The sequence below is a fragment of the Panthera pardus genome, unplaced genomic scaffold (genome assembly GCF_024362965.1).
Source record: "Panthera pardus isolate Hobbes unplaced genomic scaffold, ASM2436296v1 HiC_scaffold_8, whole genome shotgun sequence".
Taxonomy (NCBI): domain Eukaryota; kingdom Metazoa; phylum Chordata; class Mammalia; order Carnivora; family Felidae; genus Panthera; species Panthera pardus.
In genome coordinates this window covers 11,948,429-12,019,704 of record NW_026527013.1, presented here as the reverse complement: position 1 = coordinate 12,019,704, position 71,276 = coordinate 11,948,429, and the positions used below count along the sequence as shown (strand labels likewise).

General features: G+C 45.7%; 6 protein-coding genes and 1 pseudogene across 6 annotated transcripts; 4 read left to right on the top strand and 3 right to left on the bottom strand.

Moving 5' to 3' along the window:
- Positions 1-7,407: 7,407 nt before the first annotated feature.
- Positions 7,408-8,358, top strand: LOC109247987 (olfactory receptor 10H3-like). Its single transcript, XM_019417257.2, has one exon. It carries the CDS (start codon positions 7,408-7,410, stop codon positions 8,356-8,358), a length of 951 nt encoding a protein of 316 aa, XP_019272802.2.
- Positions 8,359-17,245: 8,887 nt separating this feature from the next.
- On the bottom strand, positions 17,246-18,196 carry LOC109247986 (olfactory receptor 10H4-like). The gene has a single exon (XM_019417255.1). It carries the CDS (start codon positions 18,194-18,196, stop codon positions 17,246-17,248), a length of 951 nt encoding a protein of 316 aa, XP_019272800.1.
- An 8,314-nt stretch (positions 18,197-26,510) lies between these two features.
- LOC109247951 (olfactory receptor 10H3-like) lies at positions 26,511-32,612 on the bottom strand (annotated as a pseudogene).
- A 3,085-nt stretch (positions 32,613-35,697) lies between these two features.
- Positions 35,698-36,648, top strand: LOC109247985 (olfactory receptor 10H3-like). The gene has a single exon (XM_019417254.2). The coding sequence runs from the start codon at positions 35,698-35,700 to the stop codon at positions 36,646-36,648; it is 951 nt and encodes a 316-aa protein (XP_019272799.2).
- Positions 36,649-45,883: 9,235 nt separating this feature from the next.
- LOC109247984 (olfactory receptor 10H3-like) lies at positions 45,884-46,828 on the top strand. The gene has a single exon (XM_019417253.1). It carries the CDS (start codon positions 45,899-45,901, stop codon positions 46,826-46,828), a length of 930 nt encoding a protein of 309 aa, XP_019272798.1. The 5' UTR covers positions 45,884-45,898.
- A 9,816-nt stretch (positions 46,829-56,644) lies between these two features.
- LOC109247983 (olfactory receptor 10H2-like) lies at positions 56,645-57,604 on the top strand. The gene has a single exon (XM_019417252.2). It carries the CDS (start codon positions 56,645-56,647, stop codon positions 57,602-57,604), a length of 960 nt encoding a protein of 319 aa, XP_019272797.2.
- Positions 57,605-69,107: 11,503 nt separating this feature from the next.
- Positions 69,108-70,055, bottom strand: LOC109247982 (olfactory receptor 10H1). The gene has a single exon (XM_019417251.1). The coding sequence runs from the start codon at positions 70,053-70,055 to the stop codon at positions 69,108-69,110; it is 948 nt and encodes a 315-aa protein (XP_019272796.1).
- Between the last annotated feature and the right edge of the window lie 1,221 nt (positions 70,056-71,276).

The following is a 71,276-nucleotide window of genomic DNA, read 5'->3' as shown; positions in this document are numbered from 1 at the left end:
CCATCAACTGATGAATGAATAAAGATGTGGAATATTGCTCATACACAATGGAATATTACTCAGCCATCCAAAAGAATGAAATCTTGCCATTTGCAACAATGTCGATAGAGCTAGAGTGTATTATGCTAAGTGAAATAAGTCAATGAGAGAAAGACAAATATTGTATGATTTCACTCATATGTGGAATTTAGAAAACAAAACAGGGGTGCCTGGGTGGCTTAGTCAGTTGGTCATCCGACTTCAGCTCAGGTCATGATCTCACACTTCATGAGTTTGAGCCCTGCATCAGGCTCCGTCCTGACAGTGCAGAGCTTGGAGCCTGCTTTGGATTCCGTGTCTTCCTCTCTCTCTCTCTGCCCCTCCCCCACTCACTCACGCTCTGTCTCTCTCTGTCTAAAAAGTAAATAAAGATTAAAAAAATTTTTTAAAGAAACAAAACAGATGAACACATAGGAAGGGAGGGAAGAGAAGGGGGAGAAACAAACCATAAGAGACTGTTAATGATAGAGAACAGACTGAAGGTTGATGGAGGGAGGTGGGTGGGAGATGGATAGACAGGTGATGGGCACTAGCAGGGCACTTGTGATAAGCACTGGATGTTGTATGCAAGTGATGAATCACTGAGTTCTACTCCTGAAACCAATATCGCACTGCATATTAATAACTAAAAATTAAATTAAAAAAAAAGAAAAGCTTCCAGAGAAAATTCAGTCCCTTAAGCTACCGTTGGCCAGTTTAGTGATGAAGAAATATGGTAGAAGGCCTGAGGACAATAACAGCTATCTCCACAGGAATGTTGTAGAGTTTTAGTCTATGAAAATACACACATCCGTAGATGTTGGATGCATGCTGGGTATTTGTTTTTCCCCAATTTTTTACACCCCTCTTGCATGGCATCTAGTGACCATGATCTCTTGTTCTTGACCCCATGTGATGAACTCCTTCCCATTACTCTGTCTAAGGATGTGTTATCTCTCTATGGACCAGTGGGGAGCATCACAGGGATGTGTCTGGGCAATAACGCACAAGATCTTCTTGAATGTTCATGCAAGGGAAGATTTTCCCCTCCTCCAACATAAGGATAAAGAAAATTAAGCAGGGTAATAATATCTGACCCCAGAATTGACCCTTTTCATATCAAGCTATTCATCCAGTGGTTTATAGTATTGTCTTTTAGAGTATGACAAATGCACAAAAAAATTAAACTATTAGTCTCTAAGAAGATGATCTATTGTTTACAATTCCTCACTGCCTTGGAAGGGATAGACCTTAAGGGAGGATTTCTGTATAATACAGGGTTCAGGGATGCCTGAGTGGCTCAGTTGGTTAGGCGTCCGACTTCAGTTCAGGTCATGGTCTCACTGCTTGTGAGTTCGAGCTCCGTGTCAGGCTCTGTGCTGACAGCTCAGAGCTTGGAGCCTGCTTCAGATTCTGTCTCCATCACTCTGCCCCTCCCCTGGTCATTCTCTCTCTCTCTCTCTCTCTCAAATATGAAAAATAAAACTTAAAAAAATTTTTAAAAAAACAGGGTTCAGAGGGTGAAGCAGAGAGAGGAAGGGAGAGACACCGGAAGAGAGAGAGAGAGAAAGATAAGTAGTGGGATAGGAGTCCTGAAAATGATCTGAACAAGAAGTTGGATAAAAGTGCATATGGGGCAAAATCTGGAAAAGGCATGAAAATGAGAAGGAAGTTGGTAACAGCACAATTTTCACATGAGGAAGGGAAAGGGAAGGGAGAGTGAGAGAGAAGGAGGGGGGAGAGGAATAGGGAGGAAAAGAGAGAGAGAAAGGGGGGGGATCAGTGCTTGGATAAGAACATAAAGCATGTTGAAAGGGTGTTGCTTTGCACTCTCAACAATAGCTAAATTATGGAAAGAGCCTAAATGTCCATCAACTGATGAATGGATAAAGGATTGTAGTTTATATACACAATGGAATACTACGTGGCAATGAGAAAGAATGAAATATGGCATTTTGTAGCAACATAGATGGAACTGGAGAGTGTTATGCTAAGTGAAATAAGTCATACAGAGAAGGACAGTTTCCATATGTTTTCACTCCTATGTGGATCCTGAGAAACTTAACAGAAGACCATGGGGGAGGGGAAGGAAAAAAAAAAGGTAGAGAGGGAGGGAGCCAGATCATAAGAGACTCTAAAAAACTGAGAATAAACTGAGGGTTGATGGGAACGTGGGAAGGAGGAGAGGGTTGGTGAGGGGCATTGAGGAGGGCACCTGTTGGGATGAGCACTGGGTGTTGTATGGAAACCAATTTGACAATAACTTTCATAAAAAAAGGAACATAATCGCAGATATGTCTTTATATAACAGGTTAGTTTGTGTATGTACATTTCTGTGCTGTTAGCTGAAAAGCCCCCAAATAAATGATAACCCACTAGCAAAAAAAAAAAAAAAAGGGTGTTTCTTTTTGACAAGTTATGGAAAGTCTTTTCCCTTTTTCCCCACATTACTTTCCATAAACATCAATTTCTCATTCCTGAGTTTGGAAGAATCTATTTGGGGGATTTGTTGTAGGCACAGTGCTATCTCAATATGCACAAGGAGAGGTCAAGGGTATGGGTACCCCCTTTATGCAGATGAGAACAGTTGGTGGAGGTCACACAGCATGTGAAGGAAAGGGTCACATGGAGATTGAGGTCTGTCTGACTCCCATGCTGGGGATTGGGAAACCATAGGTCTGAGGACCCAGGAAGGGGGCTTTCTGTGGATCTAAACTACTACTCAAAGGTGAGGCCAGATGTTTGAGTTGGAGGCAGAAGATGTGATGTAATGTTAAACCCACAGCTACCAGTCACCTCATGAGCATACAAGACTCTCCTTGGTGGTCAATAAACAAGGACAACACAGGAGACCAAATATTTGCTTGGTTATATCACAGAGAGGCTTATGTTGATGTGGACCCTCAGGCTCGGATCACCAGGACGACAGGGATAGGGTCGAACTTGACCATGAGGTGAGGTGGGGCAATCCAGAGTGTCCAGGAGACATTGAACACTTCTACTGACAAGGAGAAATCGTTCCCTATGACCCAGCTCTAAATTACCCTTATTGTGGGAAGCCCTCCAGCTGCCTTGACCCCAGGGCAGAGCCCTGGATTCCCATTCTGGGCTGCTGCAGCTCCTTCCTCCCCTCTGACTGTGCCCTGACCCTAAGGGGTTGAAGGCATTTACTCCAGTCCTGTCTCCCCCAAGACTGGGAGCTCCTAGTCCTCAGCAGGGACTGGGACTCTCTGGGCAGACAGAGACAGCAGGGAGTTGTGTTGGAGAGTTGGAGGAAGGAGTAGAGGCTGCAGGTCCCAGAGGCCCTCTGATGATCCTTCTGACCTCTCCAGACCCTGAGGACAGCACTCCAGATTGGTGTTCCAGGGATGCTCTAGGGAGCAGCATGCTGGGAAGCTGCGGCAGGGATAAAGCACACAGCATCAGTCCAGGAGCCCAGAGGTCTGGTCCCACACCTGCCGCTGTGTGCTGCTGATAGAATAACACAGGAGAGCATCTTCTTCCCTGCCCTGCTGGCTACTTCCTGGAAGAGGCAGCCCAGCACAAGGGGGTCCAGGAGGGACAGGGTAGGTGGCAATATTCAAACAGTTGTCGGGAGCAAGACCCAGACAGGAGATGGGAGCAGGGCCTGATAGACGGGTCATAAGACAGGCTCTTACCCTTGCCTGTGGTCTTCTCAGGTGCTGTTATGGGTCCTGGGTTCTTACCCAGCCCAGGGCCCTAGAAGCTTCTAGGCCAGTGGTCCTCAGCCCAGGGTAGTTGGGCCCCACAGGAGACATGTGGGCATATCTGGAGACATTTTTGATTGTTGTGACTCATGATTGGAGGGGATGCTACTGACATCTGATGGGTTGAGACCAGAGATCCTGTTAAACGTTATATAATGCACAGGACAGCCACCACCCCAGAGAATGATCTGACACCAAATCCCACACGTACTGAGGTTCAGAAACCTTGCGTCAGGTGTGTATCTTGCCTTGGCCGTTGTGTTCTGAATTGAATTGTGTTCTGAAGGTGGCCTTTCCTAACCTGGAGGTGATCCTTGAGGGGAGGCACAGAGGTTGAGCTGGATTCATTCCTGGATGCAGGTGTGTGACATGAGCTCAGTACCTGTGGGAGAGCCAACCTCTGTGAGACCAAAGTAGACGAACTCTCTCCTGCACCTGTCGGAGGAGATGGGGGAGCCCAGCCCGGCGAACTGCAGCCACTCCACCAAGTGGCAGGTGGGAAGGCAGACTGTAGGGTGAGGCAGGGGCCAGGCGAGGAGGCAGAGGTTGGACCAGCCACTTGTCAAACTGTGTTGTCAATTTACCAGAGGTCCTAAAGACCCCACTGAGGTCAGAAACTATGAGTTTGGAATGGGACCAACTGGTGCATCTGGTACAGACTGATGACAGGAAAGCAGTTTGGAGAACGGAGAAGATATCAGCGTCAGGGATAACCACCCATATTAGGTAAACATGGAGCCCTTTCAGTGAATCTTCATGGTTCTTCTAAAGATAGTTCTCTGCTTACTCTCATATTTCAGTTGGGGAGAGGAGGCTCCAAACTGGAAAGTTCTTTCTCAGATACACACGGCAAAAACTGGGGCTTGAGCCCTGGCTCTGATGTCTGCACACCTTGGGTATATTTCAGACAATTGTCTCTGGAAGTCAGAGTGGAGTGGGAACAGAGGAGTAGCCCGGAGCAGTGAGGGGTATAGGTGGAGGATACATTAGGGTTCACTGTCTGTGTTGCACGTTCTGATGTATAATGGCATGTATCCACCATTACAGCATCCTACAGAATAGTGTCAGCTGCTCTATTTTCAATATGCCAAAATGTTACTATGCTGGAGCATTCATCTGCTTTTTGCTTCATTCATTCAACACATTTTACGGCTTCATTTATGCTGCTGTGTGAGCATCGAACTCCTGGCTGGGGCTGCAGGGTCCTGCCCCCAGCCCACGGGTCCTGCCCCCTTCCAAAGAATGGACAAGCAGGCTTTCCAGTTCCCCACTAAAAGCAATGCTACAGAAACACCCTCTGACATGCTCCCCTGTAAATGCCTTTGAGCAATCGCGATAGATGTTCAGGAGCACATGTGCTGGGGCACAGAGCACGTGCGCTCTTCATTTCCACTATTCTGCGCTCTCACAGGCCGTGCACGAGGGTTGCATTCTCCCCAAAACTGATCAACACCAGGGAGTTTCTAACTTGGGGCATTGAATAGATATACACTGAATTTCCGTTGCATTTCCCTTCCTTTGTCTCTCTGTCCCTCTCTCTCTTTTTTCTTATTAGCATGTTTTTATTGGCTCTTACTACACCCTCTGTGAGCTATCTCCTCATACCTTTGCTAAATTCTGTTTTATGCCTTGCTCATTTCTGTATCAGGCTTTCTGCTTTTTGTACACATAATCGGTCTCTTGTTAATTCTAGATTATATTCCCCAGTCCTTTTTTGTACAATGAAAATGATTTTTCTCACCTTTCCATCTCCCGTTAACTGGATCCAGGATATCTTGTTGAACAGAAACACATCGTGCTGATGTTTTCATGTCTTTCAAAACCACCTCATGTTTGTGCTTCTGAAGTTTGTTTAAGAAGTCCTTCTCCACTCCTACATCAACAGAAGTATTTTCCGACACCTTCTCCTACTACCTTCAGGGCATTGTGTTTCCTATTTAAGTCTTGAATCCACCTGGATTCCACTCGTGTGTATGACCTTCGGCAGAAATTCAGATTTGCTTTGCTTCATAAAAGGGCCAGTGTTCCCACCACGGACTCCTAAACCATCCATCTTTTCTCTTGGATTTGTGCTCCCACCTGTATCAAGTTTTGAATCACGCTGGGGTACTTTCTGAGGTGTGTAGCCAACTTGATCGCTGTCTGTGGCTGCTCCAGGGTCACACTTGGAAATGACAACGATGTGTATGATGTCTGTCATGGGTCTCCACACCTGCCAGGGCATTTCTCTCCTAGTTAACCCATTGTTTTAGAAGACTGGTATGGTTTTGCACTGACTTTATTTTCCAGAAGGAACTTAAGGAAACTTTTATCAAATGTACATTTGATTCACTGTAGCCGAACATGCAGGTATACTGATGATGTAATCATTACCATATTCGCTCATCCACCCGAGAGAGTGATTGTCCTTCGTGTATTCAGATAGCCATCGACATTTTTACTAATGGTTAACATTTCTGAATCTGGAGGTATTGCTTGTGTTTGATTAGTTCCTAGGTATCGTACAACAGAAGTTTTCAAAGTGTGATATGAGGACCCTGGGGTCCCGGAGACCCTTTCTGGGAGACCATCAGGTGCTTACTTTTCCAATGAAGGTGAGGATGTATTTTCATCATATGCTCGACTAAAACAACATGTTGCCACAGGCTGAATGAAGAAGGAGAATGAGCATCAATTGGTCTCCAAATTTGTTAAAATGTTTTTTTAAAGCCACTCTTCTCACTAAATGTTAATTTTGTAAATGTACTTACTTTCCTAAAAATATGTTACTTATATTGACAGTTTGACTTATATTGCAGTTTGAACAGGTTGACCTTTCTTTCTTTCTTTCCTCTCTCCCACCTTCCCTCCCTACCACCCTTCCTTCTTCCTTCCCTCTTTCCTTTCTTCCTTCCTTCTTTTTTTCTAGGGAGAAGAGAGAGAACATGTGCAAGTAGGGGTGGGTAGAAAGAGAGAGAGGATATCGTAAGCAGACTCAATGCTCAGTATTGATGCCAACATGGGGCTTGATCTCACGACTGTGAGATCATGACCTGGGCAGAAATCAAGGGTCAGACCATTAACCGACTGAACCTTCAGGTGTCCCATGAATGTATCCATACTCCATATTTTCAGACAATCTCAGTGTTAATTTCTAATATGGTGAAAACAGAGAGTTGTACTGCACCCAGACAGGAACCCATCAGAGTCTCACATTTTCTTGAGTGTTAAGAAATCACCAGACCACAATGTTGGCGAGCCGTGTCTTTATAGTTTGTGTCACCGTTGGGAATGTTATCTTAGTTTTGCTTAAAGCTTATGCTTTGAATGATTACTGCTGGAGTAATTCTGTGAGAAATACTGAGTGTTGCGAGCCGATCTTGTCTTCTGCAGACTGTGCTCTCTATTGCTGTGGTACCTTATGTCTTTATTCTTTACTTTTTCTGGGTGAAGGAGCATGTCTCTTTCCTTCCCATCTGTACACCTTCTTTCTTTCTTATTTATAGCACCGCTCATGACTTTCAGTTCCATGCTAAAGAACAGCAGAACCAGTGAGTATCTGGGTCACTTTCCCAATCCTAACATACTGCGTCTGTAGTCTCCCCCGGGTACATTGTTGTATAGACTCACGATTGTCATGCTGGTCACCATTCCCCTTCTGATCTCACCAGATGCAGCACCCATGGCTGGTCAGAACTATAGCATGGTGACTGAGTTCATCCTCGTGGGATTCTCTAACTTCCCAAGGCATCTTCTGCCCACTTTCTTCCTGCTGTACCTGCTCATGTACCTGTTCACGCTGCTGGGGAACCTGCTCATCATGGCCACAGTCTGGAGCGAGCGCAGCCTGCACACGCCCATGTACCTCTTCCTGTGCGCCCTGTCCACCTCTGAGATTCTGTTCACCGTTGCCGTCACCCCTCGCATGCTGGTTGACATGCTCTTCACCCACCGCATCATCACCTGGACGGCCTGTGCCAGCCAGATGTTTTTCTCCTTCACGTTTGGCTTCACCCACTCCTTCCTGCTCATGATCATGGGCTACGACCGCTACGTGGCCATCTGCCACCCCCTGCGCTACAATGTGCTCATGAGCCCCCGTGGCTGTGCCCGCCTCGTGTCCTTGTCCTGGGCTGGTGGCTCAGTCATGGGAATGATGTTGACACTGATAGTTTTTCACCTCACCTTCTGTGGGTCTAATGTGATCCACCATTTTGTCTGCCACGTGCTTTCCCTTCTAAAGTTGGCCTGTGGGAAGGAGACATCCTCCGTCACCTTGGCTGTGATCCTGGTGTGTGTCTCAGCTCTGATGGGCTGTTTATTCCTCATCGTCCTCTCCTATGTCTTCATCGTGGCCGCCATATTGCGGATCCCCTCTGCTGAGGGCAGGCACAAGACCTTCTCCACATGTGTGTCCCACCTCACGGTGGTCATTGTGCACTATGGCTTTGCCTCCATTATCTACCTCAAGCCCAAGGGCCCCCATTCTATGGACAGTAACACCCTGATGGCCACCACCTATACAGTCTTCACCCCCTTTCTCAGCCCGATCATTTTCAGCCTCAGGAATAAGGAGCTCAAGAATGCCTTAAAGAAAAGCTTCCAGAGAAAAGTCAGTCCCTTAAGCTCCTGAAGGCCAGTTGGTGGTGAAGAAATATGATAGCATGGCTGGGGATAATGAGGTCTGTCTCCATAGAGCTTTTGTAAGGATTCATGTATGTGAAAAGACACACATTGATAGATTATGGATACATGCTGGGTATTTGTTTTTCTCCAATTTGTTTGACCCTGTCTTCCATAGTCTGTAGTAATTGTCACCTCATTGCTCTTGACCCCATGTGATGAACTCCTTCCTATATTCTGTCTATGTTGTGTTCTCTACCCTTGGGCTGTTGGGGAGCATCACATGGATGTCTGGGCACTGATGCCCATGGTTCTTATTGAATGCACATGCAGGAAAGGAATTTCTCCTTCACCAACATAAGGATAAACAAAAATAGGAAAAACCAGTGCTGCCAGAATTGGGGCTTTTCTAAGCAGGAACTGTGTCCAGTATTGTATATATTATCTTTTAATTATAACAAATGCACAAAATAAGATTAACTATTTGTCTCTAAGGGAATGGTTGAACGTTAATGGTTCTTCACTGTCTTTGGAAGGAATAGATCCTAAGGAGGTTACTATGTTGATCTGAGTAGAGTGAAGAATATCAGAATCCGAAGTGAAGTGAGAGAGGGAGGGAGGGGTAGAGAGTGGGTGGAGGAAAGGGTTCAGTGTTTGGGTAATAACGTAAACTGTGTTTACAGGAAGTTGCTTTCTGACAGCTTATGGAAAGTCTTCTTCCTTTTTCCCCATATTACTTTCCATAAACATCAAGTTCTCATTGCTGTGGTTACTTGAATATATCTGGGGTATTTGTTGGAAGGCATAGTGCTATCTGAAGATAGAACAAAGAGAGGTCAAGGGTGTAGGTACCCCTTTATGCAGAAAAGAATTGTTGGTAGAAGTCACACAACACGTGAAGGAAGGGGTCACATGCAACTTTAGGTCTGTCTGACTCCCATGCTGGGGTTGGGAAACCATATGTCTGAGCATCTGGGGGAGGGGGGGGTTTCCATTGGTGTAAATTCTTAGTTAAATTGTGGTCAGATATTTGAGTTGCAGTCAGAAGATGTTTTACAATAATAAACCTAAGGATGTCTGTCACATATGAGGGCCTGTTGTTTGCCAAAGGCTGTGGGAAGGGTTTCCTATGCATTCACTCTTCTAAGCCTCAAAATAAATTACCCTTTCTCCACATTTAGATATGACCCACATATATCACTAATAACATTTTTGAAATGCAGAAAATGCAAATGTGATAGATAATCTGTCCCAGGCCACAGCGCCATGAAGGCAGGGAGCAGGAATCGAATACAATGTGCATGTGTGTGCAATTGGTGAACAGGAGCCCCCCTCTCTCAGGTGTCTACAGAGAGAAGTGAGGTCATGACTAGGAGGAGAAGGCTGTCATTAAAAGGGAGAGACCCATTTCAGGGAAGGAGGGCAGGTGCAGCCCTAGGCACACACCCCTTTCACACAGCCAGAGGGAAACACGGACTCCAGAGGAGTTCATGAGACACTTGTCTCATGAACACTGACAACGAGTGCTTGGCAAAACCGGCTATGGCAGTTTTGGGGTTTCATTCATTATTTTGCTCATTATCGGTGTTACTGACGGATGCCCCCACCATTCCTAAGATGTGCTTCTCCAGAGCCTGTGGCTGCGTTCCCTTACCCAGCAAGAGGGAGTGTGCAGATGAGATGCAGTTAAGATCTGAGACAGGGGGATTACCCTCATCACCCAGATGGGCTGCTATAATTGCAAGTGCCCTTAGACAAGGGGGCAGGAGGGGCCAGAGACAGGGAGCAGCAGGGGATGTGACACCGGAAGGAGGAATCGGAGTAGCTGAGGCAGGAACCACGAGCCAGGGGATGCGTGGTGCCCTCGAAGCTGGGAAAGCAGGAGACACATCCCTCCCCGGATCCCCTGAAGGATGCAGCCCTGCTCACATCTGGACTCACACCTGGTGACCCTGATTCGATTCTGGCCTCCAGCATAGAAGAGGATAGATGTGTGTGGTTTCAGGGCACAAGGTTTATATGCTTTGATACAGCAGCCCCAGAAACTGACTCGTGAAATGGCATCTTGACATTAAAAGTTATTGGGTTTCACTTTACAATTAGTTTCAAGCCAGATTCTTAGGCCATTCTTCTTTGTGGAGAAGACCTGGGGCGTTGAGATGGCTCTCGAGAAGTGCTGAGTGTCCTTGGAATTCGGTCAACAAAGGTGAAGGAGTCCCGGGAGCCCAGCTGCAGGGTTTGCTCGTTGGGGTGTGTTTTGAGGACTCACCTGACCGTGTAGCTGCAGGGGCCCCAGCACAGGGCCTGGGGTGCCGTGTGCCCTCAACCAACACTATCGGAGCAGGCGCTGGAGGACAGGAGGAACGGTCTCCGTGCTCGACGTGGACCGTGTGACTCAGGAGGGATGCTCACCCTCCTGTGTATTGGGGCCCCTGCGTTATAATTTTAATTACTGGTGTTTTAAGACTTAATTCTGTCACATTATTTAATACTTGAGCTATATATATATATATATATATATATATATATATACACACATAGCTCAAGTGTATATACTATGTATTCTATATACATTCATGTACGTACATGTATATATATACAAAAGTTAATATATACTTATATATGTTTATTTATCCTGTACAAATACACACAAACACACATATGCTCCTATCATTACACCAACACAAAATGAAAGAAAAAGAGAAAAACATCAAACGCTGTCAGGTCATAAAGGAAATACAGGTACATTCCCAAGTACCAAAACCCAAAGCCCCAAATATCTGATCATTTGGCAATACTACTGGACTTTAATAAGAAAAGTGCCCCTCAAAATTCCCATGTATTTAGAATGTAAATATTGGGTGAACCATTTGACAATGCTAAAGTAACATATTAGTCATTAATCATCTGGCTAAAAGGGAAATTAAGAGATACTTAGAAGTGAATGATAATGCAAACTTGAAATAACAACTACATGAAATGGATTGTGTCCTGGAATAGAAATAGGATATTAGTGGAGAGTCGAAAGAATTCTAGTAAGAGCTGTTGTTTGCTATACAGTGTTATATACCAGTGTTCATGCCCTAGGTCTCAACATTGTCCTGGTTCTGGAAGATCCTGGCATTCAAAGGGGTTGGTGGGGGGAGGATGAGAGTTTTCTGTATGCTTTTTGCAGCTTTCTCATAAGTTTAAAATTAGTTAATAATAAAACATTACAAAAGAAGGTATCATTCAAAGTTGCACAAAACCTGACAACAGTCTAGGAATTACTTTAAACAAGTACACACAGGAGCTTCATGGAGAACTATGAGACCTCTAACAGACAGGAAACATGACAGATGACCTAACAAAACGGATGAAAGCAAAAGACAATATCAGAAAGATGTTCCTTCTTCCCCAAATTTAATCTATACATTCAATGTAATCCTCTCAAAAACATCCAGTTGGACTCTTGAGAAAGAGGATAAACATATTGCAAAATGTTTGTCAAAAATAAGGGCCCATGAATAACTGAGTCCATCTGGAAATGAAGAATGACAGGAGGTAGGGGGAGACTGCACTCTGTATACACGCGACGGCATCTTGGAAACAAAGCAGTGTGGGATCAGTGCAAGGACAGACAGTGACCAGTGGTTCTGGAATCAGAGCTCGGAGACAGAGCCATTCACGTATGGTTAAGGTCACACCACAAATCATTTGGAAAAAAGGCGAATTGTTTAGGGGATGTTATTGAGGAAAGTATCTCTCTCTCCAAACAAAAACCACAACTAGACTCCCAATACCCCACCAAAAAGAGAATCAAGATAGATTGAAAACGTAATTGTGAAAGATAAAAACATAGCTAATGACAGCAAGTGTAATAGGATCTTTGTGCTCCAAGAATAGGAAACACATTCCTCAAAAAGAAAAAAGAGCACAAACCTTCAGTGAAAAAGATCAATTCTTTTACATCGAAATTCTGAATCCTTTTAACAAAGAGCATCATGGATAAAGGTTACAGATGACAGAGAACAGAGAGCTACTTGCTGTATAAGTTCCTGAGCTCTGCCGTTCAGCCTACAAGCTAGAGTTAACAACATGATAGTGCACAGTTAAACACTTGTTAAGAACATAGACTCCAATATTGTATTCTCATCATCAAACTCGCTAAGAGACGAGATCTTATTTATCCCCAACACTAAAACAGACATGATGATCATGTGACCCGATAGACATGCTAGCTATTAGCTCAATGGCGATCGCATTATAATGAATAAACATACCAACTCAACACACGGTACACCTTAAATTCACACAAGTTTATTTGTCAACTATATTTCAATAAAAAAGAACTCGTTAAGAGGGTAGATGTCCTTTTAAGTTACTAACACACACACACACACACACACACACACAGAAGGGGACATGAGGAATCTTTGGAGGCAGTAGATAACATTTATTACCTTGGTTGTGCGGATGGTATCACAATTGTAGGCGTATGTCCAAAGTCATCAAAATGTACCCATTAAATATATGCAGCTCTTTGTATATTATGTATACCTCGATCAAGCTGAAAAAAACCCATTGACAAGAGAGTAATATCTAGAATCTACAGTGAGAAAAAAGAGAAATGAGGAAACCAATGAGAAAAAGGACAGGCATCATGATAGAAAGTGGGCAAGAGGGGGGCACAGGTGATCTGCAGCTGAGGAAATGCACTAGGCCAGCAGCAAACAAGGACATGAGCGGCTCATTAGCAAGGAGAGGAATTCGGTTACAACAGCAACACTCAGGACGCCTGGGTGGCTCAGTAGGGTAAGCGTCTTTGTCTTGGTTTCAGCTCAGGTTGTGATCTCATGGTCCGTGAGTTCGAGCCCCGCATTGGGCTCTGCTCTGATGGTGTGGAGGCTGTTTGGGATTCTCTGCCCCTCCCCTGCTCATGCTCTCTCTCTCTGTCTGTCTGTCTCTCAATAAATGAATAAACATTAAAAAAATAATAAAACAGCATCAATCTGTGAACACAGTGGGTACAGGCTCCCCATCTGCTTGCTGGAGTGGCAAGACTTAGAAATCTGGATCCGCCCTGTGTTGGCCCAGATGTCAGATGAGTAGACTGAAGACATCCTCACTTGGTGGTTCACGGCCAGATTAAGGGGACACTTACCCAAGGTCCCACAAACACTTCTAGATCTCCATCTGAAACACAGCTCAGCGAGGGGACGTGGTCAAGCCATTCATGGCAGCCTTGTCTGTGATGGCAGACAGTCAGGGGCAGTCAGAGACACCCCCACCCTCACCTGGGGGCAGGGCCAAGTAACATGTGGTGGGAGTGAGCCACGAAGCTCTACACGGCATATAGAAAAAACAAACCTGACAGCCACAGAGCACAGGGGATGGCTCTGAAGCCACAGCTCTGGTGAAAAATTAGAAAAGAGGTACACACAGGTATGCGTATTTATATCTGCATCACTGACACATGCATCTCGATGATACATACTAATATATCCATGATACACAATCTGTCATTTACATATATCACTGAGATTTGATGACAAGGCTTCAAATACTTACCCTGGTACCCTGGGGCAGGGCTCACCCCCATATCACAGCAGTGCTTCTGCCCCCTCACCCAGCCCCCAGAAGGTTGTCACCAAGTGTTATCTCAGAGCCAAGTCAGCCAATGCTTGGAGGACCCAGGACCCCACCTGGAAAGTGGATGATTGGGTTGGGTGTCGGGATGGGGTCTCTCTCTCAGGCAGGAAAGAAGCATTTGGGGGCAGCAGGGGCCTGGGTGGCAATCCCGGGGCACCAGACTCAGCTCCTCCTGGACCTCATCCCTCAGCCACCATCTCTGGCCCCCACTGCCGGCCTCTTTGTGCCGTGGTCTAGCCCTGGCTCTGGCCTCACGCCCCGTCTGCTGGTGCACTGTGCCCGCTGACCTCCCCTCTCGACTCCACCCTCCTCTGGCTGCCAGACTCCACCCCCTGACACAGACACACCTTGTGGAGTCATGCCAACCCGGGGTCCAGGGCAATCTCTGTTCTGCAGGCGAGTGCCCCCTACCCACCTCCTATCCCCACCCCCTTGGGGAGCCCACCCCTTCCTCTCTCTCACAATGTCTGCCTTGGATGCCCTGGTTGCTGCTGCACTGGGGCCAGAAGTGAGCGGGGCAAGAGTGTTACCTCTGAGGGCACCCTCCCTTGAGGCAGATCCCGGGGACCTGGCCCCAGAGCACTGGAAGCTGGATGCGAACTCCTCCATGTCCAAAGAAGGTGGCTGAGGCCCTGGGAATGCCCTTCCTTTCTCTCTCTCCTTCCTCCCTCCTTCCCTCCCTCCCTCCCACTCCCTCTCCTCTTCCCCTCTAGTCATTCCTCCCTTCTCTCATCCACTCTACTTCCTTCATCCATTCATCACATCCGCTCTGATCTCCAGCTAAGGGACCCACTCTGAATCTCGGGACCTGAAAATAACACTGATGTAACCTGGCACTAAAAAAGCCCTCAGTGTGGGGACAGGAAGAGCTGGATGCAGGCATATCACATTTTATAAAATGGAACAACACAATTATGACATACTATAATATGTAATATACTGTGGTTGCACCAGAACAATATTTATTCAGTAAGTTGAGTGTTGTAGTCAAATAACAAATATTTAATAAACTTGTACTATGTGCCAAATGGGCTTTTCCTTTTGATACTGATTTCAAAGCTTTTTGTTCGGTTTTAAAAATCAGTGCCTCAAAGGAAAGGCATTATAATTTGTGAACTAAATTATACATCTTGCATTTAATTAGCTTAGTAGCTGAAAGACTACTGTTCCAGGACCAAGGGAAAATGTCATATATGTGATGAGATGGTACATTAAAAAAATAGCAAGAAGTTATTCAAAACATGAATTTAAAACATACACTAACATTATTACATGTTATATGTGTTATATATGTTATATACACCTACGTACATATACACATCTGTATGTATACACATCCATCCTAGTGGTTCTGTTTCTCTGGGGAATCCTGAATAATACAAAAAAAAAAAAAACCTTAAAAAAGAAAAACAGGCCTGGTAAAAGTGTCACCTTTCTGTCTAAAGAGATGAGTTTGAGATCTACCAATCAATTCCTGGTGGTTTCCCCTTTGTGTAAGTATTTAATCTGCCATTTCATTCCCTGCAACTCAGCTGATTTTGTAATGAAACCCCAAAACATTTAATGCCAGGATACCATTTCAGGAGTCAGTTTCTGGGGCTGCTGTAACAAAGCATATAAATCTTCTGCCCTGAAACTACAACACCCTCCTCCTCATCTGAACACCCTCTCTTGATGGGTCAGGGAACACAGCCGCAGACTCTGGAGAAGCACATCTTAGGAATGGTGGGGGCATCCGTCAGGAACACCGATAATGAGAAAAATAATGAATGGAACCCCAAAACTGCTGTAGCCAGTTTTGCCAAGCTCTCGTGGTCAGTGTTCATGAGACAAAGTGTCTCATGAACTCCTCTGGAGTCCGTGTTTCCCTCTGGCTGTGTGAAAGGGGTGTGTGCCTAGGGCTGCACCTGCCCTCCTTCCCTGAAAGGGGTCTCTTTCTTCTAATGACAGCCTTCGCCTCCCAGTCACGACCTCACTTCTCTTTGTAGACACCTGAGAGAGGCGGGTTCCTGTTCACCAATTGCACACACATGCACATTGTAATCGATTCCTGCTTCCCGCCTTCACGGTGCTGTGGCCCAGGACAAATTATCTATCACATTTGCATTTTATGCATTTCAAAAATGTGAATAGTAATAGATGTGGGTCATATCTAAATGCAGAGAAAGAATAATTTATTTTGAGACTTAGAAGAGTAAATGCATAGGAAACCCTTCCCACAGCATTTGGCAGACAGCAGGCATTCATATGTGACAGCCATCATAGGTTTATTATTATAAAACACCTTCTGCCTGCCACTCCAATATCTGGCCACAGCTTTGAGTAAGAATTTATACCAATGGAAGACCCCCTCCTGGGTGCTCAGACACATGGTTTCCCAAACCCTTGGCATAAAGGGGGTGCTCACACCCTTGACCTCTCTTTGTCCCATCCTGAGATAGCACTGTGCCCTCTAGCACATCCCACAGATAGATTCAAGTAAACACAGGAATAAGAAATTTATGTTTTATTGCAAGTAATATGGGAAAAAATGGAAAAATATTTCCTTAAGATGTCAGAGAGCAACACCTTTTTAACAATCTGTATGTTCTTCAAGCACTGAATCTTCTCCGCTTTCTCTCTCTGTCACTCTGGCTCTCAAACTCTCTTTCTCCACTTTGCATTCTGACATCCTTCACTCAACTCATCTCAACATTAGGAATCATTTAGGGTCTATCACCTCCAAAGAAGGTGGGAACTATAAACATGGAACCATCTCCTTAGAATAAAATAGTGAATGCTCTTTTGTGCATTTGCTATAATTAAAAGATAGTACTTACACAACACTGGACACAGTGCCTGATAACTAAAACCCCAGTGCTGGTGGCACTTATTATTATGCTTACTTTTGTTTATTCCTATGGTGAGGGAAGTTTGAGAAAGTCCTCCCTTGCTTGTCTATTCGAGAAGAACCCTGTGCATCAGTGCCAAGACACATCCGTGTGATGCTCTCCACTGGCCCATAGAGAGCTAACACATTCTTAGACAGAGGTAATGGGAAGGAGTTCATTGCATGGTATCAAGAAGAAGAGATATTGATCACTAGGGTCTATGCACGAGGGAGGTAAAAAAAAATTGGGAAAAACTAATACCTATCCTGCTCCAAAACCCTATGCATCCAACAATACCTAACAAGTATTTCCATATACTGAATTCCTACAACTGTCCCCTGGAGACAATCATTATTCCCAGCCCTTCAATCACATTCCTCACCACCCAACTGGCCATCAGGAGCTTAGAGGAATGAGTTTTCTCTGGATGCTTTTCTTTATAGCGTTCTTGAGCTCCTTATTCCTGAGGCTGAAAATGATTGGGCTGAGAAAGGGGGTGAAGACTGTATAGGTGGTGGCCATCAGGGTGTTACTGTCCATAGAATGGGGGCCCTTGGGCTTGAGGTAGATAATGGAGGCAAAGCCGTAGTGCACAATGACCACAGTGAGGTGGGACACACATGTGGAGAAAGTCTTGTGCCTGCCTTCAGCAGAGGGGATCCGCAATATGGCGGCCACGATGAAGACATAGGAGAGGACGATGAGGAATAAACAGCCCATCAGAGCTGAGACACACACCAGGATCACAGCCAAGGTGACAGAGGAATTCTCATTCCCACAGGCCAACTTTAGAAGGGAAAACACATGGCAGAAAAAATGGCGGATCATGTTAGATCCACAGAAGGTGAGGTGAAAAACTATCAGGGTCACCATCATCCCCATGACTGAGCCACCAGCCCAGGTCCAGGACACAAGGCGGGCACAGCCACGGTTGCTCATGAGCACATGGTAGCGCAGGGGGTGGCAGATGGCCACGTAGCGGTCGTAGCCCATGATCATGAGCAGGAAGGAGTGGGTGAAGCCGAATGTGAAGGAGAAAAACATCTGGGTGGCACAGGCCGCCCAGGTAATGGTGTGGTGGGTGGAGAGCATGTCAACCAGCATGCGAGGGGTGATGGCAACGGTGAACAGAATCTCGGAGGTAGACAGGGCGCACAGGAAGAGGTACATGGGCGTGTGCAGGCTGCGCTCGCTCCAGACTGTGGTCATGATGAGCAGGTTCCCCAGCAGCGTGAACAGGTACATGAGCAGGTACAGCAGGAAGAAGGCGGGCAGGAGATGCTGTGGGAAGGTGGAGAAGCCCACGAGGATGAACTCAGTCATCATGCTATAGTTCTGACCAGCCATGGGTGCTGCATCTGGTGAGATCAGAAAGGGAATGAAGGTTCGTAATTTATCCCATGAATAACAAGGTTGATTCAGCATCAGAAAACCTATCATGTGATCAGTCACAGGAATAAACTAAAATAAATATCATATAATTATATGAATTCAAGCTGCAATCCTGGATTGCTAAAGTTCCATTACTATTTATGGTTTAAAAATTAATACATAATTGTCATAAAGTATTGCACCATTTTAGATATACAGCATAATGGTGATAGATGTATATACCTTAAAAATCTTTTTAAAAGCTTCTTCTCAACATGAAGTCAACGGGGACTTTCTTAGCTTACTGGGAATATACAGCACAAAACTAGCAAATAGTACACGAAGTGGGAGAAATAGATGTATTATTTTAGCATCAGGAAGAAGCCAAGGTTACTCACTGCCTCTGCTGTTCATTAGATGGGAAGTGAAGCTGGCGGTGATGCTTGAGAAAAAGTAAAGAAGGAATATCAGGATTGGAAGGGAATAGACGTGATCATCTACCTAGAAAGGTAAAGGAATGAAGACAACTATTTAGAACAAAGACAGACACACGCTGCAGAAGATGAGGTCAACTTCCCAAATTCAGTATTTCCTGTAGAATTATACCTGTAATAATCATGCAAATCCTCCAAAACCTAAACATAGAACTACCCTACATTCCAGCAACTGCACTACTAGGTATTTATCCAATGGATACAAAAATACAGATTTGAAGGGGCACATGCAGCATTATCAACAATAGCTAAGCTACGGAGAGAGCCCAAATGTCCATCGATTGATGGATGGATAAAGAAGATGTGGTATTGTGTGTATGTATATACGTACATATACACACACACTGGAATAACACTCAACGATCAAAAAGAATGAAACCTTGTCATTTGCAATGACATGGATGGAGCTAAAGTGTATTATGCTAAGTGAAATAAGTCAATCAGAGAAAGACAAATGTCATATGAATTTCACTTCTATGTGGAATTTCAGAAACAAAACAGATGAACATATGGGAAGGGGGGAAGAGAAGAAAGGGAAACAAACCACAAGAGATTTTTTTTTTAATGTTTACTTGTTTTTGAGAGAGAGAGAGAGACAGAGTGTGAGTGGGAGAGGGACAGAGAGAGAGGGAGACACAGAATCCGAAGCAGGCTCCAAGCTATCAGCATAGAGCCTGATGTGGGGCTCAAATTCATGAACTGTGAGATCATGACCCGAGCCAAAGTTAGATGCTTAACCAACTGAGCCACCCAGGCGCCCCAAGAGATTCTTTCTTTTTTTAATTTTTGTAATGTTTATTTATTTTTGACAGAGAGTGAGAGAGAGACAGAGCATGAGCAGGGGAGGGGCAGAGAGAGAGGGAGACACAGAATCTGAAGCAGGCTCCAGGCTCTGAGCTGTCAGCACAGAGCCCGATGTGGGGGCTCAAATTCACAGACTGTGAGATCATGACCTGAACCAAAGTCAGACACTCAACTGACTGCCACCCAGGCACCCCGGTGCCCCAAGAGATTCTTAACCATAAAGAACAAACTGAGGGTTGACAGAGGGAGGCAAGTGGGAGATGGGCTAGATGGGTGATGAGGATTAAGGAGGGCACTTGCTGTGATGAGCACTGTGTGTTGTATGTAAGGGATGGATCTTTGAATTCTACTTCTGAAGCCAGATCAGATAATGATCTCATGGTTCATGGGTTCGAGCCCCAGGGCTGACAGCACAGAACCTGCTTGGGATTCTCTCTCCCTCTCTCTCTGCCGTTTCCCCACTCGTGCTCACTCTCTCTTAAAATAAAAAATAAAATAAAATAAAATAAAATAAAAGAATTCATGGAAAAAGTAAGATAACATCACCAATAGTGACACAAACTATAAGGAGACAGCTCTCAAATGTTTTGGTCGCAGGATCTGTTTACGCTAAATAATTATTGAGTCCCCTAGAGGGCTTTTCTTTAACTGAGTTAGAACTCTCCATTCTTATAGTATTTGTAATTAAAACTAAGATTTTTTTATTTTTTAATTTTTTTAATGTTTATTTATCAGAGAGAGAGAAACAGAGAGAGCAGGGGAGGGGCAGAGAGAGAGGGAGACACAGAATCCGAAGCAGGCTCCAGGCTCTGAGCTGTCAACACAGAAACCAGCTCAGGGCTTGAACCCACAAACTGTGAGATCATGACCTGAGCCGAAGTCGGACGCCAACCAACCGAGTTACCAAGGCGCCCCAATCCTACGACTTTTGAAAAATATTGAGTTCCTTACACATTTAAAAGAACAATGATCAATCTTTGATTCAACCTAAAGGAACAATCGGTATCATGTTAACGTAACTAACTTTTTAGGAAAGTAACCACATTTTAAAAACTCAGTGAGAATTGTGGCTTTCTTTTACATTTTAGCAAAATTTTCCAGTGCTGGCTGGATGGCATACAAGGTGATGCTGGTATCTGCTTTTTCATCCCGCCTGTGGCAACATGTTGTTCTAGTTGAAGCACATGACGAAAACACATCCTCGTCTTCACTAGAAGAGTGAGGACCTATTGGTCCCCCAGAAGGGGTCTCTGGGACCCCAGTGTCCTCAGATTACTCTTTGATATCCTTCGGGTTTTTTTTTTATTTTTTTTTAACGTTTATTTATTTTTGAGACAGAGAGAGACAGAGGATGAACATGGGAGGGGCAGAGAGAGAGGGAGACAGAATCTGAAACAGGCTCCAGGCTCTGAGTGGTCAGCACAGAGCCCGACGCGGGGCTCAAACTCACGGACCGCGAGATCGTGACCTGAGCCGAAGTCGGATGCTTAACCGACCAAGCCACCCAGGCGCCCCTGATATCCTTTGTTTTAAAATATCTAGGAATTGGGCGCCTGGGTGGCTCAGTCAGTTGGGCGTCCAACGTCAGCTCAGGTCATGATCTCACAGTTCGTGGGTTCCAGCACCGTGTCAGGCTCTGTGCTGACAGCTTAGGGCCTGGAGCCTGCTTCAGATTCTGTGTCTCCCTCTCTCTCTGTTTCTCCTCCACTCGCTCTCTGTCTCTCCCTCGAAAGTGAATAAACATCGAGAAACATTAAAAAAAAATATCTAGGAATTAACCAAACACACTCCGAGGACAGAAGATGGTCTGGCTATGTGGAAAACTGGAAATCAATATGTACTCTCAGATGGGATGAACCAATATAGCAGTCATGTTGGTTCCTCCCCAAATTATACTCAGTGCAGCTGCATTTACAACTGAAGAAGTTAAATTTAATAACTATGCTAAACCCACTTCTGAAAAATAAAGCTAGTAAAAAACTATACAGGTCTTCTTAAAATGGAGAACACAAGAGAGACAGAGAGATGTCTCTCCCAGAGTTGAGACTCACTACCAAATCAGAATCATTTTTAAAAATGCGACCCTGGGGGCGCCTGGGTGGCTCAGTCGGTTGAGCATCCGACTTCGGCTTAGGTCGTGGTCTCGCAGTTTGTGGGTTCGAGCCCTGCATTGGGCTCTGTGCTGACAAACAGCTCAGAGCCTGGAGCCTGCTTCAGATTCTGTGTCTCTCTCTCCCCCTCCCCTGCTCATGCTCTGCCTCCCTCTGTCTCTCAGAAATAAATTCATGTTAAAAAAATGTTTTTAAATGCGACCCTGGAGCGGACATGGATGATAGATGATATGTGTGACACCTGTGTCGTGCTGATTGGATATCTCACAAAACATCCTGCACCATTCCAAACCCAATATGGGATAAAGGTGGGAGCACAAATCAAATGGAAATAATGGATTGTTTACAGGTTTGTGGTGAGAAACTGGTCATTCTATGAAGCAGTATAAATCTTTTAAAAATTTTTGTTTTGATGTTTATTTCTTTTAGAGACGGAGAGACAGAGTACAAGTGGGGGAGGAGCAGAGAGAGCCAGAGACAGAATCCGAAGCAGGTTGCAGGCTCCCAGCCCTCAGCACAGAGCCCGACGTGGGCTCAAACTCACAAACGTGAGATCATGACCTGAGGTGAAGTCGGACACCCAACCAACTGAGCCACCCAGGTGCCCCGGAAGCAGTATAAATCTGAATTCCTGCCTAAGATTCCACACAAAGGTGGAATCCAAATGGATTTCACATGTAGAATGAAGTATAAAGTCAGTAGGAGAAGGATTCAGGAGAATGACTTTGTGATCTATAAGTGAAGGAGGAGTTTGTAACCAAACATCAAAAGCATACATGTTGAGGTGATTTTAAAAAGACATGAAATGTGTGTATGGTATGCTTAATCGGTAAAGGAGCATTTGAATTTCAGAAGCATATCTTCTGTGAGTGCTGACGCCATTTCATTAAATTCATTTAACTGCTTAGAGAAAGAAACACATGAAAACTTCCAGGACTTCCTGGAATATCCAGGATACATGAACAGGCAGATGGAAAATTGGGAAAGGAGCCTTTGCATTTTCCAAAATTGATGAGGGAATACTGTCTAGAGTAAATAAGAAACGAGTCACATTAAGAAGTAGAGACTCTATACAGAAACGAGTCCAGGACATGAGCAGAGAACCCACAGAAGGGGTTACACAGGCAAGTGAACAGATGGTTTCAAGACAAGGAAAGGGAAGGGGAAAACGACCCTGAGATTTCCCTGTACACCTATTCATTTCCCCAGATTAGGAAGTGCCCAGTGCCACAGCTATACGGGGAGGGAGCAATCCCGCGGCCTGCGGGTGAGAACCGAGAATGGAGAAGTGCAACCTTCACGTGCACCTGAACCTCTGTCTCGATGGCGCACACCTACCTGGACGGAGCATGTGGGATGAAGCCCCGCTTGTAGTGCGGGAATGCACAAGCCTGCTTGGGAACCGTAACTGGGAAGGGGGCAGGTCCCGCGGGCCGGATGCAAACCCTGGAGCCCCAGCCAGGAGTTCCATGCACACACAGCAGCATAAATGAAGCCGTAAAATGACAGAGTGAATGAGGCAAAAGGCAGCTCAACTCTCCAGCATAATTGCATTTGGGCGCATTAAAAACAGAGCACCTGACACTATTCTGTGGGATGCTGGAACGCTGTATACACGCCACTGTCCACTGCTCCAAACCCACAGGCTGCAACACAGACAGTGAGCCCTAGTGTAAATGGGGGCGGAGTTACTATAACGTGTCCTGATTGGTTCACCAGTGGAACAAACGCCCCACACTAATACCAGATTGTATGATGTTTAGCAGCATCCCTGGCCTCAACCCTCCAGACGCCGGTAGCATCCCTCCCTCCCCATGAGCTGTGACAACAAAAGGGCCTCCGGGCATGTGCAAATATTTCAGGGGGACAGGATCAGTCCCAATCAACAATAGTGACCTAGAAGCTGCCAAGGTCACTAGGCTGAGTGAGGAACCCAGGACCCAGCAGGGGCAACCCGAGAAAAGTCCCACCAGCTCCCAAGGCTAAGAGCCTGTCTTACCACCTTTCTCCCCAGTCCTGTTCCCACCCCCAACCGGGGCTTGCTCCCCACAACTGCCTAAATATTGCCACCTACCCTGTCCCTCCTGGTCCCCCTCTTGCTGGGCTGCCTCTTCCAGGAAGCAGCCAGCAGGGGAGGACAGAAGACGCTCTCTTGGGTTATTCTGTCAGCAGCACACAGGGGCAGGTGTGGGGCCAGACCTCTGGGCTCCTGGACTGATGCTGTGTGCTTTATCCCTGCTGCAACTTCCCATCCTGCTGCTCCCCAGGGCCTCCCTGGGACACCAATCTGGAGGGCTGTCCTCAGGGTCTGGAGAGGCCAAGAGGATCATCAGAGGGCCTCTGGGGACCTGCAACCTCTACTCCTTCCTCCAACTCCCCAACACAACCAAGACTCCCTGCTGTCTCTGGTGCCCAGAGAGCCCCAGTCCCTACTGAGGACTAGGAGCTCCCAGTCTTGGGGGAAACAGGGCTGGAGTAGATGCCCTCAATCCCTTAGGGTCAGGGCAGGGACAGGAGGAAGGCAGGAGCTGGAGCAGCCCAGAGTGGAAATCCACTGGGAATCCAGTGGGAATCCAGGGCTCTGCCCTGGGGTCAAGGCAGCTGGAGGGCTTCCCACAATAAGGGTAATTTAGAGCTGGGTCATAGGGAGCGATTTCTCCTTGTCAATAGAAGTGTTCAATGTCTCCTGGACACACTGGATTGCCCCACCTCGCCTCATGGTCAAGTTCGACCCTATCCCTGTCGTCCTGGTGATCCGAGCCTGAGGGTCCACATCAACATAAGCCTCTCTGTGATATAACCAAGCAAATATTTGGTCTCCTGTGTTGTCCTTGTTCATTGACCACCGAGGAGACTCTTGTATGCTCACGAGGTGACTGGGAGCTGTGGGTTTAACATTACATCACATCTTCTGCCTCCAACTCAAACATCTGGCCTCACCTTTGAGTAGTAGTTTAGATCCACAGAAAGCCCCCTTCCTGGGTCCTCAGACCTATGGTTTCCCAATCCCCAGCATGGGAGTCAGACAGACCTCAATCTCCATGTGACCCTTTCCTTCACATGCTGTGTGACCTCCACCAACTGTTCTCATCTGCATAAAGGGGGTACCCATACCCTTGACCTCTCTTTGTGCATCTTGAGATAGCACTGTGCCTACAACAAATCCCCCAAATAGATTCTTCCAAACTCAGGAATGAGAAATTGATGCTTATGGAAAGTAATGTGGGGAAAAAGGGAAAAGACTTTGCATAAGCTGTCAGAAAGCAAAACCCTTTTAATATGCCTTATGTTCTTATCCAAGCACTGCTCCCCCTCCCCTTTCTCTCTCTCTTTTCCTCCCTATTCTTCTCCCCCTCTCTTCCTCTCTCACTCTCCCTTCCCTTTCCTTTCCTCATGTGAAAATTACCCTGCTACCAACTTTCTTCTCATTCTTCATTCCTTTCCCAGATTTGGCCCCATATCCAATTTTATTCAAGTGTCTGTTCAGATCAATTTAAAGGATTCCTATGCCACTACTTATCTCTCTGTATCTCTTTCTGTCTCTCTCTCTCTCCAGGTCACCTTCTGAACCCAATTTGACATAGAAAACCTCCCTTAGAATCTATCCCTTCCAAGGCAGCGAGAAATTATACATAGTAAATCATCTTCTTAGAGACTAAAAGTTTAATTTCTTTTGTGCATTTGTTATAATTTAAAAGACAGTAGTATAAACCATTGGTAAAGTGCTGGATGAAATGCTGAGTCATATATAATTACTCTGCTTAATTTTCTTAATCCTTATGTTGGAGGAGGGGAAAATCTTCCCTTGCATGAACATTCAAGAAGATCTTGTGCGTCACTGCCCAGACATATCCATGTGATGCCCCCCACCTGCCCATAAGAAGATAACACATTCTTAGGCAGAGTAATGGGAAGGAGTTCATCACATGGGGTCAAGAACAAGAGATCATGATCACTAGATCCCATGCAAGAGGGGTGTAAAAAATTGAGGAAAAACAAATACCCAGCATGTATCCAACACCCAATGATATGTATATTTTCATTTATTTGAGTTTCACCTATGAGTGAAAACATATGGTACCTGTCTTTCTCTGACTGACTTATTTCACTTAGCATAATACCATCCAGTTCCATCCATGTTGCTGCAAATGGCAGGATTTCATTCTTTTTTTTTAATGTTTATTTTTGAGAGAGGGAGAGACAGAGTGCAAGCTGGGGAGGGGCAGAGAGAGAGAGGGAGACACAGAATCCGAAGCAGTCTCCAGGCTCTGAGCTGTCCGCACAGAGCCCGATGCAGGGCTCAAACTCACAAACCATGAGATCATGACCTGAGCCAAAGTCAGACGCTCAACCAACTGAGCCACCCAGGCGCCCCAGGATTTCACTCTTTCTCATTGCCAAGTAATATTCCATTGTATACATAAACCACATCTTCTTTATCCATTCATCAGTTGATGGACCTTTAGGCTCTTTCCATAATTTGGCTATTGTTGAAAGCACTGGCATAAACCTTGGGGGACCTGTGCCCCTATGCATCAGCACTCCTGTATCCTTTGGGTACATTCTAGTAGTGCTATTGCTGGATTGTAGGGTAGTTCTATTTTTAATTTTTTGAGGAACCTCCACACTGCTTTTCAGAGAGGCTGCACCAGTTTGCATTCCCACCAACAGTGCAAGAGGGTTCCCTTTTCTCCACATCCTCACCAGCATCTGTTGTTTCCTGAGTTGTTAATTTTAGCCACTCTGACTGGTGTGAGGTGGTATCTCACTGTGGTTTTGATTTGTATTTCCCTGATGATGAGTGATATCTTACCTCAGTCCTATGAAAACAGAAGTTATTATCCCCAGCTCTTCTCCCATATTTCCTCATGAGCAAACTGGCTACCAGGAGCTTAGGGGACTGAATTTTCTCTGGAAGCTTTTCTTTATGGCATTCTTAAATATGGAATTCTTAAATAAGCTCCTTATTCCTGAGGCTGAAAATGATTGGGCTAAGAAAGGAGGTAAAGACTATATAGGTGGTGGTCTTCAGGGTGTTACTGTCCATAGAATGAAGGCCCTTGGGCTTGAGGTAAATAATGGAGGCAAAGTCGTAGTGCACAATGACCATAGTGAGGTGACACACACATGTAGAAGGTCTCAGCTGAGTAGATCCTCAATATGGCGGCCACGATGAAGACATAGGAGAAAATGATAAGGAATAAACAGCCCATCAGAGCTGAGACACACACCAGGATCACACCCAAGGTGACGGAGGATGTCTCCTTCCCACAGGCCAACTTTCGAAGGGAAAGCACGTGGCAGGCAAAATGGTGGATCACATTAGACCCAAAGAGGGTGAGGTGAAAAACTATCAGGGTCACCATCATCCTCATGACTGAACCACCAGCCCAGCACCAGGGGCAGCTGTGGGGACTCATGAGCACATTGTAGCACAGGGGGTGGCAGATGGCTATGTAGCAGTCATAGCTCATGATCATGAACAGAAAGGACTGCTCTGTGTCCTCATATCACTTTGCCCTCATTATTCATTCATATAGTAAAGAAATGGTATTCAACACTTATTTCATATGGAAATATTATAGGTGATGGGATCCAGCTATACCCAAGAACTAGGTCTCTGCTCTCTCTTTTCATGGTCCAGTGAAAGAATCTGTCATGTAACCAAAGATGACAGCACAGAATGGTCAGAGATGTGATGAAGGCAGCCTAGGGATCTGAAGAAGCTGGCGTGGGTCACAGATCCAACCTGGGATTTAGAGACTTTGGCAATTGGTGATGTCTACATTGAGACATGAGGGAGTGTAAGTATGATTCAGGCAAGGCAGGTAGGTGGAAGATGGGTTTCCTGACAGTATAGCAAGTGCAAAGGTTCAGAGTGACAGAGGCATGGTGCATTTGGGGACAATCATTGTCTAGCACAGCCCAGAGAGTTGGAGGTGGCTAGGGGAGTTCTGGAATGTGAAGGCAGATAGGTGGGTAGGGCAAGATCATGAAAGACCATGGCGTCCACTTAAAGAGTTTGTTCCAAGGAAAGTGAGGAACTCTAAATACTCTCAAAATACATATAGAAAAGATGGAAGGCCTGGATGGCTCAGTTGGTTAAGCATCTGACTTCAGCTCGGGTCATGATCTCATGGTTCGTGGGTTTAAGCCCCGCAATCTGGCTTTGTGCTGACGACTCAGAACCTGGTGCCTGCTTTGGATTCTGTGTCTCCCTCTCTCTCTGCCCCTCCTCACACTCACACTCTGTGTCTCCCTTTCTCTCTCTCTCAAAAATGAATAAACATTTAAAAAAATTTTAAATACACAGAAAAGATGTGTATGGTAATTGAGTATGTCAACATATTTGTAGATGTTTCCACTTGGGGGTCCTATGACGTCTGCTACATGTTCCTTCGTGGATTAATACTTACATGTTGTGTTGGGTCTGAAGCTAGCAGTGTAAATGCCGAGTCATAGGGGATACCTATGTTCAGCTTGAATAGATTCTGCCAAATGGCTTTCCAAAGTAATTATACCAAGAGGTACATTTCAAGCCCATGCACTATGGTCAGATTCCCATTTGTAGGGAGCCCCCTGGCTGCTGTGAGGGAAGCAGGCTGCTGAGGGCCGGTGGGGTGGGCAGACGCAGGAAGAGATGGGCAGAGGTGAGCGTGGGCATCCTGGACTGGGTCCAGTGGCAGACTGGAGGTTGATTTCAGAGGCAGAATGGACAGTGTTGCTGATTGGACAGAGGGACACAGGAAGTGAGCTGTTTCTACGCCTAACACTTAAGACCGAATGGGTGAGTTCTTCCCACAACAATGAACAATTCTTCAACTTCCCAGACACCAACCTGCAGTCCCATAATTCAGTTCACTTCTGACACGAACTACCTGGAGATGCCAGTGACAAGTTTTCAGTGTTCAGGGTACCTGCACTTTTGTCTGATGGGACTTCACAGTTGGGGTTTCTAAATTCCCCCCTTTCGTTTTGGATACTTTGCTGGAATGACTCACAGAAATCAGGAAAATGCAACACTTACTCTTCCCAGTTTACTATAAAAGACACAAGTCAGGAACAGCCAGGTGAAACAGGTGCATCAGGCAAGGTGTGGAGGAAGGACCGAGGACCTTCCATGCCCTCTCCGGACACGCCACCCTCCTAGCACCTCCACGTGTTCACAAATGGAAAGGTCTCTGATTCCCATTGCTTAGGGAGTTTTTGTGGAGGTTTTGTTACACAGACATGATTGATTAAATCATTGGTCCTTGGAGATTGAATATCAATCCATAGCCCCTCTCCCCACCTGGAAGTCCCAGCTCTCTGATCTCACCTTGGCCATTCAGGGGAGCAGCCTCCTTCCTAGAGTACCCAGGGGCCCCCAACCACCACGCATCTCCTTAGCATGCAAAATCCAGTATCATCACTCCTGAGACAAGGGCTTTAGGAGCTGTGTGTCATGAATTGGACAAAGACCAAATGTGTTATTATAGCCCAAGGATGCACGTACTAATGGAGATGTTCTGGCTCAGATCACCAGGACAACAGGGATAGGGTAGAACTTGACCAGTGGGGGGAGGTGGGGCTATCCAGTGTGACCAGGAGACACTGAAAACTTCTATTGACCAAAGGAAATCAGTCCCCAAGACCCAGCTCTAAATTACCCTTATTCTGGGACACCCTCCAGCTGCCCTGACCCCAGGAGGGAGCCCTGGATTCCCACTGTGGGCTGCACCAGCTCCTGCTTTCCCTCTGACCGTGCCCTGACCCTAAGGGATTGAGGGCATCTACTCCAGCCCTGTTTCCCCCAAGACTGGGAGCTCCTAGTCCTCAGCAGGGACTGGGGCTTAGGGCAGACAGGGACAGCAGGGAGTCTTGGTTGTGTTGGGGAGTTGGAGGAAGGAGTAGGGGCTGCACATCCCCAGAGATCCTCTGATGATCCTCTTGGCCACTCCAGACCCTGAGGAGGCCCTGGGGAACAGCCTGCTGGGAAGCTGCAGCAGGGATAAAGCACACAGCATCAGTTCCAGGAGCCCAGAGGTCTGGCCCCACACCTGCCCCTGTGTGCTGCTGACAGAGTAACACAGGAGAGCGTCTTCTTCCCTGCCCTGCTGGCTACTTCCTGGAAGAGGCAGCCCAGCAAGAGGTGCACTAGAAGGGACAGGGTAGGTGGCAATAATGGGACATTTGTTGGGAGCAAGACTCAGACAGTGGATGGGAACGGGTCCTGGTTGAAGGGTTGTAAGACAGATTCTTAGCTCTGGACACCTGCCAGGGGGGCTTCTCAGGGTGCCCATGCTGGGTCCTGGGCTCTTCACTCAGCCTAGTGCAAATGGCACTACAGAGGCCGTGAGTTTGGAATGTGACCAGCTGGTGCATCTGGTACAGACTGATGACAGGAAAGCAGCTCAGAGGACAGGGAAAGATATCAGCATCAGGGATAACACCCCATGTTAGGTAAACATGGAGCCCTTTCCATGAATCCTCTGGACCTTCTGAAGATAGTTCTCTGCTTACTCCCATTTTTCAGTTGGAGAGAGGAGGCTCAGGGCTAGAACGTTCTTTCTCAAACACACACACCAAAGCTGGGGCTTGAACCCTGGCCCTGATGACTGCACACCTGGGGTGCGTTTCAGACAGTTCTCTCTGGAAGCCAGAGTGCAGTGGGAGCAGAGGAGGGGCCTGGGGCAGTGAGCAGTGCAGGGAGGGAGGTGGAGCCATGCAGATGGATAGGAGCAGAGCACACAGACAGCTATTTAGCAGGGGGAGAGGGTGCTGAGTGATGGGGGTTGAGGCACAGAAGGGGGCTGACATGGGTGTCTCGGTTCCTGGTCTGGGAAGGGGGGAAGGCTGCATGGTCAGAAGACTTTATTTCCAGCTCACCAGCCCAGCCTTCCTCACTCTGGGAAAGTCCCTCCCTGTCCTGCTGGTTCCATGTCCTCTAGGCTCCAGGCTGACCCCTATTGTGGGGGATCCTTCGGAACAACACATCAGTAAGACCAGGGGGTGCAATTATGGCTGAGTCCTGCCCCAGATCCAAGGGTTTCAGGAGCTGTGGGCAGCATCGAGGCTCAAGTTATTCATAAAAACATTTTTGTTTTGTTTTATGGTGGATGTCAGGTGCAGAGGTTTGAGTCAATGACGTTTCTGGGTCGCTGCGCTTGACAAGCATTGGTTTTCATCACGTCCTTCTCTTACTTTGCTCACGTTCCCTTTCAACCACCTGATCCCTCCAGTGCCAACAACCTTCTCCCATACTAAAGGTATGTGCTTTGATTTGCATGTGCTCTTGTACATGCGTACTGTCTTCTCTGTGCATATATGTGCTGTGAATTATTCGTATCCTTTTAAATTTCATAGAAAAATTTTTGCTTTTTGATTTTATACAAAAATTATAAGTTTGCAGGAAAACACATACTGCCTCTCTCCCTCACACGGTTTCCTCTTTTACCTCTTGGAATAGTGTATTTGTTCCTGTTGGTGAGCCAATATGGCTACATTGTTGTGAGCCATCCTGTTGGTGAGCCAATATGGCTACAACCAGAGCCCACGGGATACATTAGGGTTCACTGTCTGTGTCGTGGGTTCTGTGGATTCTGACAGATGCATAATGGCATGTATCCACCATTACAGCATCCTACAGAATAGTATCAGCTGCTCTATTTTTAATATGCCAAAAGGTTATTATGCTGGAGCATTCGTCTGCTTTTTGCTTCATTCATTCAACACATCTTATGGCTTCATTTATGCTGCTGTGCGTGCTTCGAACTGGCTGGGGCTGCAGGGTTTGCATCCAGCCCATGGGTCCTGCCCCCTTCCAAAGAATGGATAAGCAGGCTTTCCAGTTCCCCACTAAAAGCAGTGCTACAGAAACACCCTCTGACATGCTCCCCCATAAATGCCTTTGAGCAATCGCGATAGATGTTCAGGAGCACAAGTGCTGGGGCACAGAGCACGTGAACTCCTCATTTCCACTATTCTGCACTCTCACAGGCTGTACACGAGGGTTGCGTTCTCTCCAAAACTGATCAACACTGGGGAGTTTCTAACTTGGGGCATTGAGTAGATATACACTGAATTTCCACTGCATTGTCCTTCCTTTGTCTCTCTCTGTCCCTCTCTCTCTTTTTTCTTATTAGCATGTTTTTATTTGCCTGTGCTACACCCTCTGTAAGTTCTCTGCTCAAACCTTTGCTCATTTTTCTTCCTTTTCCCTCTGCTTATTTCTGTATGGAGCTTTTGCTTGTTGTAGATGTAAATGGTTTCTTGTTTATTCTAGATCGTATTCCTTGGTCCTTTTTGCACAATGAACATGATTTTTCTCACCTTTCTGTCTCCATTAACTGGATCCAGAATATTTTCTGTTGGACAAAAACGCTTCTTGTTGATGTCGTTGTGTCTTTCAAAATCATGTAAGGTTTGTGCTTCTGGAGTTTAAAAAGTCCTTCTTGGGGTGCCTGGGTAGCTCAGTCGACTGAGTGTCTAACTTTTGATTTTAGCTCAGGACATGATCCCAGGGCCATTGAATCAAGACCCGGCCAAGCTCCACACTGAGCTTGGAGCCTGCTTCAGATTCTCTGTCTCTGACTTTTCCCCTCTCCCTTGCTCACTCTCTCTCTCTCTCAAAACCAAAAACAAACACAAAACAAAAGAAGATCCCCACTCCTAGTTCAAGAAAATTATTCTCCCCCACCTTCTTCTATTAACTTCATAGCATCATGTTTCATATTTATGTCAGAAACCCAATTGGATTCCACCCATGCATGTGTTTATAGGCAGAAATTCACATTTACTTTGCTTCTAAACGGGACGGATTTTCCCACCACAAACTCTTACACAATCCATCTTTTTCCATTGATCTGTGTCCCACCTTTATCATATATCAAGTTTTGCATCACACTGGGGTACTTACTGAGGTGTGCAGCCAACTTGATCGGTGTCTGTGGCTGCTCCAGGGTCACACTTGAAGATGACAACGATGTGTATGATGTCTGTCATGGGTCTCCACACCTGCCAGGGCATTTCTCTCCTAGTTAATCCATTTTAATGGTGCAATTGTAAATGGCACTGATTCCTTGATATCTCTTTCTGCTGCTTCATTATTGGTGAACAGAAACACAACCAGTGTTTGTACATTGATTTTATATCCTGCAACTTTGCTGAATTCACGTATCAGCTCTAGCAGTTTTTTGGTGGCGTCTTTTGGATTTTCCTTGTAGAGTATCATTCATCTGTGAAGAGGGAAAGTTTGACCTCTTCCTGCCAATCTGGATGACTTTTATTACTTTTGTTGCCTGATTGCTGAGGCTAGAACTTCCAACATTATGTTGAACAACAGTGGTGAGAGTGGACACCTGTGTTGTGTTCCTGATCTCAGGGGGAAAGCTCTCAGTTTTTCGCCACTGAGGATGATGTTAGCTGTGGGCTTTTCATATATGGCTTTTATGATATTAAGGGATGCTCCTTCTATTCCTGCTTTCTTGAGGGTTTTTATCAAGAAACAATGCTGTATTTTGTCAACTGCTTTTTCTGCATCTATTTAAAAGATCATAGGGTTCTTATCCTTTCTTTTATTAATGTGGTGTATCACATTGATTGATTTGTGAATATTGAACCAGGCCTGCAGCCCAGGAATAAATCCCACTTGATTGTGGTGAAAAATTCTTTTAATGTACTGTTGACTTTGATTTGCTAGTATCTTGTTGAGAATTTTTGCATCCAGATTCATCAGGGATATTGGCCTGTAATTCTCCTTTTCAGGAGGGTCTTTGTCTGGGTTTGGAATCAAGGTAATGCTGGATTCATAGAATGAATTTGGAAGCTTTCCTTCCATTTCTATTTTTTGGAACAGTGTGAGAATAATAGGTGTTAACTCTGCTTTAAATCTCTGGTAGAATTCTCCTGGGAAGCCATCTGCCCCAGGACTCTTATTTTTGGGGAGATTTTTGATTACTGATTCCATTTCTTTCCTGGCTATGGGCCTGTTCATATTTTCTATTTCTTCCTGTTTGAGTTTTGGTGGTGCATGAGTTTCTAAGAATTTGTCCATTTCTTCCCGATTGTCCAGCTTGTTGGCATATAATTCTTCATAGTATTCTCGTATATGTTTGTATTCCTGTGATGTTGGTTGTGATCTCTCCTCTTTCATTTCTGATTTTATCTATTTGGGTCCTCTCTATTTTCTTTTTGAGAAGTCTGGTTAGGAGTTTATCAATTTTGCTTATTCTTTCAAAAAACCAGCTCTTAGTTTCATTGATCTGTTCTACTGGTTTTTTTTTTTTATTCTATATCATTTATTTCTGTTCTAATCTTTATTATTTCCCTTCTTCTCCTGGCTTTGGGCTTTATTTGCTGCTCCTTTTCTAGCTCCTTTAGGTGTAAGGTTAAGTTGTGTATTTGGGACCTCTCTTGCTTCTTGAGACAGGCCTGAATTCCAGTGTATTTTCCTCTTAGGATTGTCTTTGCTGCATCCCAAAGGGCTTGGACTGTTGTGTTTTCATTTTCATTTGCTTCCATGTATTGTTTTTTAGTTTTTTGATGTTTATTTATTTTTGAGAAAGAGGGAGAGACAGAGCGTGAGCAGAGGAGGGGCAGAGAGAGAGGGAGACACAGAATCCGAAGCAGACTCCAGGCTCTGAGCTGTCAGTACAGAGCTTGACGCAGGGCTTGAACTCATGAACTGCAAGATCATGACCTGAGCCGAAGTCCGATGTTGAACCAACTGAGCCACCCAGGTTCCCCTGCTTCCATGTGTTTTTAAATTTCTTCTTTAATTTCCTGATTAACCCTTTCATTCCTTAGAAGGATGTTCTTTAACCTCCATATATCTGAGGGCTTTCCAAATTTTTTCTTGTGGTTGATTTCAAGTTCCTAGCATTGTGATCTGAAAATATGCATGGTATGATCTCAATCTTTTTGTACCTGGTCAGGGCTGATTTTTGCAAGATTGGTATGGTTTTGCACTGACTTTATTTTTCAGAAGGAACTTAAGGAAACTTTTATCAAATGTACAGTAGACTCACTGTAGACATAATGTAGGTGTGCTGATGATGTAATCATTACCATATTCACTCATCCATCCAAGAGTGTAGATTGCCCTCCATATATTCAGATCACCTCCTACATTTTTACTAATGGTTAACATTTCTGAATTTGGATGTATTGGATGTGTTTCAGTAATTCCTAGATATTCTATAGCAAAAGTTTTCAAAGTGTGATATGAGGACCCTGGGGTCCTGGAGACCTTTTCTGGGGGAACATCAGTTCCTTACTTTTCCATTTTTCATCATATGCTTCAACTAAAACAACATGTTGCCACAGGCTGAATGAAGAGGCAGGTATGAGCATCAATTTGTTTCCCATCCAAGTTTGTTAAAATGTAAAAACAAACAAACAAACAAAAAAAAAGCAACTCTTCTCACCAAATGTTAATTTTATAAATGTAGTTACTTTCTAAAAACATGTTACTTGTATTGACATTGAGCAGGTGACTATTCTTTTGAATGTATGCATAATAAGTATTTTCAAAGAATCTCGGTGTTAACTTCTAATATGGTGAAAACGGAGAGTCGTACTGCACCCAAACAGGAACCCATCAGAGTCTCACATTTTCTTGAGTGTTAAGAAATCACCAGACCACAATGTTGGCGAGCCGTGTCTTTATAGTTTGTGTCACCATTGGGAATGTTATCTTAGTTTTGCTTAAAGCTTATGCTTTGAATGATTACTGCTGGAGTAATTCTGTGAGAAATACTGAGTGTTGCGAGCCGATCTTGTCTTCTGCAGACTGTGCTCTCTATTGCTGTGGTACCTTATGTCTTCATTCTTTACTTTTTCTGGGTGAAGGAGCATGTCTCTTTCCTTCCCATCCATACATACCTTCTTTCTTTTTCTTATTTATAGCACCGCTCATGACTTTCAGTTCCATGCTAAAGAACAGCAGAACCAGTGAGTATCCGGGTCACTTTCCCAATCCTAACATACTGCGTCTATAGTCTCCCCATTTCATATATTGTTGCATAGACTCACGATTGTCATGCTGGTCACCTTCATTCCCCTTCTGATCTCACCAGATGCAGCACCCATGGCTGGTCAGAACTATAGCATGGTGACTGAGTTCATCCTTGTGGGATTCTCTAACTTCCCACAGCATCTCCTGCCCACCTTCTTCCTGCTGTACCTGCTCATGTACCTGTTCACGCTGCTGGGGAACCTGCTCATCATGGCCACAGTCTGGAGCGAGCGCAGCCTGCACACGCCCATGTACCTCTTCCTGTGCGCCCTGTCCACCTCCGAGATTCTGTTCACCGTTGCCGTCACCCCTCGCATGCTGGTTGACATGTTCTTCACCCACCGCACCATCACCTGGACGGCCTGTGCCAGCCAGATGTTTTTCTCCTTCACGTTTGGCTTCACCCACTCCTTCCTGCTCATGATCATGGGCTACGACCGCTACGTGGCCATCTGCCACCCCCTGCGCTACAATGTGCTCATGAGCAACCGTAGCTGTGCCCGTCTGGTGTCCTGGACCTGGGCTGGTGGCTCAGTCATGGGGATGATGGTGACCCTGATAGTTTTTCACCTCACCTTCTGTGGGTCTAATGTGATCCACCATTTTCTATGCCATGTGTTTTCCCTCTTGAAATTGGCCTGTGGGAATGAGAATTCCTCTGTCACTTTGGCTGTGATCCTGGTATGTGTCTCAGCTCTGATGGGCTGTTTATTCCTCATCATCCTCTCCTATGTCTTCATCGTGGCCGCCATATTGAGGATCCCCTCTGCTGAGGGCAGGCACAAGACCTTCTCCACATGTGTGTCCCACCTCACGGTGGTCATTGTGCACTACAGCTTTGCCTCCATTATCTACCTCAAGCCCAAGGGCCCCCATTCTATGGACAGTAACACCCTGATGGCCACCACCTATACAGTCTTCACTCCCTTTCTCAGTCCCATCATTTTCAGCCTCAGGAATAAGGAGCTCAAGAATGCCATAAAGAAAAGCTTCCAGAGAAAATTCAGTCCCCTCAGCTCCTAACAGCCAGTTTGGTGGTAAGGAAAATGACAGTAGGGTTGGGGATGATAAAGTCCATCTCCATAAACCTGTTGTAGGGATTCTATATAAGAAAATACTGAGTAAGTATTGTTGAATGCATCTATAGGTGTTGGATACCTGCTAGGTATTTGTTTTTCTCCAATTTGTGTGCCTCCCTCTTGCATAGGATCTAGAGATCATGATCTCCTGTTCAAGACCCCATGTGATGAACTCCATCCCATTACTTCTGTCTACAAATGTGTTATGTACCTGTGGATGAGTTGGGGGGGGGCATCACATGGACGTGTCTGGGCACTGATGCCCATGGTTCTTCTCAAATGGAGAAGGAAGGAAAGACTTTCCCTTAATCACCATAAGGCTGAACAAAAGTATGCATAATAATAAATGCCATCAGCTTTTCTTTCAGGCATGTGTCCAGTGTTTTATATACCCTTTAATATAAAAATGTACAAAAAGTAAATAAACTCTTTCTCTCCAAGAAGTTGGTTGACAGTGTATATAGTTCCTTCTGGGTAGCAGAGGATAGACCCTAAGGGAGTTTTTCTACCTTGATTGGTGTTGAGTGAAGGATGTCAGAATGAGAAGTGAAGGGAAAGAGGGAGGGAGGGAGGGTGGGAGGAAGGGAGGGGAAGAGAGTGAGGGGAGGAGACGGTTCAGTGCTTGGATAAGAACATACGGAATGTTTAAAGGTGTTGCTTATGGAAATCCTTTTCTGTTTTTCCCCACATTACTTTCAATAAAACATCAATTTCTCATTCCTGTGTACTTACATCTATCTGCGGGCTCTGTTGGAGGACACAGTGTTATCTCAAGATGGCACAAAGAAAGGTCAAGGGTGTGGGTACCCCTTTAGGCAGATGAGAAATGTTGGTGAAGGTCACACAACATGTGAAGGAAGGGGTCACATGCAACTTTAGGTCTAACTTCCATGATAGGGTTTGGGAAATCATATGTCTGAGCATCCAGGAGGGGGTCTTCTGTTAATGTAAATTTCTTACTTAAGCTGTGGCCAGATATTTGGGTTGCAGGCAGAAGGTGTTTTATAATAATAAACCAAGGGAGGGCTGTTGCATATGAGTGCCTGCCATTTGCCAAACGTTGTGGAAAGGGTTTCCTATGCATTCACTCTTCTAAGTCTCAAAATAAATCATTATTTCTCCGCATTTAGATATGACCCACTTCTATTATTATTCACAATTTTGAAACACAGAAAATGCAAATCTGATAGAGAATTTGTCCTGGGTTACACCACCTTGAAGGGGGGAAGCAGGAATCGATTACAATGTGCACGTGTGTGCAGTTGGTGAATAGGAACCCGCCTCTCTCAGGTGTCTACAGAGAGAAGTGAGGTCATGACCAGGAGGAGAAGGCTGTCATTAGAAGGAAGAGACCCCTTTTAGGGAAGGAGGGCAGGTGCAGCCCTAGGCACACACCCCTTTCACACAGCCAGAGGGAAACACGGACTCCAGAGGAGTTCATGAGACACTTTTTCTCATGAACACTGACCACGAGAGCTTGGAAAAACCGTCTATGGCAATTTTGGGATTCCTTTCATCATTTTACTCATTATTGGTTTACTAACTAATGCCACCCCTCCCCATCAAGATGTCCTTATCTATGGTGCATCTGGGGACATTGGTATGTTCAGTTCACCAGGGAGAGTTGGAAGTCACTAAGAGGGTGCTGGAATGAGATGTAGATATGTGGGTAGGGCAAGAGCATGTGAGACCATGGTGTCCACTTAGGGAGTTTGTTCCAAGGGCAATGGGGAGCTCTAAATACTCTTAAAATACATACACAAAAGAGCTGTGTGGTATTCCATTGCATATGTGAACATATGCATAGACATTTCCATTTGGGGATCCTACAAATGGTGTTCTTATGACATCGACTACATGTCCTTTAGTGGATTAACACTTATGTGTTGTGTTGAGTCTGTAGCTAGAAGTGTAAAGGCCAAGTCATAGGTGATACTGTGTTCAGGTTGAATAGATGTTGACAAAAAGTTTACCAAAGTGGTTGTACCAAGTAGAAAAAATTTTTAATCAAATTCAAGTTAGTTAACATATAGTGTTTTGGATTCAGGAGTAGAATTTAGTGATTCGTTATTTACATACAACACCCAGCACTCATCCCAGCAAGTGCTCATCTGCCCACCCACCCCCCCTCCAGCATCCTTCAGTTTGTTCTCTGCATTTAGGTCTCTTATGGTTTGCCTCCCTCCCTGTTTTTATCTTATTTTTCCTTTCCTTCCCTTATGTTCATCTGTTTTGTTTCTTAAATTCCGCATATAAGTGAAATCATATGATATTTCTTTTTCTCTGACAGACTTATTTCACTTAGTATAATACAGTAAACCTTGGATTGTGAGCATAATTCATTCTGGAAACATGCTTGTAATCCAAAGCACTTGTCTATCAAAGCAAATTTCCCTATAAGAAATAATGGAAACTCAGATGATTTGTTCTGCAACCCCAAAATATTTGTATAAAAATGATTACAATACTGTAATATAATACAAAATAATAAAGGAAATATAAAATATAAAGAAAAATAAACAAACTAACCTGCACTTACCTTTGAAAACCTTCATGGCTGGTGTGAAGGAGACAAGAGAGAGGAGGGTTATTGTGTTGGACGACTTTCACGATCACTAATGGAATCACTGCTATCTATTGGCTCAGTGGAATCTTTTTCTGCATGGAGGCAATTGTATACACTTGCATGGATGTTGACTACAGCACAGTATTAATAAACTCTTGTCATATATTGTATTTAATGTAAACTGACAATAAGGCAGCAAAGGAAAAGGCCTCAATCTGCAGGCAGCCTGACCTAGAATGAAGCAAAGCATTCCTGAGCTTCCTCTTGTATGGAGAAGCAAAGGACTGTCCACGGGTGCTTTGAAGTGACAAAAAATACACCAGTGCCCATTGTGGGCATCTTCAAACATTCTGAAAAATCACTGATTTCTGCCAAATACTACAGCCTGAGACCGAGCATGGGAGATGATCACCCACAATCCTACAGCAGGAGAGAGAGAGGAACCATTGGCTCAGTTGTGATCATGTGACATCTGGAGTCACATCCCACCCATATTGCAAGACATTGCTCATTTATCAAGTTGCAATTTATTAGAGGGGTGCCTGGGTGGCTCAGTCAGTTAAGCATCCAACTTCGGCTCGGGTCATAATCTCATGGTTCATGAGTTCAAGCCCCACATTGGGCTCTGTACTTATGGCTCAGAGCCCGGAGCCTGCTTCGAATTCTGTGTCTTCTCTTTCTCTGCTCCTCTCCCATTCATGCTGGTCTGTCTCTCTCAAAAATAAACATGATAATTTTTTAATTTATTAGAAATGTTTGCTCGCCTTATAGAGCACTTGCAGAACAAGGTACTCATAGTCAAAGGTTTTACTGTGCACTCTAGTTCCATCCACATTGTTCCAAATAGTAAGATTTCATTCTTTTTCATCGCTATTACTCCAATGTATATATATACAAATCTTCTTTATCCACTCATCAGTCTATGGGCATTTGGACTCTTTCTGTAGTTTGACTGAGGCTGATAGTGCTGCTATAAATTTGGGGTGCATATACCCCTTCGAATCCACATATTTGTATCCTTTGGATAAATACCTACTAGTGCAATTGCTGGGTCATAGGGCAGTTCTATGTTTAATTTTTTGAGGAGCCTCCATATTGTTTTCCACAGTGGCTGCCCCAGTTTGCATTCCCGCCAACAACGCAAAAGTGTTCTCCTTTCTCTGCATCCTCACAAACATCTGTTATTTCCTGAGTTGTTAATTCTAGGCATTCTGACAGGTGTGAGGTAGCATTCAAGTGGTACATTTTAAGCCCATGCACCATGGTCAGATTCCCGTTTGTAGGGAGCTCCTCTGGCTGCTATGAGGGAAGCAGGCTGCTGAGGGCCGGTGGGGTGGGCAGACGCAGGAAGAGATGGGCAGAGGTGCGCGTGGGCATCCTGCACTGGGTCGAGTGGCAGACTGGAGGTTGATTTCAGAGGCAGAATGGACAGTGTTGCTGATTGGACACAGGGACACAGGAAGTGAGCTGTTTCTACACCTAACACTTAAGACCGAATGGGTGAGTTCTTCCCACAACAATGAACAATTCTTCAGCTTCCCAGACACCAACTTGCAGTCCCATAATTCAGTTCACTTCTGACACGAACTACCTGGAGATGCCAGTGACAAGTTTTCAGTGTTCAGGGTACCTGCACTTTTGTCTGGTGGGACTTCACAGTTGGGGTTTCTAAATTCCCCCCTTTCATTTTGGATACTTTGCTGGAATGACTCACAGAAATCAGGAAAATGCAACACTTACTCTTCCCAGTTTACTATAAAAGACACAAGTCAGGAACAGCCAGGTGAAACAGGTGCATCAGGCAAGGTGTGGAGGAAGGACCGAGGACCTTCCATGCCCTCTCTGGACACGCCACCCTCCTAGCACCTCCACGTGTTCACAAATGGGAAGGTCTCTGATTCCCATTGCTTAGGGAGTTTTTGTGGAGGTTTTGTTACACAGACATGATTGATTAAATCATTGGTCCTTGGAGACTGAATATCAATCCATAGCCCCTCTCCCCACCTGGAAGTCCCAGCTCTCTGATCTCACCTTGGCCATTCAGGGGAGCAGCCTCCTTCCTAGAGTACCCAGGGGCCCCCAACCACCACGCATCTCCTTAGCATGCAAAATCCAGTATCATCACTCCTGAGACAAGGGCTTTAGGAGCTGTGTGTCATGAAGTGGACAAAGACCAAATGTGTTATTATAGCCCAAGGATGCACGTACTAATGGAGATGTTCTGGCTCGGATCACCAGGGCAACAGGGATAGGGTAGAACTTGACCAGTGGGGGGAGGTGGGGCTATCCAGTGTGACCAGGAGACCCTGAAAACTTCTATTGACCAAAGGAAATCAGTCCCCAAGACCCAGCTCTAAATTACCCTTATTCTGGGACACCCTCCAGCTGCCCTGACCCCAGAGCAGAGCTCTGGATTCCCACTGTGGGCTGCACCAGCTCCTGCTTTCCCTCTGACTCTTCCTTGACCCTAAGGGATTGAGGGCATCTACTCCAGCCCTGTTTCCCCCAAGACTGGGAGCTCCTAGTCCTCAGCAGGGACTGGGGCTCTCAGGGCAGACAGAGACAGCAGGGAGTCTTGGTTGTGTTGGGGAGTTGGAGGAAGGAGTAGGGGCTGCACGTCCCCAGAGATCCTCTGATGATCCTCTTGGCCACTCCAGACCCTGAGGAGGCCCTGGGGAACAGCCTGCTGGGAAGCTGCAGCAGGGATAAAGCACACAGCATCAGTTCCAGGAGCCCAGAGGTCTGGCCCCACACTTGCCCCTGTGTGCTTCTGACAGAATAACCCAAGAGAGCGTCTTCTGTCCTCCCCTGCTGGCTACTTCCTGGAAGAGGCAGCCCAGCAAGAGGGGGACCAGGAGGGACAGGGTAGGTGGCAATATTTAGGCAGTTGTGGGGAGCAAGCCCCGGTTGGGGGTGGAACAGGACTGGGGAGAAAGGTGGTAAGACAGGCTCTTAGCCTTGGGAGCTGGTGGGACTTTTCTCGGGTTGCCCCTGCTGGGTCCTGGGCTCCTCACTCAGCCTAGTGACCTTGGCAGCTTCTAGGTCACTATTGTTGATTGGGACTGATCCTGTCCCCCTGAAATATTTGCACATGCCCGGAGGCCCTTTTGTTGTCACAGCTCATGGGGAGGGAGGGATGCTACCGGCATCTGGAGGGTTGAGGCCAGGGATGCTGCTAAACATCATACAATCTGGTATTAGTGTGGGGCGTTTGTTCCACTGGTGAACCAATCAGGACACGTTATAGTAACTCCGCCCACATTTACACTAGGGCTCACTGTCTGTGTTGCAGCCTGTGGGTTTGGAGCAGTGGACAGTGGCGTGTATACAGCGTTCCGGCATCCCACAGAATAGTGTCAGGTGCTCTGTTTTTAATGCGCCCAAATGCAATTATGCTGGAGAGTTGAGCTGCCTTTTGCCTCATTCACTCTGTCATTTTACGGCTTCATTTATGCTGCTGTGTGTGCATGGAACTCCTGGCTGGGGCTCCAGGGTTTGCATCCGGCCCGTGGGACCTGCCCCCTTCCCAGTTACGGTTCCCAAGCAGGCTTGTGCATTCCCGCACTACAAGCGGGGCTTCAGCCCACATGCTCCGTCCAGGTAGGTGTGCGCCATGGAGACAGAGGTTCAGGTGCAGGTGAAGGTTGCACTTCTCCATTGTCGGTTCTCACCCGCAGGCCGCGGGATGGCTCCCTCCCCGTATAGCTGTGGGCACTGGGCACTTCCTAATCTGGGGAAATGAATAGGTGTACAGGGAAATCTCAGGGTCGTTTTCCCCTTCCCTTTCCTTGTCTTGAAACCATCTGTTCACTTGCCTGTGTAACCCCTTCTGGGGGTTCTCTGCTCATGTCCTGGACTCGTTTCTGTACGGAGTCTCTACTTCTTTTTTTAAATTTTTTTTTAACGTTTATTTATTTTTGAGACAGAGAGAGACAGAGCATGAACGGGGGAGGGTCAGAGAGAGGGAGACACAGAATCTGAAACAGGCTGCAGGCTCTGAGCTGTCAGCACAGAGCCCGACGCGGGGCTCGAACTCACGGACCGCGAGATCATGACCTGAGCCGAAGTCGGCCGCCCAACCGACTGAGCCACCCAGGCGCCCCAAGGAGTCTCTACTTCTTAATGTGCTGGTTTCTTATTTACTCTAGACAGTATTCCCTCATCAATTTTGGAAAATGCAAAGGCTCTTTTCCCAATTTTCCATCTGCCTGTTCATGTATCCTGGATATCCTTTGTTGAACAAAACCTTTGTGGAAGTTTTCATGTCTGTTTCTTTTTCCAAGCAGTTAAAATATATTTAATGAGAATGGCATCAGCACTCATAGAAGATATGCTGATGAAATTCAAATGCTCCTTTGTGTGTGTTTGTGTGTGTGTGTGTGTGTGTATTAATTAATTAATTTATATAGAATGCATACATACATTTCATCTTTTTTTGAAGTTTTTATTTAAATTCCCATTAACATACATGTAATATTAGTTTCAGGTGTACAATACAGCGATTCAGCCCTTCTGTACATCACCCGGTGCTCATCACAGCAAGTGCACTCCTTCATCCCCATCACCTAATTCACCCAGCCCCCCACTCCATGTCCTCTGGTAACCATCAGTTGGTTGTCTATAGTTAAGAGTCTCTTCCTTGGTTTGCCTCTCTCTCTCTGTCTCTCTCCCTCTTCTACTTCTCAATTTTTTTTTTTTTGTTTCTTAAATTCCACATATGAGTGAAATCATATGCTATTTGTTTTTCTCTGACTGGCTTATTCACTTAGTATAATACCCTTATTATATGGTATTCACTTAGTATAATCCCATCCATGTTGTTGCAAATGGAAAGATTTCAGCCTTTTTTTATGGTTGAGTCATATTCCGCTGTATATATTTTATATATGTATAATCTTATATAGCCATATATAGATATCTCAGGAGTTACAGTGTCTGTCCTTGGAAGTACTGCATGTGTGTGATTAATTCCTAGATATTTCATAACAGAGGTTTTCAAAGTATGATATGAGGGCCCTGGGGTCCCAGAGACACATTCTGGGGGACCACCAAGTCCTCACTCTTCCAGTGAAGGTGAGGATATATTCTCATCATATGCTTCAAATTAAGAACATATTGCCACAGGCTGAACGACGAGGATACCAGCATCATCTTCTATGCCATCTAGCCAGCACTGGACAAATTTGCTAAAATTTAAAACAAAGCCACACTTCTCATTAAATGAGGGGTTTTTTTTTATCTTTACTCATTTTTGAGAGAGAGAGAGAGAACCAGAGCACAAGCAGAGGAGGGGCAAAGAGAGAGGAGGAGACACAGAATCTGAAGCAGGCTCCAGGCTCTGAGCTGTCAGCACAGAGCCCAATGCAGGACTCGAACTCACGAACCATGAGATAATGACCTGAGCTGAAGCCAGACACTTAACTGACTGAGCCACCCAGGTGCTCCGTCATTAAATGGGTTTTTAAAATATGGTTACTTTCCTTAGTTTGAACCAAAGGTTGATTATTATTCTTTAAATGTGTCAAGAACTTTGAGCTCCTGGGTGGCTCAATCAGTTAAGCATCCAACTCCTGGTTTTGGCTCAGGTCATGATCTCCCGCTTCATGAGTTCTAACCCCTCGTGGGCCTTGCACTGACAGTGTACAGAGCCTACTTGGGATTCTCTTTCTCTCCCTCTCTCTCTGCCCCTCCCCAACTCATGCTGTCTCTGTCTCTCTCAAAATAGTAAGTAAACTTTAAAAATGTGTTAGAACTAAATATGTTCAAAGAATCTCAGTTTTAATTACTAATATGGTAAGAATGGAGACTTCTAACTCACTCAAACAAAAGCCCTCTGGGGGACTCACGGGTTTTGTTTTTCATAAAGAAATCTTGAGACCAAACTGTTTGAGAGCTGTCTCCTTATAGTTTGTGTCACTATTGACAATGTTGTCTTACTTTTTCCTTAAATTCTATCTGGTGTGTGATTATTATGGGTGCAACTCTATGAGAAACACTATGAGTTTGGGAAGTTGATCTGTCTTCCACAGCATGTGTTCTGTCTTTGCTCAAATATTTTTTGCCTTCATTCTTGTACCTTTCTAGGTAGATGATCACATCTCTTTCCGTCCAATCCTGATATTCCTTCTTTCTTTATCATTCCTCAAGCACCGCTCCCGGCTTTCATTTCCCTGCTAATGAACAGCAGAGACAGTGAGTAACCTTGGCTTGTTCCTGATGCTAAAATAGTGCATCTATTGTCTCCCACTTCTTGCTAGTTTTGTAGTGTATATTCTTAGTTATCTAAGAAAAGTCCAGTTGATTTCATATTTAGAAGAAACTTCTAAAAAATCTTTAAGATGTGTACATATATCAATCATTATACTGTATATCTAAAATAAAACAATATTTTATGATAATTATGTATTAATTTTTAAAATAATAAACAGTAATCGAACTTTAGCAATCCAGGATTGCTGTCTGAATTGATACAATTATATGATATTTATTTTAGTTTATTCCTGTGACTGATCACATGATAGGCTTTTAGACACTGAATCATCTTTGTTATTCATGGGATAAATTACGCACCCTCATTCCCTTTCTGATCTCACCAGACGCAGCACCCGTGCCTGGTCAGAACTATAGCATGGTGACTGAGTTCATCCTCGTGGGATTCTCCACCTTCCCACGGCATCTCCTGCCCGCTTTCTTCCTGCTGTACCTGCTCATGTACCTGTTCACGCTGCTGGGGAACCTGCTCATCATGGCCACAGTCTGGAGCGAGCGCAGCCTGCACACGCCCATGTACCTCTTCCTGTGCGCCCTGTCCACCTCTGAGATTCTGTTCACCGTTGCCGTCACCCCTCGCATGCTGGTTGACATGCTCTTCACCCACCGCACCATCACCTGGGCGGCCTGTGCCAGCCAGATGTTTTTCTCCTTCACGTTTGGCTTCACCCACTCCTTCCTGCTCATGATCATGGGCTACGACCGCTACGTGGCCATCTGCCACCCTCTGCGCTACAATGTTCTCATGAGCCCCCGTGGCTGTGCCCACCTTGTGTCTTGGTTCTGGGTTGGTGGCTCAGTCATGGGGATAATGTTGACGCTGATAGTTTTTCACCTCACCTTCTGTGGGTCTAATGTGATCCACCATTTTGCCTGCCACGTGCTTTCCCTTCTAAAGTTGGCCTGTGGGAAGGAGACATCCTCCGTCACCTTGGCTGTGATCCTGGTGTGTGTCTCAGCTCTGATGGGCTGTTTATTCCTCATCGTCCTCTCCTATGTCTTCATCGTGGCCGCCATATTGCGGATCCCCTCTGCTGAGGGCAGGCACAAGACCTTCTCCACGTGTGTGTCCCACCTCACTGTGGTCATTGTGCACTACGGCTTTGCCTCCATTATCTACCTCAAGCCCAAGGGCCCCCATTCTATGGACAGTAACACCCTGATGGCCACCACCTATACAGTCTTCACCCCCTTTCTCAGCCCAATCATTTTCAGCCTCAGGAATAAGGAGCTCAAGAATGCCATAAAGAAAAGCTTCCAGAGAAAATTTAGTCCCTTAAGCTCCTGACACTGGAGGAAATATGTTGGTGAGGAAATATGACAGAAGGGCTGGGGATAATAATGTCTCCATAGGACTTTGTAGTGGTTCAATATATGAAAATATTGAATAGGTATTGGTGGGTGCATCCATATGTGTGGAGGCATCCTACACCTTTGCTTTTCCTCAATTTGATTGCCCATCTCTTGTATAGGCTCTAGTAAGCATGATCTCATGTTTAAGACCCCATGTGATGAGCCACATCCCATTAACTCTGCTAAGAATGTGTTACCTACCTATTGGCTAGTGAGAGACATGACATGGATGGGTGTCAACACTGATGCCCATTGTTCTTCTTAAATGGAGAAGCAAGAGAAGAATTTCTCTTCCACCACCTTAAGGATAAATCAAAATAGGCATAATAATAAATGTCTCCAGTATCAGGGATTTTCTTATCAGGCACTGTGTCCACTGTTGTATAAGTATTACCTTCTAATTTTAACAAATGCCCAAAAGAACATTAAATATTTGTCTCCATGGAGACGGTTGAATGTTTACGGTTCCTCGCTGTGTTTAGAGGGGATAGACCCTAAGGAGGTTTGTATTTTGAGCTGGGTTGAGTGTAGGATGTCGGAATGTTTAGTAGAAGAAAAGAGAGAGATAGAGAAATGGACACAGAAATAGAGACAAAGAGAGAAAGGGGAGAAGATTCAGTGTTTGGATAAGAACATACAAAATGTTTAAAGGGTGTTGCTCTCTGACATGTTACGGAAATCTTTTTCCCTTTTGCCCCACAATACTTCTGGTAAAACATTAGTTTCTCATTCTTGTGTTTACTCAAATCTATCTACGGGCTCTGTTGGAGGACACAGTGCTCTCTCAAGATGGCACAAAGAAAGGTCAAGGGTGTGGGTACCTCCTTTATGCTGATGAGAAATGTTGGTGGGGGGTCACACAACATGTGAGTGAAGGGGTCACATGTAACTTTAGGTGTGTCTGACTCCCATGCTGGGGTTGGGAAACCATGTCTGAAGCTCCAGGAGGGGGCCTTCCATTGGTGTAAATTCTTACTTAAACTGTGGTCAGATATTTGAGCTGCAGTCAGAAGATGTTTTACAATACTAATCTAAGGATGGCTGCCACATATGAGTACCTGCCACTTGCTAAATGCTGTGGGAAGGGTTTCCTATGCATTCACTCTTCTAAGTCTCAAAATAAATTATCCTTTCTCCACATTTAGATATGACCCACATCTATCACTAATCACATTTTTCAAATGTGAAAAATGCAAATCTGTCCCAGGCCACAGCACCATGGAGGCAGGGAGGAGGAATCGATTACAATGTGCATGTGTGTGCAGTTGGTGACCAGGAACCCGCCTCCCTCAGGTGTCTACAGAGAGAAGTGAGGTCATGACTAGGAGGAGAAGGCTGTCATTAGAAGGAAGAGAACCCTTTCAGGGAAGGAGGGCAGGTGCAGCCCTAGGCACACACCCCTTTCACACAGCCAGAGGGAAACACGGACTCCAAAGGAGTTTATGAGACACTTGTCTCATGAACACTGACAACGAGTGCTTGGCAAAACCGGCTATGGCCGTTTTGGGGTTCCATTCATTATTTTGCTCATTATCAGTGTTACTGACGGATGCCCCCACCATTCCTAAGATGTGCTTCTCCAGAGCCTGTGGCTGCGTTCCCTTACCCAGCAAGAGGGAGTGTGCAGATGAGATGCAGTTAAGATCTGAGACAGGGGGATTACCCTCATCACCCAGATGGGCTGCTATAATTGCAAGTGTCCTTAGACAAGGGGGCAGGAGGGGCCAGAGACAGGGAGCAGCAGGGGATGTGACACCGGAAGGAGGAATCGGAGTAGCTGAGGCAGGAACCACGAGCCAGGGGATGCATGGTGCCCTCGAAGCTGGGAAAGCAGGAGACACATCCCTCCCCGGATCCCCTGAAGGATGCAGCCCTGCTCACACCTGGACTCACACCTGGTGACCCTGATTCGGCTTCTGGCCTCCAGCATAGAAGAGGATAGATGTGTGTGGTGTCAGGGCACAAGGTTTATATGCTTTGATACAGCAGCCCCAGAAACTGACTCGTGAAATGGCATCTTGACGTTAAAAGTTATTGGGTTTCACTTTACAATTAGTTTCAAGCCAGATTCTTAGACCATTCTTCTTTGTGGAGAAGACCTGGGGCGTTGAGATGGCTCTCGAGAAGTGCTGAGTGTCCTTGGAATTCGGTCAACAAAGGTGAAAGAGTCCCGGTAGCCCAGCTGCAGGGTTTGCTCGTTGGGGTGTGTTTTAAGGACTCACCTGACCGTGTAGCTGCAGGGGCCCCAGCACAGGGGCTGGGGTGCCGTGTGCCCTCAACCAACACTATCGGAGCAGGCGCTGGAAGACAGCATGAACGGTCTCCGTGCTCGACGTGGACCGTGTGACTCAGGAGGGATGCTCACCCTCCTGTGTGATGGGGCCCCTGCGTTAGAATAAAGACACAGCATCATGCACATCCTCAGAGAGACGCTGAGTTGCAGGGGCTGAACTGGGGGAAATACTTACCCACAGGACAAACCACCAGGGATCCTGAGGTCTGGGTCTCATCTCTTTAGATGGAAAAGGGACATTTTTTACAAGACCTCTTTTTGTTTTAAGGTTTTTGTGTTAGTCAGGGTTCCCCAGAAAAACAGAACCACTGGAATGAATGTGTATATACGCGTGTGAACATATATACATAAGTGTATATAACATATAACATATGTAATAATGTTACAGTATGTTTAAATTCATCTTTTTACTGCTTTTGCTATTTTCTTTTCTGTGACTAATCTCAAAGCACAAATAACATTTTTTCCTTGGTACTCTAACAAGTGGTCTTGTGGCTAAAGACTAAGTGGTTCCAACTACTAGGCTAATGAAATGCAAGATGTATAATTTAGTTCACAAATTATAATGCCTTTCCTTTTGGGCACTACTTTCAATACAGAACAAAAAGCTTTGAAATCAATATCAAAAGAAAAACCCACTTGGCACGTAGTAGAAGTTTACTAAATATTTGTTAGTTGACTACACCACTCAACTTACTGAATAAATATTGTTCTGGTGCAACCACAGTATATTATATATTATAGTATGTCATAACTGTGTTGTTCCATTTTATAAAATGTGATATGTCTGCATCCAGCTCTTCCTGTCCCCACACTGAGGGCTTTTTTAGTGCCAGGTTACATCAGTGTTGTTTCGGATCCCAAGATTCAGAGCGGGTCCCTTAGCTAGAGCTCAGTGAGGATGTGATGGATGGATGAAGGAAGGAGAGAGGATGACAGAAGGGTGGAATGACTAGTGGGGAAGAAGAGAAGGAGTGGGAGGGAGGGAGGGAGGGAGGAGAGAGAGAAATATCCACAGAGGAAGGGGCATTCCCAGGGCCCCAGGAGCCCCCTTGGACATGGAGGAGCTCTAACCCGCATCCCAGTCTCAGGGGAGAGGCTCCCAGGAAACCCGCCTCAGGGGAGGCACCTGCGGAGATAGAGCTCCTGCCCTGCTCACCAAGCAGCAGGAGGGGTGGCCCCAGGCTGGGCTGCAAACAGAGCATCCCAGACGGACAGTCTTCACGCCAGGCGAGAGGAACTCGGTTTCCCAGGAAGAGGTAGCAAGCAAGGTGGGAGCTGAAGGGGGAAATTGTGGCGACCGCGGAAAGCCAGAGCAGAGGGAGGCTCTGGCTGGAGGAAGGGGTGGGGAGTCGGATGGGGGCAGGGGTTACGGCCCCAGCAACCTGGTCCCAACCTGGCCCAAGCTGCCTCCTTCCCCCAAAGCCTGGACCCACAGCAGTCAGGGATTGTCAGGGTCCATTCCCAGGCAGGAAGTAGTCTCTGCACCAGGTTGAGCCAGAAGGGCGACCCTGGGCTTGTCACCATGCACGTGTGCTCATTTCTGCAGCACGGTGCCTGCTTCTGCGTGCAGTGTTTGTGTACATGCAGCTGCATTTGCCTGGATCCATTTCCTGGGGCTGCTGTCACAGAGGACCACAACCAGGTGGCTTTAAACAGCAGAAATTTATCCTCACAGTTCTGGAGGCTACAATCCAAAACCAAGGTTTCCACAGGGCCATGCTCCCTGCAGAGACTCCAGGGCAGAATCTTTCCTGGCCTCTTCCAGCTTCTAGTGACCCCAGCTGTTCCTTGCCTGTGGCCGCATCACCCCAATACCTGCCTCCGTCTGCACACAGCCTGCCTCCCTCTGTGTGTCCCTTCCTATTCCTGTGAGGACACCAGCCATTAGATTTAGGTCTCACCTTTACCCAGTACGGTCTCACCTTGAGCCTTACCTTGATTATATCTGCCAAGACACTATTTCCAAATAAGGTCACATTCTGAGGTTCCAATGGATGTGAATTTGAGGGGGATGCTATACAACCCACCACGGTGTCTGTGTGTCCCTGGCTTATCCCAGTCCCAGACAAGCTCCGGGCACTGGTTAGTGCTTAGTAGATGGGTTGCAGAACCAGCAAGGTCTCTGCTCCTGGCTGTGTGTTTGCTAGGTTCCACTGCCCGTGTGTATTTCAGAAGCCAGGTGTACATGTGCATTGGTGTTGTCTCTGTCTGCTTGTGCTCCTGTGAGCACAGTCTTGAGTCTCTGGCAGTGGTGTAGAAGCAGAGAGAGCAGAGTGGGTTCCATAGTGTCCCCTGGAAGTGAAAGGGTACAGGAGCAGGATCTGGGAGCCAGCCTGCATGTGCCCTGGCTGGGGGTTCTGGCTGAGAGCCCAGAGGTAGAAGGTGGGCCTCTCTCCCCCTTTAAGTCCAGACCTATACAGCTGACTTGGGGAGCTCCCTTGCAGCATATGCAGAGGGGCTGTTCTGGAAAGGGTGAGTGCCTGAACGAGTGCCAGAGAGAGACCCAGAGCCAAGAGAGACCCCTTTCATGGTACTATTTGTGGATTTCAGAGCACATGCCTGGGAGCCTGTTCCTAGCCAGGAGGGAGGAAGGGGTGGGCTCCCCAAGGGGGTGGGGATAGGAGGTGGGTAGGGGCACTCACCTGCAGAGCAGAGATTGCCCTGGACCCCGGGTTGACATGACTCCACAAGGTGTGTCTGTGTCAGGAGCTGAAGTCTGGCAGCCAGAGGAGGGTGGAGTCGAGAGGGGAGGTCAGCGGGCACAGTGCACCAGCAGACGGGGCGTGAGGCCAGAGCCAGGGCTAGACCACGGCACAAAGAGGCCAGCAGTGGGGGCCAGAGATGGTGGCTGAGGGATGAGGTCCAGGAGGAGCTGAGTCTGGTGCCCCGGGATTGCCACCCAGACCCCTGCTGCCCCCAAATGCTTCTTTCCTGCCTGAGAGAGAGACCCCATCCCGACACCCAACCCAATCATCCACTTTCCAGGTGGGGTCCTGGGTCCTCCAAGCATTGGCTGACTTGGCTCTGAGATAACACTTGGTGACAACCTTCTGGGGGCTGGGTGAGGGGGCAGAAGCAGTGCTGTGATATGGGGGTGAGCCCTGCCCCAGGGTAAGTATTTGAAGCCTTGTCATCAAATCTCAGTGATATATGTAAATGACAGATTGTGTATCATGGATATATTAGTATGTATCATCGAGATGCGTGTGTCAGTGATGCAGATATAAATACGCATACCTGTGTGTACCTCTTTTCCAATTTTTCACCAGAGCTGCGGCTTCAGAGCCATCCCCTGTGCTCTGTGGCTGTCAGGTTTGTTTTTTCTATATGCCGTGTAGAGCTTCGTGGCTCACGCCCACCCCATGTTACTTGGCCCTGCCCCCAGGTGAGGGTGGGGGTGTCTCTGACTGCCCCTGACTGTCTGCCATCACAGACAAGGCTGCCATGAATGGCTTGACCACGTCCCCTCGCTGAGCTGTGTTTCAGATGGAGATCTAGAAGTGTTTGTGGGACCTTGGGTAAGTGTCCCCTTAATCTGGCCGTGAACCACCAAGTGAGGATGTCTTCAGTCTACTCATCTGACATCTGGGCCAACACAGGGCGGATCCAGATTTCTAAGTCTTGCCACTGTAGCAAGCGGATGGGGAGCCTGTACCCACTGTGTTCACAGATTGCTGCTGTTTTATTATTTTTTTAATGTTTATTCATTTATTGAGAGAGAGACAGACAGACAGACAGAGCGAGCATGAGCAGGGGAGGGGCAGAGAATCCCAAACAGGCTCCACACCATCAGAGCAGAGCCCAATGCGGGGCTCGAACTCACGGACCATGAGATCACAACCTGAGCTGAAACCAAGACAAAGACGCTTACCCTACTGAGCCACCCAGGCGTCCTGAGTGTTGCTGTTGTAACCGAATTCCTCTCCTTGCTAATGAGCCGCTCATGTCCTTGTTTGCTGCTGGCCTAGTGCGTTTCCTCAGCTGCAGATCACCTGTGCCCCCCTCTTGCCCACTTTCTATCATGATGCCTGTCCTTTTTCTCATTGGTTTCCTCATTTCTCTTTTTTCTCACTGTAGATTCTAGATATTACTCTCTTGTCAATGGGTTTTTTTCAGCTTGATCGAGGTATACATAATATACAAAGAGCTGCGTATATTTAATGGGTACATTTTGATGACTTTGGACATACGCCTACAATTGTGATACCATCCGCACAACCAAGGTAATAAATGTTATCTACCGCCTCCAAAGATTCCTCATGTCCCCTTCTGTGTGTGTGTGTGTGTGTGTGTGTGTGTGTGTGTGTGTGTTAGTAACTTTAAAGGACATCAACCCTCTTAACAAGTTCTTTTTTATTGAAATATAGTTGACAAATAAACTTGTGTGAATTTAAGGTGTACCGTGTGTTGAGTTGGTATGTTTATTCATTATAATGCGATCACCATTGTGCTAATAGCTAGCATGTCTATCGGGTCACGTGATCATCATGTCTGTTTTAGTGTTGGGGATAAATAAGATCTCGTCTCTTAGCGAGTTTGATGATGAGAATACAATATTGGCGTCTATGTTCTTAACAAGTGTTTAATTGTGCACTATCGTATTGTTAACTCTAGCTTGTAGGTTGAACGGCAGAGCTCAGGAACTTATACAGCAAGTAGCTCTCTGTTCTCTGTCATCTGTAACCTTTATCCATGATGCTCTTTGTTAAAAGGATTCAGAATTTCGATGTAAAAGAATTGATCTTTTTTACTGAAGGTTTGTGCTCTTTTTTCTTTTTAAGGAATGTGTTTCCTGTTCTTGGAGCACAAAGATCCTATTACACTTGCTGTCATTAGCTATGTTTTTATCTTTCACAATTACGTTTTCAATCTATCTTGATTCTCTTTTCGGTGGGGTATTGGGAGTCTAGTTGTGGTTTTTGTTTGTAGAGACAGATACTTTCCTCAACAGCATCCCCTAAACAATTCACCTTTTTTCCAAATGATTTGTGGTGTGACCTTAACCATACATGAATGGCTCTGTCTCCGAGCTCTGATTCCAGAACCACTGGTCACTGTCTGTCCTTGCACTGATCCCACACTGCTTTGTTTCCAAGATGCTGTCGCGTGTCTACAGAGTGCAGTCTCCCCCCACCTCCTGTCATTCTTCATTTCCAGATGGACTCAGTTATTCATGGGCCCTTATTTTTGACAAACATTTTGCAATATGTTTATCCTCTTTCTCAAGAGTCCAACTGGATGTTTTTGAGAGGATTACATTGAATGTATAGATTAAATTTGGGGAAGAATGAACATCTTTCTGATATTGTTTTTTGCTTTCATCCGTTTTGTTAGGTCATCTGTCATGTTTCCTGTCTGTTAGAGGTCTCATAGTTCTCCATGAAGCTCCTGTGTGTACTTGTTTAAAGTAATTCCTAGACTGTTGTCAGGTTTTGTGCAACTTTGAATGATACCTTCTTTTGTAATGTTTTATTATTAACTAATTTTAAACTTATGAGAAAGCTGCAAAAAGCACACAGAAAACTCTCATCCTCCCCCCACCAACCCCTTTGAATGCCAGGATCTTCCAGAACCAGGACAATGATGAGACCCAGGGCACAAACACTGGTATATAACACTGTATAGCAAACAACAGCTCTTACTAGAATTCTTTCGACTCTCCACTAATATCCTATTTCTATTCCAGGACACAATCCATTTCATGTAGTTGTTATTTCAAGTTTGCATTATCATTCACTTCTAAGTATCTCTTAATTTCCCTTTTAGCCAGATGATTAATGACTAATATGTTACTTTGGCATTGTCAAATGGTTCACCCAATATTTACATTCTAAATACATGGGAATTTTGAGGGGTCCTTTTCTTATTAAAGTCCAGTAGTATTGCCAAATGATCAGATATTTGGGGCTTTGGGTATTGGTACTTGGGAATGGAATGCACCTGCACTTCCTTTATGGCCTCACACATGGTCTTTTTTGGTGATAGGTCCATGCTCCTAGTGTTGGGGTTTTTTTGTTTTTGTTTTGTTTTATTTTGTTGTTTGGTGTAGTGAATAGGACTATATGCATGTCTGTGTGTATTTATACAAGTTAAATATATGTATATAAGTATATATTAGCTTTTGCACATATATATACACATATGTGTGTATATATACTTGAGCTGTGTGTGTGTGTGTATTAAATAATGTGACAGAAACACCAGGAACTACAAAAGTGGTAAATGCATTAAATGCGTAATCAAAAAAGAGATACAGGGGCACCTGGATGGCTTAGCCAGTTGAGCATCTGACTCTTGGTTTTGGCTCAGGTCATGGTCTCATGGTTCATGAGATCGAGCCCTGCATCAAGCTCTGCACTGACAGTGTGGAGCCTGCTTGGGATTCTCTCTCTCCCTCTCTCTCTGCCCTTCTCTCTCTCTCTCTCTCTCTCTCTCTCTGTCTCAAAATAAATAAATAAACTCCCAAAGAAAAGATTCTCTCTCTTCTCCCTTGCCCTTCTCCCCACCTTCCATGCTCTCTCTAGAAAGAGAAATATACAACCATAAGTTGCTACATTTTAAGGGAATCTGATTCTGGTCATTCACGCCCTTCCTCATTCTCAGCGTCTCTAGTGTTTACTCTATTTCACTCCCCACAGTAAGTACATTAAGCGCATAATCTTACTTCTCATAACAACCTTGTCAGTCAGACATTATTATGATCAACTTCCTTTAGGGAGGAGGAAACTGAGGCTCAAAAAGGTTAAGGAACCAACCCAATGTTGTGGTTGGTGTTGGTGTTGGAAGAGTGTTTTAAAGCAACTTCTCAACTTCATTTAACTTAGGCAGATAACATGGTAGAGTTTTGTCTAAAAAGAGAGAAAAGCCACCCCATAATACTTAGCAAGCCTGGCAGGCACTAAGGAGATGCAGCCTACAGGACACAAGATGGCGAGGTTTGCGCTGTCCTTTCAAAGATGGAACACCAACCAGCAGCAGGTTCTTCCAATTCAAAATATTTCATGGGAGACCCCAGCATAATCACTGTTTTCAAAAAGAAGACTGAATTGTGTTTTTCTTTATTTTTCCATTCCCTATTAGCACAATGACTGGAGGCACTGACAAGCTAGTGGTGACTCAATCCAGGTGTGGCTGAGTAGAGACCCAGAGCTCCTATCACTGGGATTTTAAAATACTAGTAGTCATTATTATTAACAGTATTATTATTATCATCATGTCCTGAGTTCTTACCACGAACCAGGATCAGCGCTAAGCACTTGAGGCCCACTATCTTCCGTGAACCCCGCGCAGCTCAGAGGAGTGCTGACCATCCTCACGAGCAGCCTGTGGCCGAGGGACTGGCCATGGCCTGCGGGGTGAAGGGGTACCTCCTCGGGGAAGTCCTCCCAGGCTGGGCTCAGCACACACTCGTAGCTCCCGCCCACCTGGCTGCCCTCGCTCTCTCCCCACCCAGGGATGGCCGCCACGCTGGGCCGAAACCACAGCTCCATGTCCGAATTCATCCTCGTGGGCTTCTCCACCTTCCCAAGGCATCTCCTGCCCACCTTCTTCCTGTTGTTCCTGCTCATGTACCTGTTCACGCTGCTGGGGAACCTGCTCATCATGGCCACAGTCTGGAGTGAGCGCAGCCTGCACACGCCCATGTACCTCTTCCTGTGCGCCCTGTCCACCTCCGAGATCCTCTACACCTTGGCCATCACCCCGCGCCTGCTGGCCGACCTGCTCTCCACCGGCCGCACCATCACCTGGACGGCCTGTGCCAGCCAGATGTTTTTCTCCTTCACGTTCGGCTTCACCCACTCCTTCCTGCTCACCGTCATGGGCTACGACCGCTACGTGGCCATCTGCCACCCCCTGCACTACCATGTGCTCATGAGCCCCCGCGGCTGCGCCTGCTTGGTGGCCTGGTCCTGGGTAAGTGGCTCGGTCATGGGGCTGGTGGTGACCACGGCCGTTTTCCACCTCACCTTCTGTGGACCCAATGAGATCCACCATTTTTTCTGCCACGTGCCTCCTGTGGTGAAGCTGGCCTGTGGAACTGATGTACCAACCGTGGCCCTGGGTGTGGGGCTGGTGTGCATCATGGCCCTGCTGGGCTGCTGTCTCCTCATCCTCCTCTCCTACGCCTTCATTGTGGCCACCATCTTGAGGATCCCCTCAGCTGAGGGCCGGCACAAGGCCTTCTCCACCTGTGCGTCCCACCTCACTGTGGTCATTGTGCACTATGGCTTTGCCTCTGTCGTCTACCTCAAGCCCAAGGGTCCCCAGTCTCTGGAAGGAGACACCCTGATGGGCATCACCTACACGGTCCTCACCCCCTTCCTCAGCCCCATCATCTTCAGTCTCAGGAACAAGGAGCTAAAGACAGCCATGACCAAGACCTTCCTCAGAAAACTCCATCCCCAGAGCTCCTGAAGTGGCTCCTTTCGTGGCAATGATGTGTCAGGTAGAGGCACTTCAGGCTTCTATCTGTAAAATGGGAATGATTACACTTCACTGGTGATGATTCTTATATGGGAATTACCCCACCTCCCCACTTTGCAAGTACTCCGAGTTCTAGATGTGTGTGTTCTCTCCTTTCTCTCAGTCTGGTTGACCTTGTTCTTCCTGGATTCACTGGGGTGTCGACCTTCCCACTATGGACCTAGTATGTCACCTTCCTCCAGGTTCCTGTGCCTGATGGTGGCATTGGGGGAGGGGGTGCCCACGTCACTGTGTTGGGGAACCTGTGTTCATGGTTTATCATGAATGTGTGAATGAGGGATGCCGACTCTGCCCAAAATGCATAAACTGTGATTGGGCACCTGCTGTGTACCAAGCATTGTGTCATCTGCCTCAGACACACCATTGCTGTCATTCTGAATACTACACTGAAGAAAGGAAAGCATTCTTGATGAAGAAAATGATTGTTCATTTTTAATTCTTCACATTTTTGGAGGAAAGGTGTCTCCTCTTAGGAGTTGCCTTCATTGAGCTGAATGACTGGTTGAGGAGAAAGAAAGAGGAGGGATCTGAATTTCTCCTTGGGAGAAAAGCTATGTGTGGACACATGGAGTTGAAGCCTTCATGGGAGAGGGATAAGGAAGTGGGGGCTGAGCTGAGAGAAAGGGTCGGGACAGGAAGAAGAACCAGTTGCTGGCCCTTAACCTCCAGGACGTAAGGGAGGTGATGGGCCCAGTGACTGGTGAAAAAGTTTGAGGAATGAGCAGGCCTGTAAATGGGCATTTTATAAGGTTTATGAGGTTGCCATAAAGTGCCTGATATAATTCCCCCTTCTTGACTCCCTTGAAATCCTCAATAAGAATCCATTTCTCTTTCATGTGTTGTGTACTCAGATATATTGAGGGAAGCATCCACAGGCTGGGTCTTGCTTCAAGGGAGGTGCTCAGGCGGAGTCAGGCAGCCCCTTTAGATTACACATGTTTTTTAAATGAGAAAATGGACACAGTGAAGCTCAGACTTGCCCAGGTTCATGAAACCAGACAGGTGCAGGGATGTGGTATGCCACCAGCCCAGTGAGTCCTCTGTGGCAATGGACCTCCAAGGTGGGGGCACATCACAGTCACCTGGAGGGCTGGTTAGGTCACAGGCTGCTGGGCCCCACTCCAAAGTGTCTGCTTCAACAGGTCAGGGTAGGGCTCTAGAATCCGTACATCTAACAAGCTCTCAGGTGCTCTCAGGCTGCAGGTCTGAGGATGAAATTTTGGGAACCACTGTCCTACAGAATCTTTAGCTCAAAGATAAAGCCAGATATATGAGTTGGAAACAAAAGCAATCAACTTTCTTTCTTTCTTTCTTTCTTTCTTTCTTTCTTTCTTTCTTCTTTCCTTCCCCTTCCTTCCTTTCTTTTTTTTTTTTTTTTGAATTTTTTTAATCTTTATTTTCGAGAGAAAGAGTGAGAGACACAGTGTGAGCAGGAGAGGGGCAGAGAGAGAGGGAGACACAGAATCTGAAGCGGGCTCTGGGCTCTGAGCTGTCAGCACAGAGCCCAACGTGGGGCTCGATCTCAGGGACTGTGAGATCATGACCTGAGCAGAAGTCAGCCACCCAACCAACTGAGCCACCCAGGTGCCAACCCCCCCCCCTTCCTTCCTTTCTTTCTTCCTTCCTTGTTAATAGTTATGCTGATAACAGCTTCCATTTTTCCCCATGGTGGGGGGAGGGAGGGACATTTATCATCAGCTAGGTAAGGTTTAAAAAAAAATAGTTCTATTGAGATATGATTCACATACCATATGATTCACCTGTTTAAAGATATGTGTAATCCAAATCAGTCAATTTAGAACATTTTCATCACCTCCAAATAAAACCTTATAGCCTTTAAGTGTCATCCCTCTTTCCTCTCTTCCCTTCAGCCCTGAGCAGCCCTAATCCACTGTATTTATAGATTTGCCTGTTCTGAACATTTTATATAAGTCATATATATAAGTCATACAATATTTATCCTTTTGTGTTTGGCTTCTTTTACTCAGCATAATGTTTTCAAGGTTTATCCACATGTATCAGTATTTCATTCTTTTCTATGGCTGAATAATATTCCATTGTTTCGATAGGCCACATTTTATTTATCCATTCATCTGTTGATAGATATTTGAGTTGTTTCTAACTTTTGGCTATAATGAGTAATGCTGCTATAAACATTCATGTACAAGTTTTTATGTGGACATACATTTTCACTTGGGAGGTGTGTACTTAGGAGTGGAAATGAGGGGTTATGTGGTAACTCTATGTTTAATCATTTGAGGAATTGCTAGACTGTTTTCCAAAGTGGTGGCTCCATTTTACATCCCCACCAGCAGTCTCTGCGGGTTCCAGTTTTTCCACATCCTCGCCAACGCTAATGTATCTAACTTTTTGATTATAGTCATTCTAGTAGTATCTTATTGTGGGTTTGATTTGTATTTCCCTGGTAACTAATGATAGATAGGTATAGTCCTTTTTTAAATTTAATTTTATTTATTTTAGGAAAAGAGACAGGCAGAGAGAAGGAGAGAAAGAATCTTAAGCAGACTCCATGCTCAGCACAGAGCCTCAGGCGGGGCTCAATCCGTTGACTGTGGGATCAGGACCTGACCTGAGATCAAGAGTCAGATGCTCAACCAACTGAGGCACCCAAGTGCCCCAATGATAGGTATGGTCTTAAATGATTTAACACACGTGGGTTCTTTTACTTCACAAGGAAGATAATATTATCAGCTCCATTTCAAAGATGAGGAAACAGGGCTATAAAGAGATTAAATCCATTAGTTAAAGGTCTTGCCCTGAAGTGGAAAAACTAGAATTCTTTATGTTGGAACTTGGGGTCAGAAGCATACATTTCTCAGGAATTATGAGGAGAGGAAGCCAGTGTGTTCCAAGAAGAGACAAAGACATGAAGGTGTCGATTGGAAGGAGAGGACCAACTGTAGCAAGCCCTGAAAAAAACAAGCCAGAACTGGAGATACACGTTCTCGGGGGTCAGGAGGAAACCCCCAGCATGAGAGGATCCGTGAGACACATCGTAATCTCGACCAAACTGGCTGAACATTTCCATGTTTTCATTAGTAGATGTATTAATATGCAAAATATTGTTATATTCAAACATGAAATTGTTTGCTCTAAAGAAATGCTGATCCCTTTAGGGGAGCCTGGGTGGCTCAGTCAGTTGAGCGACTGACTTCGGCTCAGGTCATGATCTCACGGTTTGTGGGTTTGAGCCCCGCGTTGGGCTCTGTGCTGACAGCTCAGAGCCTGGAGCCTGCTTCGGATTCTGTGTCTCCCTCTCTCTCGGCCCCTCCTCTGTCTCAGAAATAAACATTAAAAAAAGATTAAAAAAAAAAAAAAAGAAATGCTGATCCCTTTTGAAGCCAGATTCCTAAGTTATACTGAGAAGATTCAAGGCAGTTAGCTAGCAATATTTGGTGGCATCCTTTGCCCCCCTTACAAAATGAGAAAGAGTCCAGATGGTAAGATCAACCCCTCTTAGAGTTGTCCTGTAAGAGGTATGTTTAAGTGGCCAGCATAAGTCTTGGGGTGTAGCCACTGCTCCTTACCTGGCTACAGATCCAGAGACGTCTTGGAGTATATGCTGGTTGACCTGGGAAACAGGTGAGAGACTGTGAACTTGAAAGAGGTCATGGCAAACATGGCTTCTGGATTATATCCAGGAACTGTAGATGTTGAAAGGGCGGGCCTACACCGGCGGACTCCATCTTGTTCTGTGTCCTTCACCTTGACCACACCTCCTCCCCTTGAGTAACCCCCCCTCACCTGCCTAACAGGACTCGGACCCTCCCCCAGCCAATCGGCTGAGGCCCTCAACAACTGCTGAAGACCTCAACAACTGCCCCTACACCCCAATAAAACCTTGTCCTTTTGAAACTCGCTCTCTCTCCCTGGTATCTCACCGCTGCGTCGGGCGCAGGTAGGGGATTGAGCTCGAGCTAGCTCGAATAAAGGCTCTTTTGCTTTTGCATCAGACTCGGCTCCCTAGTGGTCTTTGGGGATCACGAATTCTGGGCATAACAGGTGTGGTTCCCTGTGGTCATCAGAGAAAAAATCCACTTCCTCTAATTGGACTGACAAATGTCAATGCACTCTGAAATGTAAATAAATCACGTTTTTAATTCTTTTGATTTAGTATTAGTTGCTTTGAAAATTTAAAACAACCAAGGAAATTGAAGTTAGTGAATGTATGTTGTTTCTGTAGGTGACAGATTCTAGACCCCAAGGGCTGGGTCAGGACGAGATGTTTGAGGCAGAGCTATGAAAGCTCACCGTTACATCCCATCTTTATTTAAAATGTTGATGCGCTGCTCATCATACATTTTTTGCATTAATTTTGGTTTTAAAAAGGTTGTATTAAATACAATTTATCTTTTTTAAGTTTATTGTGAGAGAGTGAGCAGAGAGAGAGGGAGGGAGAATCCTAGGCAGGCTCCACACTATCAGCAAGGAGCCTGACACGGGGCTGGAACCCACAAACGGTGAGATCATGACCTGAGCTGAAATCGAGTCAGACACTCAACCGACTGAGCCACCCAGGTGCCCCAAAATATGATTTATCTTGATCACTGAATTCTTTGGTGGCCCCTTAAACTTGGTGGTCAAGGTGAATGCCTCACTTGCTTGACCCTAGTCCCTGCCTTGCTAGACTCCCCTTCCTTGCCACCCCAAATAATCTTGCATTTATTTTCCCTGAAAAAGACCAAAAAAATAGAAGCCATAATTAACTTATCTGGTGATAGAAAATAGAAGTAGGAATATGTGCCAAAAGTCAGTGTAAACACATCGGGGTTTTAGGTTAAGACCTTCCACATCAGGGGAGAGAGCCCCGCCCCTCTGCTCATTAGTGTTGGCCAGGACTCCACCCCCACGCCCAGGGGAAGTGTCCCACCTCCTCGCCAAGATTCAGCTTCCCCTTTTAGAAGTTGCCCCCACCCCCTCCATTCCTCACCGTTTGCCATTCCTTGCTAATGGTCCCCTTTGTGACACATTCTTTGGTATCCCCAAGGCATAGCCAGAGCCCAGAGAGGTGATTAAAAGGCCTGGAGTGCTGAGAAGGGCTGTTGATGGCGAGATCTCCAGACTTTAGGGGACCCCTCTGCCTGCACTAATTAGAGCCACCAAGTGTTTCAGTGCTAATTTCTGGAGGCAAAGGCCAGCCTGAGAGATGCAGTTTGCTGCCTTAACTCCTCTTGTTCTGTTCTTCCCCAGTGTTGACTTGACCCCCTTGCCCTTGCCAATTCCCTCCTCAAGGGTGTTTTCCTCCTCCCCCACCCCCAACCTCCCAGACTACCTCTGTCCAGAGGCCAGAGGGATCTTGCTAAAGGGAAAACCTGAAAAAATCACCAGTCTATTTATATACTCTTGAGATACATTACAAACTGTAGTGTGGTTGGGTCACTGCTTCAACTCCAGCTTTATCCCACAGCCCTTCCCACCTCTCCTGCCCCTCTAGTTCTCCAGCTGTTCTGTAATAAACCAAGCATGCTCAGACCTCAGGAAGTTTGCACAGACAGCTGCCCTTTCCTTAGTCCTACGTATCCATAGGTCTGGCTTTAAATGCCACCTCCTCAGGAAAGCCTTTTCTGACTTCCCCATACTGTGTCACCACCCCTATTATGAGCAACTCCTATCACAGCAACTCCCTTCTTTTCCTCATAGCTTTTATCACAGTTTATCATAGATGTTCATTAGGTTATTTGTTTAATATCCACGTTTTCCTCTCTGAAGTACAAGCACTGAAATCAGGGGTCATGTCTAATGAGTTTAACATTATATCCCTAGTGGCATCTAAAAAAGTGCCTGTCAAACAGTAGGTGCCCAATAAGTGTTTGTTGAAGAAATACAATAAGATTTGTCATCCTTGGCATGACTGACATTTGGGGATGGCTCATTCTTTGTGGTTGGGTCTGTTCTATGCATTGTGGGGTGTTGAATGTCATCCCTGGCCTTCGCCCACTAGATATTGTGACATATGTCTCCCTCCTTCAGCTTTAACAACCAAAAATTCTCCAGAAACTTCCAAGCATCCTCTGGTGGGCACTGGTTAGGGTCATGCCCCTTTGGTGACCCTTAGCTCTTGGTCCATATCTTGGTGAGAGCCCTGATATTTCTCTGTCGTTCCACCAAGCACCTAGAAACAGGAAATAGCAATGTACCCATCTCTGTCCTCCCAAAACTAGCACAGGAATTGAGACACATTTGAAAGCTGCAAATAATTACTGAAAAGATCTTTAAAAGCTGGCATTGAGTGCAATCGGATGCCAGACATCGTCAATCACCCTACATACACGATGTTATTTAATTCTCAGAACAATCCTAACAGGTGGCTACATTATTATTGAACCCATTTCAATGGGTTAATTGAAATTTCCCGAAAGATGGGAAACTGAGGCCAAGAAATGGGATGTAATTCAACCAACACCACTTTGCTTCATCACTTAACCACTGCACAGCCTTGTCTGCCATTCAGAGCACCTCTTTGTCTCTTGAGAGAGCCAGGTGTCATCACCTATCTCCAGTCCCATTAGCTGTTGCCATGGTGATGAGTCATGGGGACCATGCATGGAGGCTAGGAGCCACAGAGAGGAGGAGAAGAGGATTCTGGGAGAAAAAGGCTAGGTCAGAAAGCCTAGCTAGAGCAACCCTTCTCCCAGTGGTGCCCCCTGCTGGACCCCAATCCTCTCCACTGAGGTCCTACTCCTTCCGCAGCACTGATAACCAAGATGGATACATCAAAGTTGATCGCTCCAGATGGTCATTGCTTCAATTCACACCTCTCCCTCTGATCCCAAACTTATAAAAAAAACCCTTGAAATTATAATGTCATCCTAACTCCTGTGGCTACCATTGCACCAGGCACCATGGTAACCATGCTAAACCCTTTGTAAGCATTGTCTTGCTTCAATCTTACAACTGTCTTAGAAGGTAGGTGCTGTTACATTCTTTCAGTGTAGGCTCAGAGAGGGGAAGTGCCCTGCCTAAGCTCAAACAACGAAGTGTGACAGCCAATTCCCCACACCCACTCCAACAGTGTTAATAAACTTGAAACATTTTTTGTCCATCTTATTGTGTAGACAAAAACTGTACCTCACAGTTACATGTTCATTTGTCATCATTCTTTTTACTTAATGTCTTCAACAAATATTTGAGAACTTACCGTATGCTGTGTAGGCATATAGCAGTTTGCAAAATGGACCAAGCGTCCCTGACTACCTCAAACAACATTCTGTTGGGCAGAGACAGACAATATCTAATAAGCAGATATATTCCAGGTGGTGATAAGCACATGTCAGACAAATAAAGCTGATCAGTAGACATGGGACATGGCCAGGAGTGTATCTATTTTGTGTAGTGTGGTTAGAGAAGGGCTCTATGATTTTTGAGCAGAAATGTCTTCAAGGAATTGAGATTGAATTGCTGTGTTCTGAGATAAGAAAGACTGTGGAAGAATGTGTGTGTGTGTGACAGAGAGAGAAAGAGAGAGAGAGAAAGAGAGAGAGAGAGAGGGAGGGACACAGAGAAAATGATAATGGCAATGAAAATGTCTAAGAGTTAGATTTTGGACACATTAAGTTTGAGATACCTACTAGATATCCATGTAGAGATGCTGAGTAGGCTATTGGATAGGGATGAAGATAAGAATTTTGGGGTCACCTGTGTGCAGAGTGTACATAAAGCCCTGATACTGGATAGGATCCCCAGGGAGAAAGGACATTGATGAAGTCCAAGGATCAAATTTCTTTTTTTAATCTTCTGTCATTTATTTGTTTTTTAAATATAATTTATTGTCAAGTTGGCAATAACTGCTTTGTGTTTCAAGTATGAATGAACAAATGTTCATTTAACAATCCTTCACTAATGGATATATCTAATGCTTTCCAATCATAAATTTCATTTCTCTGAATATACTTTTATTTACACAAATGTGGAATATATCTGTAAGAGGTTGACTGAATTCAGTGGAAAAATGGGAAGCAAGTTCAAACCCAGGTCACTTTGACCTCAAACACAGCTCCCCCTACCCCATCTCCCACTGCTTTGGAGGGCAATGAGGCTTCTTACAGTAAATATTATAAACCAATATTCTGGTTTGTTTCAGTACTGTAGGGAATACATAGGTCCACCCAAGAAATATTTATTAATCAATTTATGTCTTCCTAATATCATGTTGATGCTGTGTGATGGTAAGCAAGGTAGACAGACTTCCTGACCTCAGGAAGCGGATAGCCTGAGGGATCAAAATAAGTTAGCATAAGACACTGGAGGCCTGACTCACACTGGCCCACCAACTACCTTCCAGGTTCTCTGTCTATTCAGATACCAGTAGGATCAGAGGCCAACTTGGCCTTTAACGAAGAAAATGAAAGAGACTAGCTTGTATTCTTGTCCAGATTGGCTTTGCTGTTGGAGAAGAGGAGCATCTTGGCTCAGTGTGATAAGAATTTACTGCAAGATGAAACTTATTTTAAAATCAGGAAGTAGACCTGAATCTCTAGAAATAATCCATCAGTGTCCCAAAGCTCATGCCTGGCAGGTTGCAAGTGCCTGCCTGTGGTTTAAAAGTCTCTTAGGATTGTGGAGTGTTTGGTTTGAGGGTGGGCTAGTCCTCCATGGACAGGCACCCCACAAAACCCACCATAGGAAGATGTGTGAAGCATTGGGTGGCCAGGACTGGGATTCACAAAAGACCTACACCAGAAACTTGGCCCTACCAAGTTGTGTGATCTTGGATGAGTCATACAACCATTGTGATCCCGAGTTTCCCCTCTGTCAAAGGGAGTGGATGTGTTTATCTGCCCTGATCCCCTCATGTGGCTATGATGAGATAATGTTCATGAGGGGTAATAGGAAACATGCAGTGCAGTGTATATTCTGCAAAGAAGGATGGTCTGGATTTCCCACATTTGACTGAAATTGTTTCCTACATCCTCCCACTTCATGATAAGATGGGATATTTTTACCACTCGAGTTATAGAGAAAGACTGAGTCCAACTTTAGGACAAATGATGAATAGTTTATTATTCAACATAAACATGAATAAACATTTTCCTTATTTTAGCTTTAGGTAATTTAACTAATTTATTGTTCACGCATTTTAAATATTTTTTAAAGTTTATTTACTTATTTTGAGAGAGAGAAAGAGTGGAAGCAGGCGATGGGCAGAGGGAGAGAGAGAATCCCAAGCAGGCTCCACGCTGTCAGCATAAAGCCTGAAGCTGGGCTTGATCCCACAAACAATGAGATCATGACCTGAGCTGAAATCAAGAATCAGACGCTTAACTGACTGAGCCATCCAGGAACCCCATTCATCGTACATTTTAATTACATTGGTTGTTGTGCACAACAGTATCACTATAACCTAGTGTCCATTAAGTATTACTATAAATTATTGTTTTTATTTATTTTTTTAAATGTTTTTATTTATTTTTGAGACAGAGAAAGACAGAGCATGAGCAGGGGAGGGGCAGCGAGAGGGGGAGACACAGAATCCGAAGCAGGCTCCAGGCTCCGAGCTGTCAGCAGAGAGCCCGACGCAGGGCTCTAACTCACCGAGTGTGAGATCATGACCTGAGCTGAAGTTGGACGCTCCACCGACTGAGCCACCCCAGGCGTCCCTATAAATTATTATTTTTATTTAAAAAAAAAAATTTTTTTTCCAACGTTTTTTATTTATTTTTGGGACAGAGAGAGACAAAGCATGAACGGGGGAGGGGCAGAGAGAGAGGGAGACACAGAATCGGAAACAGGCTCCAGGCTCCGAGCCATCAGCCCAGAGCCTGACGCGGGGCTCGAACTCACGGACCGCGAGATCGTGACCTGGCTGAAGTCAGACGCTTAACCGACTGCGCCACCCAGGCGCCCCTAAATTATTATTTTTAAATGAATGCATAGATTCATATTCAGAAACAATTTAAATTTGTCAAAAAAACTTTTTTTTAAATTTCATCTTTAAGTAATCTCTACACCTAGCATGGGGTTTGAACTCACAACCCCAAGATCAAGAATCACATATTTTACTGGCTGAACCAGCCAGGTGCCTCAAGAAAAACTTTCTTAAATGAGATATAATCGATACATAATATTGTGTAAGTTTAAGGTGTACAGTGTATCGATTTGATGCATTTATATATTGCAATATGCTTGCCACTGTAGCATTAGCTAATATCTCTATCATGTCACATAATCATCATTTCATTTTTGTGGTGGGGACAATTAAGATCTAGCCTCTTAGGGACTTTGAAGTTGCTAATACAATATTGTCACCTATAATCATTATGCTGTGCATGAGACCTCCAGGACTTCTATATCTACTGGTTGCAAATTTATACCCCTAAACAACATCTCCCCAGTTCCCTCACCCCTCAGTCCCTGGTAACCAATGACTCTACTCTCTGTTTTTATGAGTTCAGCTTTTTTAGGCTTTGCATATAAATGATATTATACAGTATTTGTCATTCTCTTGAATACACTTATTTTCAACAAAGTATAAATACTATGTAGTATGATCAACCTTAAATCCCCCTCATGGCCACAGGGAAGCATTAAGCTGGTCAGATCATGAGATACACCTTTATCCTGGACTCTGAACTCAATGTGGTTCAACAAAGAGTTCCATACTGGCCCATGTGTCACATCACTCTCTAACACAGCAGGCGATTTCTCATGGTGGGACTTATTATAGAGACTTCTCTGTGTCCCTGCAGCTGCTCAAGATTCACACTTGAAATGCAGAGGTTTCCTTGACTTTTTCTGTGAGTCTGCTCTGTTAACTGTTTCTAACGGTTATTGTACAGATCTGTGCAATGCTGAAATTTAGGGTGATTTGCTCTCCTCGGCTATAATCTGGCTTAGTTTTTTGCAGCCTTACAAAATCCATGTTGGAGGTACCCATTACTGCCTAGTAGAAGGTGGGGACCTGGCATCTTCCATTTCTCCTAGCAGTGTGGACTAATGGTAGTGGGACTAATTAGACCACTCTGGCTGCTGTCAGGAGAAGAACAGATCCCAGGTTTGAGGCTGCCTGATAAAATGTCATGCAGCAGATGAGAATCGTGGAATCTGATTTTCTCTGTGTCATCATCTTATACGTCTTTCCACTCTGAATATACTCTTGATGCTGATTAACCATTGTGTGTGCATTTGGATGTTGCCTTCAAGGGTCCTTGTAAACCTTAAAGCATCAGATAAATATAGGTTATTACATGTTTACAAGGTGCCATTTCTTTTTCCTCTTTTTTTTTTTTTTAATGTAGACTCCACGCCCAGCATGGAGCCCAATGTGGTGCTTGAACTCAAGACCCTGAGATCAAGACCTGACCTGAGATCATGAGCCGGGTGGTCAACCAACTGAGCCACCCAGGTGCCCCTCAAGGGTGCAGTTTCTAAGTTGGTAACCCAACTTAGCTGTTTCCAAGTAATTCCTCCCTGATCATCATATTTTTTCTGGGTAGAGTTTGCTGAGGAAGGTCTTGGTCATGGCTGTCTTTAGCTCCTTGTTCCTGAGACTGAAGATGATGGGGCTGAGGAAGGGGGTGAGGACCGTGTAGGTGATGCCCATCAGAGTGTCTCCTTCCAGAGACTGGGGACCCTTGGGCTTCAGATAGATGACAGAGGCAAAGCCGTAGTGCACAATGACCACAGTGAGGTGGGACGCACAGGTGGAGAAGGCTTTGTGCCGGCCCTCAGCTGAGGGGATCCTCAAGATGGCGGCCACGATGAAGGCGTAGGAGAGGAGGATGAGGAGACAGCAGCCCAGCAGGGCCATGATGCACACCAGCCCCACGCCCTTGGCCACTACTGGTACATCAGTTCCACAGGCCAGCTTCAAGAGAGGGGGCACGTGGCAAGCAAAATGGTGGATCTCATTGGGTCCACAGAAGGTGAGGTGGAAAACGGCCGTGGTCACCACCAGCCCCATGACCGAGCCACCTACCCAGGACCAGGCCACCAGGCAGGCACAGCCGCGGGGGCTCATGAGCACATTGTAGCGCAGGGGGTGGCAGATGGCCACGTAGCGGTCGTAGCCCATGACGGTGAGCAGGAAGGAGTGGGTGAAGCCGAACGTGAAGGAGAAAAACATCTGGCTGGCACAGGCCTTCCAGGTGATGGTGCGGCAGGTGGAGAGCAGGTCGGCCAGCAGGCGCGGGGTGATGGCCAAAGTGTAGAGGATCTCGGAGGTGGACAGGGCGCACAGAAAGAGGTACATGGGCGTGTGCAGGCTGCGCTCGCTCCAGACTGTGGCCATGATGAGCAGGTTCCCCAGCAGCGTGAACAGGTACATGAGCAGGAACAACAGGAAGAACATCATCTGAAGGTGGGGGAAGGTGGAGAAGCCCACGAGGATGAATTCAGTCCCTGCTGAGAAATTGCCTTTCTGCATGGAGACTGTGCCTGGGGAGAAGTGTGAGAGACAGAGCTCAGCTACTTGGTGGTGAAGGTCTTCCCCATCCCGGGGTCTGCTCAAGAGGGTGCCCCGATCAATGACAGATGGCATTTGTAAAAATTAGCAGTGGGAAACCTCACTAAAATGCAGTCAGAGGTTTTGGCAGGAAGAGAGCTCACACCCTGTCCCTCCTAGTCCATTGCAAACTTGACAAGGACAGGAAGAGATGGACTTGACCTTGGGAGTGGCTACTACTCCCCACCCTCCCAGTGAGAAGCCACCATACTTTGAGCTCTCGGTTTATTCTAATGGACTTTTTATAACAGCCTTTCCAACTTACCCCTTTTCTCCTTAAAAAGTCTACCTTTCCTTTGTTCCCCCCAACCTGCCTTTGGTTTTGTGGTGGCCTGTTTGCGCTGGATTGTGATTCCATTTTATTTCTGAATAAACACATCTTTTGCTGGTAAAATAACTGGGTTTTTATTTTTAAGGTTAACACACTGAGTTCCCACTCTGTGCCTCTTAAGATTTAACTCTCTCATTAACCTAGTAACAGAGGTGCTGTTTTTATCACCTGCATTTTGAGCATCTTGAGCAGACTCATGAGAATATTGGTGTGCATGGAAGTTAGGCAACTTGCTCTAGGTGAAGCTGTCAAAATGGCAGAGCTAAGACTTGAACCTATGCCTGGCTGTCTCTAAAGACTGCCTTTCACTATCCTTCTGGGTTGCCTCCCAGAATGAAAACATTCCTCCCCTGGAGCTTCCAGCCATTGTCATTGTATCCTTCTACTCCCTTCTGATAAATCCTGTTCTTCACGTAGCTCAGTGACCACAAGACACCCCTACCCCATGTCTATAGTCCTTGGACCGGCAGGCATCTCTAACTTCATACAAATCAGATTCTTTCTCTGGAGGTATCTCTTTAGGGAGTCAGAGGTAAGAGGCTGTGTAGAAGTAACATTCTGGGTGTTTTCCAGCTCCCATGAGGCACATCCGTATGTTCTAAGACAATGCAACATGGACATCCGACAAAGGGACATGGGAGCCAACCTGAATTCTTGTTCTGCCAACTGTGTAAAAGTGAGCATGTCTCTTCATCTCTCTGTACCTCCATGTTCCCCTGCCTCCCTCAGCATTGTTTTGAGAAATAAATTAGTTATTCTTGGAATGTGACCTGACACCCAGCAAGTGCTCCCTATAATAATTAAATCAACAC

What these genes read in the sequence shown, in the direction of transcription:
- LOC109247987 (XM_019417257.2), top strand. Translation starts at nt 7,408, where the DNA reads ATGGCTGGTCAGAACTATAGCATGGTGACTGAGTTCATCCTCGTGGGA.
- LOC109247986 (XM_019417255.1), bottom strand. Translation starts at nt 18,196, where the DNA reads ATGGCTGGTCAGAACTATAGCATGATGACTGAGTTCATCCTCGTGGGC.
- LOC109247985 (XM_019417254.2), top strand. Translation starts at nt 35,698, where the DNA reads ATGGCTGGTCAGAACTATAGCATGGTGACTGAGTTCATCCTTGTGGGA.
- LOC109247984 (XM_019417253.1), top strand. Translation starts at nt 45,899, where the DNA reads ATGGTGACTGAGTTCATCCTCGTGGGATTCTCCACCTTCCCACGGCAT.
- LOC109247983 (XM_019417252.2), top strand. Translation starts at nt 56,645, where the DNA reads ATGGCCGCCACGCTGGGCCGAAACCACAGCTCCATGTCCGAATTCATC.
- LOC109247982 (XM_019417251.1), bottom strand. Translation starts at nt 70,055, where the DNA reads ATGCAGAAAGGCAATTTCTCAGCAGGGACTGAATTCATCCTCGTGGGC.